The sequence below is a fragment of the Quercus lobata genome, chromosome 9 (assembly GCF_001633185.2).
Source record: "Quercus lobata isolate SW786 chromosome 9, ValleyOak3.0 Primary Assembly, whole genome shotgun sequence".
Classification (NCBI taxonomy): Eukaryota; Viridiplantae; Streptophyta; class Magnoliopsida; order Fagales; family Fagaceae; genus Quercus; species Quercus lobata.
In genome coordinates, this window is record NC_044912.1 from 7087293 (window position 1) to 7159381 (window position 72089).

The 72089-nt window shown below is 34.6% G+C and overlaps 3 protein-coding genes across 8 annotated transcripts; 1 reads left to right on the forward strand and 2 right to left on the reverse strand.

Annotated features, from left to right (window-relative positions):
* Positions 1-15714: 15714 nt before the first annotated feature.
* On the reverse strand, positions 15715-20797 carry LOC115960991 (threonine--tRNA ligase, mitochondrial 1-like). 6 transcript variants are annotated; one of them, XM_031080028.1, is made up of 8 exons: positions 20445-20797; positions 20112-20349; positions 19965-20036; positions 18291-18329; positions 17900-17972; positions 17034-17096; positions 16055-16215; positions 15715-15960 (listed from the first exon to the last, which is right to left on the reverse strand). In XM_031080028.1, the coding sequence occupies exons 1-7, from the start codon at positions 20681-20683 to the stop codon at positions 16154-16156; spliced, it is 786 nt and encodes a 261-aa protein (XP_030935888.1). In that variant the 5' UTR covers positions 20684-20797; the 3' UTR covers positions 15715-15960; positions 16055-16153. The 6 variants fall into 6 exon arrangements, with proteins under 6 accessions (XP_030935888.1, XP_030935889.1, XP_030935891.1 ...); XM_031080029.1 differs by having other exon boundaries at positions 19965-20024; positions 20445-20796; XM_031080032.1 differs by lacking the exon at positions 15715-15960 and adding an exon at positions 17183-17266 and having other exon boundaries at positions 16186-16215.
* Positions 20798-44006: 23209 nt separating this feature from the next.
* LOC115961140 lies at positions 44007-48380 on the reverse strand. Its single transcript, XM_031080172.1, has 5 exons — positions 48182-48380; positions 47846-48099; positions 45390-47339; positions 44434-45257; positions 44007-44325 (listed from the first exon to the last, which is right to left on the reverse strand). The coding sequence occupies exons 1-5, from the start codon at positions 48378-48380 to the stop codon at positions 44007-44009; spliced, it is 3546 nt and encodes a 1181-aa protein (XP_030936032.1).
* Positions 48381-66199: 17819 nt separating this feature from the next.
* LOC115962043 (E3 ubiquitin-protein ligase RHA1B-like) lies at positions 66200-67282 on the forward strand. Its single transcript, XM_031080908.1, has one exon. The coding sequence runs from the start codon at positions 66460-66462 to the stop codon at positions 67009-67011; it is 552 nt and encodes a 183-aa protein (XP_030936768.1). The 5' UTR covers positions 66200-66459; the 3' UTR covers positions 67012-67282.
* The last annotated feature ends 4807 nt before the right edge of the window (positions 67283-72089 follow it).

Here is a 72089-nt window from a genome sequence, read left to right on the forward strand (position 1 = left end):
ATATATTTGTAAAACTCATGTTTTAAAATTGTATTATATTTAGCATTACTCAATTCCCTTGGACTTCTTAAAAGTAGAAAAAAAAATATAAAACTAATTTTTCTTTCCTATATCTCAAAAACAATATATCAATTTTTGCTTCAAAATTTGGGGGCCTTTCTCTAGTAAGGGGCCCTAGGCAATGGCCTAAGTGGCTTAGGCCTAGGGCCGGCCCTGTGTGAGAGCCTAGACTTCTACTCCAAGACTAAGAGCCCGTTTGACAGTAGTTTTCAAAAATTGTTGTTTAAAAAGATGTGAAAATTATGGTTTAAAAAGTGTTGTTGAACAACGTGTTTTTAATGTTAATAAAACAAAAAAATGTGTTTGGTATCATAGTTTAAACAATATTTTTCAGTGTTCAAAAAAATGTAAAATATATGTTTGGTATGTGTGTTTTTAATGATAAAAAAAAGCTGACAACATATTAAATAATAATTTTTAAATCCGTTTTTTATCCCTTCTTCATTCCTTTTCTTCTGTCTTTATCCCTTTCTCTTCAGTTCAGTCTTCCCTCAGTCTTCCCTCAGACCAGAAAACAAAAAAGCCAAACGGAATATACACAGCTCTCCGCCGATCAGCACCTTCAGCCCAAGATATACACAACTCCGTTCACCGATCTTCAGGCGTAGTTCTTCCCTCTGCTTCTTCTTCTTCTTCTTCTTCTTCTTCTTTATTTCTTTTCCGTTTCTTTCTTTCTTTCTTTAAATCTTCATTTGCCGCGAGACCGATTTGCCTCTTCGCGTGACCGATTTTCTGTGAGACCGATCCAGGAAGAAGCATTTTGGCGGTGGAGAGGAAGAATTGAAAACAAAATTTCTGCCGTGACTATCTGTGAGTTGTGTATTTGTGGGTTCCAATTTGTGTTGTTGAGATCTTGTAGGTTGTAATTGGTGTTTTTGAGGGTTGTGATTGCTGGTTTGTGGTGTTCTGTGTGTTGTTGAGAAAAAAAAAAACTAAAGAATAAATTAAATCAAAGAAAAGGAAGATGGGTTTGTGGTCACTCTGTCTGAAGTGTTGCCGATGATGGTTCTGCCATGGAAACTTGCTGGAGGTATGGTGGGTTTGTCAAGGGAGGTGAGTTGATAATTTTTATGGGTTCGGGTTGGTGGGAGAGTAAAACAGAGCTAAAGGGGAAGGGGAAGTGAGAAAAAGATGGAATGAAACCTTAGCGGATAGAGAGGAGAGGAGACAAAAATTAGAAAAAAGCTGATCCAGTGGGTCTGGCACCGTCGAAACTGAGTGTAATTTTTATTACCGTTGTGCCATTTCAATCATCTGTTCATTGTTTAAAATCACCTCCAAGCATGTTTCAAAAAATATATTTCAAACATACATTTTTGAGCAACTCTTTTCAAACAGCCATATTTTAAACTCTGTCACCAAACATATTGTTTGGAATTTTGGACATTAGTGTTTAGTGTTTAAACACTGAACACTATGTTTTCAAATGTCAAACCAAACAAGCTCTAAGCAACTCTTTTGCGTTATGCTTGTGTTCTCTCTTTCACTCACATGCAAAATAGGCTTGCACGGATACCACAAAACTGTTAAAGTACCAGTGTTCCAACACACAAAAAAATAAAAAATAAAAAGCTTAACTTAACCCTTTGATGGCAGATGGTTGGTGTGTGTAGCTGTGTGCCACTGCTCTCTCTCTTCTCTTAATAAAATTAATTGGTTATAATGCTTGCTAGCAATATATTGTTGAACCAGTTATGCCATATATATTGGGCTAGCTAGATTAGCATTTTTAAAGACTATCAAAAATATAATTAAAAAAAATTAAGGTGAATTCTAACAACTCAAGCTCTGCAAGCCAAAGACACTTGGACGTACTCGAAGATAGTTGCACCAACGGGTGGAGAGGAATGCGGGTCTTTCCATGATTTTCTATGGCAGATGGTAATGGTGGACAGGGTGGAGGAAGGAAAACTTGCTCAGGTTGTTACGATAGCTTGGGCCCTTTGGTGCAATAGAAATGAGGTAAGGAATGGAGGGAAGCGAAAAACAGGAAGTGAATTAATCCGATGGGCTGCAACTTACCTGGCGGAATATACAGCTGCAACAGTGTCATCAAGCGAACTGAAGCAAAGAAGGGAGTTGAGGAGCTTATGGAAACCACCTCCAGCCCCGATGTTTAAGATTGATGTCGACGGAGCCGTCTTCCTATCACAGGGCACAGTGGGTATTGGCGTTATTATCCGAGATGAAGAAGGCCGGGTGGAGGCAGCTCTAAGCAAGAAGATTATGGCACCATTGGGAGCAATAGCGGCAGAAGCCAAAGCCTTTGAGGCAGGATTGCTTTTCGCAAAAGACATTGGTATTCAAGAGGTTGTTCTTGAAGGGGACTCCATCATTATCTACAATGCACTCTTTGAAATATCAAGCCCACCATCCTCTGTGGAACCTATTATTGAGGGTATGCACGCACTATGTAGGGATTTTAGGCGAGTTGTATTTTTTCATGTAAGAAGATAAGGAAATATTCCAGCACACTTATTAGCCAAACATGTTAAAAGTATTGCTGATTTTAGTACATGAATTGAAGAGAACCCTTGCTTCATTGAGCAAACTCTAATCCAAAATGTAATTGCGTTTTCGTATACTTAATGAAATTCTGATTTTCGCATCACAAAAAAAAAAAAAAAAAAAAAAAAAAAAGCTCTGCAACCCAACAAATCCTTAATCCATTATTTCAGCTTACAGAAATTAAAAGCATAAATTTAAAAAATTAATGGACACGTGGCATAATTTATTGTTCATAGTGTGGTGCGGATAAAATGGTCAAAAAGATTTTGATTGAAGCCGGAAAAAGTAAAGCCCTTTGCAATTTCTAAAGATGCTGGGGCATTGAATGATTGGGAAGACGCGGGAAAGAAAAAGATAGCGCACTTGTCTACACACTTCCCCACACAATTGTTGGTTCTTTTTTCCCATTTATTATAAAATTTGAAGAATTGAAAAGAATCTCTGTTAAAGCACTCAAATATCAAAAACTGTCCCTCACCATCTCTCTCAAATCTCAAAAAATTTGAGACATAACTACAGTACCGTCTCAAATATGAGACGATACGGACAGCCATGTCAAAACACTATTTGACTTATTTAATTTTTTTTTTTTCTCTCCTCCTATCAGATGTCTCTCTCTATTATTTTAATATATTATTTTAATGTATAGAATTATAGTATAGAACATCTGATAAATGATATGTTGTAAAATGATGTGCTAAAATGATAAAGTAGGTTTTTAGTGTGTCAAAATAGCATTTTTTATGAGAGAGCTGATGAGAATGCTCTTAGTTGGCTTTTTCCATTACTTTTTTTTTAAAAAATTTTTTAGTCATTGATTATATTATTTTTTTACTCTTCCACTTTATTGCTTTTTTATTTTTATAATTTTTTTTTAAATTGATAAAGAAGGTGTAAGGACCAGATTTGAGTCCTCAAACCCAAGATGGATGGACTTAAGCCCAAAACAATGAATTTGTAGAGAATGTGTTGGAAAACTGAGCTAAAATAAGTTAGACAGTAAAATAAAATGACAAGAACAGGAAAATAGATTGGTTTTTCTAGAGAAAATCGTTTTCGGCACAATCCAAGGAGATTGGTTCTTATATATTTCACACAAGTTTGATTACAAATTTGGTTCTTGATTGTTACAATGTTTCTCTCTTAATTTTTCCGATCCCCCCTCTATGGTGGATTTCTTCCATTATATAGTTCCATTTAAACGATCTTGGCCTTCCACTTGTTAATCATCCAAACCTCTACTTGAGTGCTTGTCCCATCAGACACCCCCTCAGGTCTCTTTGTGCGTTGGGCGGCCAATATAGCTATGTTCAAGGGTCTTCTCTTAATTAATGCAGCCAGAAAGTTAGCTGCAGAGCTTTTAATATAGCCATGAGAATGCCATGTCAAAATATCATTTTTTATGAGAGAGCTGATGAGAATCCTCTTAGTTGGCTTTTTCCATTACTTTTTTTAAAAAAAGTTTTTTAGTCATTGATTATATTATTTTTTTACTCTTCCACTTTATTGCCTTTTTATTTTTATAATTATTTTTTAAATTGAAAAAGAAGGTGTAAGGACCAGATTTGAGTCCCTAAACCCAAGATGGATGGACTTAGGCCCAAAACAATGAATTTGTAGAGAATGTGTTGGAAAACTGAGCTAAAATGAGTTAGATAGTAAAATAAAATGACAAGAACAGGAAAATAGATTGGTTTTTCTAGAAAAAATCGTCTTCGGCACAATCCAAGGAGATCGGTTCTTATATATTTCACACAAGTTTGATTACAAATTTGGTTCTTGATTGTTACAATGTTTCTCTCTTAATTTTTCCGATCCCCCCTCTATGGTGGATTTCTTCCATTATATAGTTCCCTTTAAACGATCTTGGCCTTCCACTTGTTGATCATCCAAGCCTCTACTTGAGTGCTTATCCCATCAGACACCCCTTCAGGTCTCTTTGTGCGTTAGGGCGGCCAATATAGCCATGTTCAAGGGTCTTCTCTACATTAATACAGCCAGAAAGTTAGTTGCAGAGCTTTTAATGCGGTGGTAACAGTTTTCTCCTTAGATATTTTAGGACTCCCCTCTGTACTTTGTTTTTGCAATGCTTATCTGTGCTAGCATAATTTTCGAGAATGTCCCTCTGGACGGCAAACCACCTATTTGGATCTTGGCTTTGGTTATCTGAGGTGACATTTGTTCTCGGCCTACCCTCTTATGCCATTATGACCAAAACTGACCTCGTCATCTACTAACACGAACTCCCTTGATAACATTTACCTCTTCTCGGACGATCTCTAGTCCTTGGCTTGGGTTTTAGGCCCAATACATACATGGATAATGAGCTCCTAGGCCCAATACCCCTACAGAAGGGACAATACATAAACATAATATTTTTGTGGTAACAAGCTATGATGTCTATGGCGCTCTATTTAAATTTCCTTGAATTCAATCAAATGTGGTGGGGGCTTACTGCGTGCCAGAGATTTCCATATCTATAAAGAAGTTTCCTCCCTCATCTCCTTGTTTGGAGAATTGAAAGAAAAAAAAAAATATAAACTTTTTATTTAGCCAAAATTTTATGGTTAAATATAAAATGGTAAATTACGGTTAGCATTTTTGAGGTTTGAGATGAAGCTAAGCAAGTTCAAAAAAACATTTCAGAACTAAACAATTTGGTCGCTAAACCAGATGCAGAATACAACAATTTCATTTCTAAGAGCAAATAGTTTAGGGACTAAATTGGTTATTTTTGAAATATTTTGGACTTGCTTGATATTAGCTCAAACCTTAGGGTGCCAATTATAATTTACTCAAATATAAAATTTTCATTAGATTTTGTGATACTATTAAAACTCTTAAAGAACACAAAGGTCACATAAAGCCATTTGAATTTATTTGCTCTTTGTTTCATCTCCATCCCTTTTTTGTTTGTTTATTTATTTTTTATTTATCCACATCCTTCTTCATTTCTAATTTTATTAATTTATTTATTTTTAAATAAAAATTAATTGTTATTTCTCTATTATAGGTTATTCATCCAAACAAAATACACAATAATAATATGCTAGCCCACAACATAAGAAATGCCAACAAAGATGTCTTGCAAGCATGTTTGAACTTTTAAGCAGCTCTTAGCTTATGTTTGAACTCACAAGTCATCTTTCCAAGCAGCAATTTTCTGGGTAAGATGCCAACTTTGTTTGCTGATTTGGTCAGTCGAATGGGCTGAATCCAAGAGTCATGAGTTGGACATTGGTGAACCCATTTTGAACGGAGCTCATAATTAAGCTAATTTGCAAGGGCCTTATCCACAGTTTAAGCCTGATCTTGCTGGTATTTGGAGCTTATGGGCCTTGGGTTTATTTTAATTTTGTAGCCCTAAAAATGCCTTTAACAAAGAGGAACCCAACCAATATTGAGCTCATATAAGTAAACCTTGTCCGAATTGTTTGTCACTTTGCTGACTGTCCTTTTTCATTAATGATGGGTCTAGTTCTCTCTCTAGCCATTTCTTGACCCATTCTTCTGGTTCACTTCTCTTGTTAGGAGATGATAATGAAGGAATGGCATACTTATAGTAAGGTCATAGGGACATCCAGGCCTGGACCATTTATAAATTCAATACAACATACCAGGATTTTTATCTATAAAAAAAGTCATACTGACAGAAATGCTTATGCACATCCAGTAGCAGTAGCCTCAATTGAAATTCAAGCTATGGAAATCATCTCTATTTAGCAGCTACTCGAAGTATAAGTAGGACATGAGCGTCATCTTCTAGAGACATCAATTGTTATCATGTGCATATATGTGAAAACTTGAGTTAGTATGGTACTATAATTAAAATTAAAAAAAAAATAAAAATAAAAAATCACTCATCAACAATCAGTATAGATATTGGGTCCGTTTGGATACAGCTTATTTTGCTGAAAACACTGTAGCAAAATAATTTTTAAATGTGTGAATAATGCCATGAGACTCATTTTTAAAGAAAAAATTACTAAAAAGTAAGGTTTGTGGGTCCCGTGAATAGTACACGGGACCCACTGGTGTGCACTGTCCACCGCTTATTTTGCTGGTGTGAACAATGCATTGACAGAAAAGTCAAAAATCACGGCTAAAAAAAAAAAAAAAAAAAGGAAATATAAACGCAAAACGCACTACTTTTCATCTGTATCCAAACCCAGCTATTGTCCAATAACTTTTCCCCCAAGCATCCACTCCGTTGACTTAGTCTCAAAAAATCTCTCATTAAAAATTATAACAATATTATTTAGGATTGGGTCATAATTCAGATCAAACACAACTATGCTTCACAAAACCCAATATAAATAAACTTATATAATGCCATTACTGTCTTCTTTTTTTGGATTGAAATACAAAGATCCTTTTGTTGAAAGGTAAGATTACCAAAATCGTACCCACAACAACAACAACAAATACCCACAACTATTTTAATCCTTCTAATAATGTCTAACTGCATAAAATACACAATCAAATAATACATATACAATTTTAGAGAGATGCCAAATTAGGAAATATTTAACTCTGTGATCTTACATTAAAGGTGTCTGCGGGAACTTAAAGTGAGTTCTCATGTGATTACCAATTGACAAATTAAGCTAATGAGACAAGCTTGACAGAAAAATAAGCATTAGCAGAGGCTAATGAACAGTATTAAAGGAATATTGTTGCCTTGTTCGCTCACTGGAACATTTAGTCAAAATTATAGCATAAATCTTGGAGCATCTTCTATCTTCTTCTTTTTTGGAAAGCCTCTCAATATTATTTTATTTTTATTGCCTTCTCTTGCTAGTTGGGCTTGTGATTGTAACTTTCCGTTTTGGGCACCTCAGATGGAGATGAGTAGTATTCCCGCTTTATTATGGAATAACACTTTTTATTAGGCAAAAAAAAGGGTCAAGATGTAGCACTGGGCTAGCTGCAATATTCATGGGATGGCCTCCGCTAATACAGATCATTCCTGAATTCAGGGAAACTATACTGTAAGAATTAAATGATCTAAAAACTCTAGAAAAGAAGACGCGGGATCCTACCCAAGCTAGTCATCGAATTATACAAAGATCTTAAAGCAAATTGCTTAAGAACATGATTTATAAATTCAAACCCATCAAAAGTTCAACTGTTCATCTCTCACTAAATTGTCCACAATACTCATTGAAAACCTTAGGATATCCACCTACATGCTAATTACCTATTACAACTGTATAAATAACCTTAGGATATCCACAATCCAACTATATCTAGGAAAATGAAAATTCACTTCAAGACTTGGATGCACCAACACTACAAAATTTCAATCATTAATATCACAGCCATCATATCAGCCAGATTCTAAAAGAGAAATAATATATCTACAACATTTTTACAATAAATTCTAAGTGGCAGGTTATTACTAGTTGTTATTGTTGGGACAAAAAAGTAATCTTAGTGTTAGTTTCAAATTTGAATCAATAACAACTAATCACCTGTGATTTGTTGTAAAAATGTTGTAGACGTAGCATCTCTCGATTCTAAAAACACTAAAAATGAATATGAAAATGAAAGTCTTGAATTGTAATGAGCTTTTCCGTTACATTCGAGAATATCCATCTTTTACATTTATAATTAGTAATTAACTAGAACCCAGTGGCGACTCCAGGAATTTTGTCCAGGGTGTTCCTGGACAAACCGGAACAATAACCTACCCTATTTTACTTTGAAAAAATTTCGGGTCATTTCAGTCTATTTCAAGTGTTTCGGGACACTTTGGTAAATACCGGCCGAAATTTAAGATTTGGTCGGCATGAAGTTTGTGCTTAAAAAAAAAAAAAAAAAATTGTTCTTAAAACCAAAACAAATTTGCATTATGTACACCAAAAAACCTCAAAAGGAAAAAAAAAAAAAAATGAAAAGAAAAGAAAGAAATGAACAGAGGCGTCGTCGCCTATGTGCTTGATGATAAGGTTTCAAACGGAGGCGTAAGGTGTTGTCGTTGATGATGTTTTTTTCTTTAGGTGGTTTCTGATTTTAGGTTAGGTAAGTTTCTGATTTTAATCGGTGGACACGTATTCGTATAATCAATGTTATGAATACCGTTTCGTATCCTGTTTCGGTTTGTCAATTGGAACGAAATATTTCGATACCGACTTATTTCGGCGTATCGTTTTAGGATATTTCAAAGTTACGTTATTTTATAATGAAAATATATATATATTATTAATAAAAAAAATCTATATAAATTATTAAAGATTTTAAAGAAATTATAAGTACATATTTCAACTAATATGTAATCTTTAAGCCTAAATAATAATAATAATAATAATAATAAGTTCAATCATTTATAAAATATAATAAGAGTAATAATATGAAAAAAAAAATTGATGTTAATATTAGTTTTCTTTGTTTTTTGACTGAAAAAGTAAAATACTTTTATTAAAAGAATAACCAAATACATGTAATGTAGGGTCCGGAGCTCTCATAGGCTTAACAGCTAACCTAGCCCTTGGACAAAATATTTACCATTAAAAAATTCTACCAAAACCACTAGTGGGCTGGCAAAAGTAGAACAAATAAAAAATGTAAAACAAAAGACATAGAATTTAAGGCAGAGAAGAAGAGAAGAAGGACCGAAACCCACAGATAAAATTTAAGACAAATAGTCACATCCTGTACAACACACGGATAAAAAGGGAAAGGCAGACTGGCAGCTGGACCGAAACCCACCAGAAGAAAAAATAAAGGAGAAGAAGAGAAGAAGAAGGATCCGAAACCCCCCAGAAGAAGAAGATGGGTCTGAAACCCAGAAGCAGAAGAAAAAAAAAAAAAAAAAAACAAGAAGAAGAAGGGTCCATAACCAAGAAGATGAAGAAGAAGGTAGGATTTTTTTTTTTTTTTTTTTTGAGAATACGTTTGGGTTGGGCCTGTTGGGTATTTAGTTAATAATGTATTTTGATTTAAAAATCTGATTGGGGTTGGTTTTGTTTAGGATTGATGTTGGGCTTTTATTTTTGGGCTTACTCTGTAACAATTTTTTTTTTTTTTTCAAAATCTCTGTTACCATTTTTTTCTTTTTTAAGATTTTAGTTCAAAATTTGTTTGGCATAAAACTTTTGAGAGTGTTCCTGATTGGCTTGAGGGTGTTCCTATTTTTTTTTTCCTGGGTAAACAACTAAAAAAATTTTAATTATTATATATAAATTTTTTTTTTTTTTTTTTGGGTCAGGGTGTTCCTGGGAACACCCTGAACCCAACGTGGCGTCGCCACTGCTAGAACCTACTCAAATATGCACATATAGGACCAAAGATGATTGAGTAGCTTCATTATTTACAACATATGTTTAAAAACTATCTATACGCTATACAAAAAATTCTTTCTAAATAGTTGGGTATGCTTTCCAAAAAATTGTCAAAGTCAAGCATGCTCTCCAAAAAATACTGTCAAAACGCTGTCAACTACGCAATTTCTGTCCAATAACAGCGCAAAAAACCAAGCATGCCTCTAAAAAAATATTGCTGGCATGCACTCTAGAAAATACTGCCAAAATGCTATCAACTATGCAACAACTGTCCATTAATATGGTGCTTTTCTTGGGTTATCAATATTAGGATCTGCAGAAGCCTGCAAAATATCCTACCAAATATAAATATATGTATGGAAGAAGAACAAAAAAAAAAAAAAAAAAAGTAAAAGCTTAAGTTGTGGTAAAATTCATAAGGACTATGCACATCTGATTCAAGCCATAAAATCCAACGCATTCTTGTCCATCAAAAAAACTACAACTACTACACATGACATTTAAAAAAATTTATATTTCACTTTTATACTAATGGTAGTAACTGGTCAGTAGGATATTAGACAATTTATAAGGAATGAAAGTAATTGGTTTGCAAGGTATTAGACAAAATTCAAAAAAACTATGCATACCTGATTCAAACCGTATAATCCAACAACATTGTCTTGTACAATAAAATTACTACTACCAAAGATTCCTACATATGATAGATGGCCAAATTTATTTTTCACATTTATAATAATAGTAGTAATTGGTTGTTGGGATATTAGACAAATTTCAAAAGGAATATACATACTTGAGTCAAACCACCGTATAATCCATCGCCATGGTTTTGTCCAACCGAATTACTACAACCGTAAGATTCCTACATATGACAAAATAGTAATGTCCACCAAATTACTACAACCATAAGACTCCCACAACCAGATTAATGTTTCATTTTTTTTAAAGGGAATAATTTTCTAGTAAGATATTAGACAAAATAGCTAATTACTAGCATCACACTTGATCAACCAATAGTCTAGAGTAATGTCCAAATAATTGCAAAAGATCATATTTTGGCTTCAAGTATTTCTTCAACACGCTATTTATTGACTCACTACGTTGGGTGTTTTTCATATCAGCAGTGAACATATGTCAACTAATACCATAGCCCATTTCTCTTTCACAGCAAATATTTTAGTCAAGCATTCATTATCAAGTAGATCATATTCCTTAAGCATATTATTCCATGCATCTAACCATTCATCTTCATAATCATACACACAATTACCAAGATAAGATGCAAAACAATTTGATGAATGAAATACATGATTTAGATGCTTAGCGGCATTCTGATAAATATGCCACACACACAAATGATGATTTGATTCAAGAAACACCTCGTCTATTGCTTTAGCCATTGCAACAGACTGATTTGTAAATATAGTTCTTGGTTGCTTTCCTGACATTGCAATCAAAAAAGTTTCAAATAGCCACTTGAATGAAATTATAGTTTCATCATAAAGTAAAGTTGCACCAAAAATAATTGATTGCTTATGATGATTAACCCTAATAAATGGAGCAAAGGGTCGACCATATGAATTTGTTAGATAAGTGGTGTCAAAACATAAAACATCTCCAGAGTGTCCATAATCAACTATAGGTCTAGAATCACCCAAAAAAATATTATTGATTTGATTATCATCATCAAGTTGTATCGAATAAAAATAGGATGGATTTTCTAATTGCATCTTTTGAATATAATCCATCACAGCACAGCCATCTCCTCTCTTTAAAGCCTCTTTCCTCTTGGAATTTACATTATTTTTATAGTCAACACTCAAAAACCCGAGATTTTCATAACCACTAACTTGCAAGCTCAATAAATCTATGGTTTGTTTTATTGATACTCTAGATTTTTCTGCAACATCTGCAAAAGCTTTTTGATCTTAACATATGTTTCATTGGAAAAGAAGTAAACTCATGGTTATGTTGTTTATGAAAAGAAACAACTTCTAACATACCATCCTTTTGAAGTTGACATGTCATTTCTGCTAAACAACCTATCCGTGTAATTGGGTGATGGAAAGATACATGTTCTCAGTGTTTGTCAACAACCCGTCCACCTTCTCTATTGCAACAAAACAAGCTTTACAAAGTGAATTAGTTCTTATTGCCACTAAAGTTACTTTTTCTTGCAATATAGGTTTTTTCTTGTAGTGAGCATAATACTTGAACAGTTACAATTGGGATGCCATTATAGGACAAAACCATCCACCTTAGCAAACCTTAAAGTTCATCATCATCATCATCATCATCATCATTATCATCATCATCATAAACTGTATGTATGTGAAAACCTGAGTTAGTATGATAATAATAATAATAATTTAAGTTTAATTTCAAGGAACTTAGAAAGTATAGGGTGATTGGAATTGCTTTCCCATGGTGAGCCAAAAGAAAAAAAAGAAAAAGAAAAAGAAAAATGGGAAGCATAGTTGAGATGGTCATTACTAGTTAATTTATAGATGGATACTTCTTCCACAAAGCTCTCAATCAAACATTGTGCATTTGTTTGATTGAACTCATCCACATCTTGCTCATATAATAAGCTGACCCCACAATTGAACACATCATCGCCAATCGTACTTTTTTCAGTCTCAAATGTAACCTTAATTTGATTGCATATACCTTTCCCAGCAATAGCAAACCAGTCATCACGAGACAAATACAATAGGCAAATACCGTTTTTATGACGTATCAAGGTAGTAAAAAGTTCAAAGGCCCAGTAATTCTAAGGCATATCACCAAGGGCTATCACATGAGATCTAATAACACATGATTCAAATTCTGCAGAACTTGATAGGTATACTGATTCCCAGAGAGCAAATCCTATCCATTTACTATTATACCAATTTGAAGGCAACTCTATGCTTATTGAATTGGTCACTCTTTGAATCAAACATGACGGAATAATTATCAGAAATTCAGTTCTTGATCCATTCTTTTCCTTTTTGGAACAAGTTCCATAAACGGTTTTACAACAAAGGAGTCCCTGTATCCAAAACACAACTATAGTAATTGTTGTTATTTAACAATGAGAGAGAGAGAGAGAGAGAGAGAGAGAGAGAGAAGAGATTACCTGTAGGAAATGGAACAATATTTTAAATTCCACTAGAATGCCTTTCTCATCATACGGACGCCACTGGGAGAAAGGTTGTGACCAGCTACTCAGTTTGACCGCTAGTGACCATTTTAGGGAATAACAACACATAGCATCTATAACTCTTACGGTTGATGAAAGCCTTGGTAAATATTTTAGTTTTGAGCAAAAGAATAGATCGAGTTTTTTAAGTGACCTCAAATTATGCATATTGCTAGGAAGATATTTGAGATTTGTGCAAGAACTTAGGTCTAATATGGTAAGGGCAATCAAACCCTCAATTGATGAGGATGGTACTTTCTTAATAGCAGTCCGACACAATATAAGGTTTGATAGGCTTTTCATAATTCCAATAAATTTCGGAAATTAACTAATTACTGGGCAATCCTCAAGGTCAAGATCCGTAAGGGACTGCATTTCAGCAGTCATGGTAGGAAGATCGATGAGTGATTTGCAATGTTTCAGATGTAAATACTTAAGCTTGCTGAGTTGTCCAATAGATGGGTGGATCTGAACCAAACTATCGCACCCAGAAAGATTCAGTTTCTCAAGTATTGGAACACCTGAAAAGTCAGGTGTCCTAATGAGTTCGGTGGAATAACTAAGATCAATGAACTTTAACTTTGATGAAAGCTGTTACCAAAAAAAAAAAAAAAAGAGTTTCAATTAGATGTAGAAATTAATTTAATAAGTAAAGAATTCTTTTAAATTAAAACAGCATTATAATGAAAGGAAGAAGCTCAAATACACTGGGAGTGTATTTGTATTTGTAGCTACACTTAAAGAAAAGAGAAATTATTCTAAAATAAATAAATAAATAAAGAAAAGAGAAATATATATATATATATATATAGATTGGATATTCAAATTAAAGCATGAATGGATCTTTTCAATATCTCACTTAGGTTCATCACTCTCTCTCTCTCTCTCTCTCTCTCTCTCTCTCTCTCTCTCTCATTTTCCCATTTAGTTTTGGTTCCCTTATTCGCAATAGTGATAGTTTTGTGTCAATTAATAATCTTCGCAACTTCAATGGTTTAGTTTTATTTATTTTGACCACTGCACACCCTTGGTGCGATGGTCACTCTACAAGTATAAATATTTGTGGGTTGTGGGGGGCAAGGGCTGGGGTTCAAGTTTCCAGGAGGGAGCTTCACACACATATACACTTAGATTAGGCTAAAGTAGAATTCTATCTTGCATAAAAAAAAAAGTTTTATTTATTTTGAGTTAATATATTTTGTGTGTGTGAGATTTAGTATTGAATTTGTAAAATGATGGTGGGTAATTCAAAATATTGGTGTTATGATATTGGAACTACCAAAAATAGTAGACACTGAGCCACTAAGTTATTGGAATGTTTTGAATTGGATTAGGGTTGGTAGATTGTTCGTTTTATTCATACCCATAAAATTTAAACAGGATTTTTTTTGGATATCTGGAATGCTAAATAGAGTGGAGTATCTATTACATCATAGTTCTGTTTCATTTCATGTGAGTTATAGAGTATTTTAGAACAATAAAACCATAATAATATCGGAGCCACAATCATTAGTTGCAGCATCAACAACAAAACCAAAAGTTTCAATTGGTCTGTCACATATATACACTTAGATTATGATAGAGTAGAATTCTATCTTGTATAAAAAAAAAATGTTTTATTTATTTTGAGTTAATATATTTTTTGTGTGTGAGATTTAGTATTGAAGTGGTAAAATGGTGGTGGGTAATTCAAAATATTGGTGTTATGATATTGGAACTACCAAAAATGGTAGACATTGAGCCACTGAGTTATTGGAGTGTTTTGAATTGGATTAGGGTTGGTAGATTGTTCGTTTATTCATACCCATAAAATTCAAATAGGATATTTTTGGATATTTGGAATGCTAAATAGAGTGGAGTATCTATTACATCATAGTTCTGTTTCATTTCATGTGAGTTATAGAGTATTTTAGAACAATAAAACCATAATAATATTGGAGCCACAATCATTAGTTGCAGCATCAACAACAAAACCAGAAGTTTCAATTGGTCTGTCATTTGGTTTCACATTCAATTGTTCTTCTTCTATATGTTTACAAACAATTAAATAAAGGTATCCTTAGTTGAAATGTTAACTAGCAACTCTTACCCATGTACAAAAACTGTCACTACAAAAAAAAGGTCCTCTGGCCGCGTTTTTAAAATGCGGCTATATGTCAAAAAAACGTGGCTATAGCCTATAGCCGCGTTTTTTTAGGCCGCGCTTTCTGATGTGGCCTAAAACCTGTGACTATAGGACTGACAGTCCTATGGCCGCACTTTTTAACCGCGGCCCAAGACCAGGTCCTATAGTCCCGTTTAAAACGCAGCCTAAGGGTCTGGTCTTAGGCCGCGTTTTAAACGCGGCCTAAGGTTGTGGTCTTGGGCCGCATTTTAAATGCAGCCCAAGGTTTAACCTTAGGCCACGTTTAAAATGCGGCCTAAGACCAGACCCTTAGGCCGCATTTAAAAAGCGCGGCCTAAGACCCCTGAATTCCTGTTAGGAATTTGTCTATAGCCGCGTTTTTTAAAACGCGGCTATAGTTTTTTTTTTTCTTTTTATTTCCTTTCTGGGCAGATGAGTTTTTACAAACCTGCTTATGTTTTACAAACCTGTCACACATACAAAAAATTCCATCTTGTTGCATGCAACAAAAATAACAAGCCAGAATTTCAAGTAAATTAAATATCAAACTAGAATTTTCTCAAACCTGTCACAAATCAATATCTCTAACGAATACGGGAAAATTATCAATCTTTAAGGAATATATAGTTCAATACAGCAGCAAAATGGAGGGAAAAAGTTTAAAGTCCATTTGACACAAAAAAGATGTAGCGAGCATCAGACATCATGTTTACAATATTCTTTCTGATACAGCCAAAAAGTTATACAACATACAATCTTAAAATATCCACGAAGAGTCCTCACTGTGATGTAGCGCTATCCTGAATATATTATATACATTGTATTAGTAGCACATAACAATGCATTGCAATAAACAAGCAAGTTTCATTAAATTAAAGGCAAAGTTTTTATTACCTGAGAAATTGCTTAAACTGCGCACGTTGCTTTGTAACATGGCTTCTTGTATGGCTCTCATGCCCGACATCATTTCATCCATTAAGCAAGTAATTTGTTTTAATTATATTCGTAGGGACCCACAATAATGCATGCTCCTAACCTGGCCACTAACTTCACATCTGTACAATAGAAAAAAGGAGAAAGAAAAGGTCTTTGATATTTCATATATCATTTAAGCAATGAATATATAACAGTAGAATCAAGATTGATACCTAACTTTGATTTGCTTCTTTAGTAGTCTTCTTCACAGAATATATGTACATGTGATATAGATGCTAAAAATAAATAAATTCTCCCAAAAAGAGAACCCATAAGAACTTGGTATCACTCAGTGGATACTACTTATTACTAGAATTCTGTCTAAGCTATCTTCAAATCTGTAGAATTCCATATCTATACTTCTAAAGAGCAACAGTGATTATTACTAGAAGTATTATTTGCAAAACTACACAATGAAAAAAACCAAAAGAACTTTCGATTAGTGGCATCCCAAGCTTAGAACTCAAAACCAAAATCAAAATGTCAAAACCTTCCAATTAATACCAGAAATTGTTGGTGTAAGCACCCCATCCCCAATTACCATACAAGTCCCAATCAAAGCTAGAACAAGTAGTAACCTTTGCAACACTCTGTACTTCTCCAATGTCAACTTCAATTTCCACCCCATATTCCTCTTATTGGACTCAATTACAAACAACCTTTATGTTTTTTTCAAGTAGTTCAATTACATACAACTAATGGACAATATGCAACAAATCAGTTAAATAGGCAGCAAAGACAAAATTAGTTTAATTTAATTGGTTCATTGGATTTTTTCATGGTAATCTATATGTGCATTATTATACTCCAATGGAGACATGGATGTTTTAAGAAAGAAATATGAAATATTTATTACTAAAAATAAAACTAGTTTAGTGAACAAGGAAAACACCCTTACCGCAATGTGATTGTAAACCGGTTTCCCATGAGCTGGCCAAGAAGAAGTCCTTCCTTAACATAGCTGGACCAAAATGCAGCTATAAGACACGTATGCATCACGCAACAAAAAGGTCAATAAACAAAGAAATAAGAACTCATTGACCTTACCAAAAGTCACCCACTTTGATATATACCAATCAACCTTTCATTAAGAGCAGCTAATCTACTTGCATGCTGCTTGAAAGCTGTTACCTGGAAACACAAAAGAGAGACTACGCTAGTACATCCTTCTCCAAATGAAGTATTAATTTAACTACTTAATGACTTCTTTCAGCCACCACTAAATGGGTCATGACCTTGTTCTATTCACCTAAGTGGGAACCTAAGAGTGGTAGCTTGAATACTTAATCAAATAAATAATAATAATATATGTAGAAATTCCCATGCACTTGAAATGCAGATATGGAAAATCTAAGTGTCAACAAATGAAGAATCCAGCACCAAGCAAGCATGCAAGTAGACACCTCATAGACAAGTGTCAATTAAAGAGAAATGAAGCAAACTTCTATAGTATTCTTGAAGCTTGTAGTCATCCTAAAATCCTAACACATCTATATATAGATGTGAGTTGTAAATGAAGTTGTAACATCCGAAAAAGAAATAAAAATTGCAATGTAATAGAGTTTCAGCAATAGAGTTTCTACAATGCTATGTTTTTTTATATCTAGCACAACAGCAACTTAAATACTAAATTCTACTCCTAGCCATATTGTTCTAAACTTGCACCCAACAGTTTCATGCCATAACCTACCCTAATTCCTATTTGTATTTGGGAGGAATGTTCCACAAAGCTAAGCAATTTCCAATACAAAAAAAATTACATACCTGGATGCCAAGCATCTTTCCTATCACTCCTAAGGCCTCCTGTGTGTCCGTGTTCCCCTTGTAAAGATGAAACCTGAGCAAATCAATGTGGTAATTATCGACATTAGCATAGTAAACTCCTTGATTTCGTTCAAAACTGCATTAATTTCATATGAATCTGCCTATATTTTCATACAAATCAATCGCAAATAAAAGCATTCCCTAAAGCCTTTGATCTAGTCATTCATATTACTTGTTCATCCACATTTTATGTTGCATTTTATTAAAGTGACCCAATTCCAAGGTACATTTTCACCCCAAAAAAAAAAAAAACAAAAGTTAAAGGTAAGAGGACCAAATACTACAAAAAGAATAAAAGAACCTAGCTAGCAATGGAATCTACAGAACTGACCTGTAAATGAGAGACCAATGGAGGGAAATACCCACTTTCCTGAAGACAATCAATTGAAAGAGAAAAATAAATTTGCATAATTCACTCTAAGATCTCTAAATTTTACCATGCAAGAAGGTAAAATCTGAGGCTTGCACAATGAACATAAATTTTAATCCTAGTCTTGGTTTGTTTTTTTCCTGCTGCTCCCCATAACCAATCCCAGATTATCCATGTTGTTATAACCACTAGAGAATATGAAGTTAGTAGAGTCATGATCAAGGTGATGCCCCAGAGGCAAGCCAACTAGAATTCTTGTCACTAGAGATCTAAAGATTCTAAATTTCAATAAACCTGCTCTATCCCTAGGCATGGTAGGCCTCTGACTCTAAGGCAATTTGGCCCAATGTCTATAGGGACGGTTCCTCATGGCCACCTATAAAGCCTTTTTATGTATTAATGCAATTATGTATATGACGATGTTCACTTATAGAAGTTTAGTTGGCTAATCATCCTCACAAATTGCAATGGAGTAGTCAGAAGACTCAGAACAAGTAGTCACCTATATGAAGCCTTTTTGTCTTAATGCAATTATGTATACGATGCTGGTCGCTTATAGAAGTTTAGTTGGGCTAATCAATTTCACAGTGACTCCGTTTGCCATATCTTAAAGTCATCCAAATAATAGTCCTCTATGTCCGCTTCAATGTGGCAATCATTTTACTTTATTTCTGAAGCTAAACTTACATCTTACCACTTACGACTAAACTTTCATGAGTTGTTTTGTTTCAAAAATTAACAAGAAGTACACCTTTTAACTAATGTTTTTAGAATACTGTTGATTTACAATTTTTGTTCAATGAGACAAACCTTTTAAGAGTAATGCTACATGTCTACATACATTCAAACATTGAGTTAACAAGCTTTTACGCACTGATAAAATTTTTTACTTAAAGCAGTTGTGATTATTTTAAATCTCTAGAGTTGTTGTTTAAAGAATCTCTGAGAGTAAGTACATATTAAGAATGCTAACCTCGGTCAAATCAAAACATTATAGTAATCAGGAAGTATTAAAAAATATAATAAGCAAAATGTTGGCTAGTTGAACTAAAATTATCTCTAGCAAGACTTTAGATAGGTTCAGATAGCCAAAATTGTTAGGCTGGTTCACAAATCACCTTGCCAGCTTTTGCATACTAACTTTTCAATACAATAATGAGCAAGTCCTATGGTATTGATGATGGGTCAAGAACTTATACCATACCATGTGCGAGGAACTGATTGTGTGGAAAAAAAAAAAACTAATAGCAAAAAGGAAAGCAGAGAGATACTTCCATGGATACATTATTACAGAAAGAATTATATTCTTTATTGTATTTCACAATTTTCCCTGTTTAAATGTTTTATTCAACAGGCAGAAGACAACGTGCAAGATACTCCGCCCTATTCCATCTCGATTCGATTACACACGGCATAAACCCAGCCTCCTAACAAATTTTTAGATTAAGAACAAAATACACTTATGTACTAAAATAGTAGGTATATATGAAACTAGAGTAACTCTTTAACCTCTGCAGAACCCAAACCCACAAACTCAGGTCACCCCTAGTTTCAAACTCAAGGTGAGCTGCCTTCCAAAAAGGAAAACCACAAACCACAACATTTTGATTCACAAAAATCATAGCAAAAATTTACCTCTCCCCTTGTAGTACAGGGTCCAATACATAACTTGCACCCATACTCTTGCTCAAGCGACTGCATCCAAAATTAAGCCAAAGATTCAAACTTTCTCTTCAAAAAAAAAAACCCAAATGCGAAAAATCGACAGTGCAGAGGTCATACCTGGCCGAGAATGTGAGCGCTGGAGTGCCAGAAAGTGTCGCGGCCTTCGTCGGATTCAAAAGTGAAGAGCTTCAGCTCACAATCAGACTCCAAAGGCCTAGACATGTCCCAGAGAACCCCATTGACCTCAGAAATCAAAGCGTTGGCAGCCAAACTCTTCGAAATCTCTCTCGCAACGTCCAATGGCGATGTCACCCACTTCTTCCCTTCCTTCACAGTCCCATCCGGCAACGTAATCCTTCAAAAAAAAAAAAAAGAAGAAAATTCAAATCAGAATTGAGTGAGTGTGAAAAATTCTAGGGTTAGGGTTAGGGTTTTTTTGGAGAGATGTACTTGATGGGATCGGAGGAGAGAGAGAGGCATTCGGTGAGGAGTTTGGCTTGGATGGATTGGAAGAGCTGGATGCGCTTGGGGATGACTTGGTTCAGGTAGGATTCGTCTTTGGGGTGATTATTGGAGGCCATGGTGGCGGTGACCGTGGAAGAGAAACGGCGGAGAGGAAGAGAGAAAGCTGAGGAGTGGCGGCGGAGATGAGAGGAAAGTGCAGCCCTGAGTTTAGAGCCGCATAGCATATGGGGAGGTTTTTGGGTTTTGCCTTTGCGTTGTTTGGAGATTGGAGGTTTTAGTGTGAGGGTTAAGATCGGGCTTGAGAGATGAGTCTGATGTGCGATGGGAAAAGGCTAGGGTTGAAAAAAAGGGTTTGCCAAAAAATTAAATATGGAGGTCCTTAGGCCGCGTTTTTAGCTCAAAAAAACGCAGCCTAAGGACCCTTCTATGGCCCCGCTTCAAAAACGCGGCCTAAGAACCGTCTATGGCCTCGTTTTTAAAATGCGGCCACAGTTAAGGAAAAGAAAAAAAAAATTTTGCCAAAAAATAAAATACGGAGGTCCTTAGGCCGCGTTTTTAGCTCCAAAAAACGCGGCCTAAGAACCCATCTATGGCCCCGCTTAAAAAACGCGGCCTAAGAACCCGTCTATGGCCCCGTTTTTAAAATGCGGCCATAGTTAAGGAAAAGAAAAAAAAAAAAGTTTGCCAAAAAATAAAATACGGAGGTTCTTAGGCCGCGTTTTTAGCTCCAAAAAACGCGGCCTAAGAACCCATCTATGGCCCCGCTTAAAAAACGCGGCCTAAGAACCCGTCTATGGCCCCGTTTTTAAAATGCGGCCATAGTTAAGGAAAAGAAAAAAAAAAAAGTTTGCCAAAAAATAAAATACGGAGGTTCTTAGGCCGCGTTTTTAGCTCAAAAAAACGCGGCCTAAGAACCCATCTATGGCCCCGCTTAAAAAACGCGGCCTAAGAACCCATCTATGGCCCCGTTTTTATGAAACGCGGCTTCAGTCTATCTTGGGCCGCGTTTTTTATAGCCACGGCTTAAAAAACGCGGCCCAAGGCCCCCGCGTTTTGTAGTGTGTGTTATGAAGCCTATTTGAATGTAAAATTTTTGATAAAAATTTTTGGTAGAAAGTGCCGTACACATTCCCAATGCATCTTCTAGATACTCAATACACGTTAAAAATGCCAGTGACATTAGAAGTGCCGCTCAGGATGCTGTGTAGCGTGAACAAGTTTGTATGCCTTTTGATATATAGCGTATGCATAAATGTTTGTTTCATTACATATGAATAGTTGGTCTCTATTCAGTTTAACAAAAAATTGTCATCCAAAATTTCAATCAAAGTCAAAGGTTTGTAATAATTTGTCCACAATAGAATGTCCTTTACTTTATTTCATAGAGTCAAGTGGTGTTGTGAACCTCCTAAGGATGATATAGCCATTTTCTTTTAACCTTCATGACCCCAATGCTTTGAAGGTGAAATTTTCATATCTATGTTGGGTTACTTTAATTTGATTATTGTTTATAAGTTAATTTTTACATTAATTACCTATTATTCAGAAAATGTTATTAGTTTTTTCATTTTATTCATAAATATCCTAACAATAATGTTTACATAAGATGACTTCAAAACATTCTCTAGAGTCACTTTTAAGTTTGACATATTATTATTTGTTAAGTTTTTTCCATTGGTGGTGTTGATGTCAGGCTTATGATGTGCAGGTGGTAACTGCAAACAATTCAAGCCTAAATCTTGACCTCTAAGAATTCTTTTAAAGGAGGATGCTCAAATACACCGGACCGGGAGTGTATTTGTATTTGTAGCTACACTTAAAGAAAAGATAAATAATAAATAATAGAAATGATTTTAAAAGAACAAAATTACCGTTACTCCTCGCCAAAGATATTCCAAACAGCTCCCCCGCAATTCAAGATGAACAAGCTCCATTGGTTGGGAACTAAATGACAAACATTTTGAAGAACAGAAGTTCCATGAAAGATGTCTTAGCTGATTCAGAACATCAAGATGTCTATGACCATTAGGGGAACAGAAGTTGCCTGTCTCATTAATTATCATTAATCTAAGATTAGACATCTTTGATAACACTTCAAGAAATTCTTCAAATTTGAAATCCTTTTTCTCGTAACGAACGACTATGGCTTCAATTGCATTTGTTGCCTAAGATTTCAAAAGCAAAGGATTGGTGATTTGCACAATCAAAAGATATTATTGTTTTCAACATATAAGAAAACATCATTGACAATATATTGGCATGGTAAATGAATGTTTTATTCTTGATTTTGTTATATAAATACTTAGGTAACCACTTACCTATTGGAATTTTATTTTAAAGAACAAAATTATTGAACAAAATTATGTTACTATACCTACTCAATCCTATTCACTAAAATAAATTATAGCTTTATCATTTTTCTTACCATATTTTCCTTCGATACATGAAGCAAGTCATCTTTAAGCCACCACCTACTCTGCTTTCCAAGATTTCCATTTGATTCAAAACGGACAATCTTTTCACCCATTTCTTGTAGAAGATCATGCATTCCCAAACGTTCGTTGTCGTCCACGGACAGGAGTGACCTTTCCATGAGAACACTTACACCAATTCTTGCATTAAAACCACAATTCTCTAATATATATATTACTTCATTTATCTTCCAATGTCTGAAGAAACATGCAATATCTAAGAATATTTCCTTCCACATTTCCTCTAGTCCATCGTAACTTATTTTAAGTATATTAAATATTTCTCCTTTAGTTTTTTTAAAACTGGGCAATGCACTTTGCCAGTCATCTATGGTTCTTCCAACCAAAAAGGAGCCCAAAGTAACAAGAGCTAATGGAAGGCCATTAGCATATTTCACAACTTCTTGGGAGAGTTGCATATAACCTTTTTTGGGTTGCTCATTTTTGAAGGCTTTCAAACAAAAAAGTTTTAAAGCATCATCATTATTTAATCCATTGGGATTATATCTGTTAAGCACTTCATGTTGGATCAACACATGTTCATCTCTAGTTGTTATAATGATCCAACTCCCTAATCCAAACCAATCACTCTCTCCAACCAAATTTTCTAACTAGTCCAAATGGTCAACATCATCTATAACAAGTAGAACTTTTTTATAATGTAATCCATTCTTGATTTCAGCAACTCCATCATAAACATTCCTTACACGTATATTTTTGTCCTTCAAAATGTCTTGAAGAAGCTGTTGTTGTAATTTAGGCAAATCTTTTTTTTTTTAATCTTCCCTAACATTAGCAATAAAGCTAGAACCTTCATAATGATTACGAAATTCATCATAAACAACTCTAGCAAGAGTTGTCTTTCCCAATCCTCCCATACCATAAATCCCTATCATGCGAACATTATTCTCAAAACCTAAATACGAAGGGATAAATTTCATCAGAGTAGATTCTATTCCTATGACGTTTTTAGTAATGCTTGAGGATTTAGAACTCAATTTCACCCTCATCTCTTTCACCACGTGTTGGATAAATTCGGACTCATGCCTATGAAGAAGATAGAAAATAATTATGTGATGGTCCAAACCAATTATAAAACTTTAGGGGAGAAGGAAAAATATTTGGCAAGGATATTCCTTGGGAGCTATCTTTTCATGAATTAGTCCACTAATTTTCTTAGGTTAGCAATGATATTAGATCCACTAAATCCAAATTCTATTTCGTCTAGAGATACATTGATTGATCAAAAATTTTGGCATCTCATTTCATGCTTGATTGCTAAGAGACATCATTGGAATATTTTAAGTTGAACATGCTAAATATAAATGTTTAAGACCCTTTGAGGTTACTTGAGTACAAAATATTAATAACAATGGCAATACTCAAATTTTCCAAAATAGACAATTATAAATGCTTTGTATACCGGGTAAATGAGTGAAGAGGAGGTATTGGTTTCTATTAAAAAGAAATTAAATTTAATGATTTATCATTTATACCTTCGTGCCAACACAAACATGAGCTTTTACTTCTTTAGTCAAGGCCCAAAGGTATGTGATGTTCTTTTTCGAAAAAACAATTTCATTCAAAAACACCGTAATATCAGTGATAAACTCCTCAAAGTTTGAAAAAAAAAAAAAAACCTAAATAATGAATGAGCCAAAATTAAATCTTTATGAAAATAATTGGCTTGCCCACCTTGAATCCAAAATATAACTTGGCAAAATGTAATTTTGGATGGTTCCATCATGTTGAGTTATAAAAGTGTTAAAATTCTCCAAAACTACATTTTTTTTTCTTAATATATATACATGCTATGTACAATTATCTAAAATATATAGTAGTATGTACACACAATTCAATATACAATTCATGTTTTTTTTTTTTTTTTTTTTTTTGGTGATACATACATACTATTCAATATACAATACATTGATTAATTTATAACCCAATATAGTTTTTAATTTGCCTATCGACCTAAGTTTTCAAGTTAAATTACAACACATTGATTATAATGATTAAGATAAAAGAATATTCTTATATAAAAAAAAAAGATAAAAGACTATTATTAATAGGTTAAAAGATGACTAAAAATTAGACAACAATCATTGAAGTGCATAAAAATAAATTGAACCAAAATATCTAGTACGTAATATATTTTGTCAAATTAATAATGAGTTATTATATTTATATGTTATATAATATATTTATCAATTAAAAAAAAAAATAGATGTACATAAGCCATAGTGGTTCTAGGACCATAATTATTTTACAATTTTTTGTCACAACTGTATCATGATAGATTGTAAGTAGTTGTCTATTACTTATATATGGACTCACTATTTTTTTTGTCCACCAATCACACTTGTCTACATCTTGTAACAAAAATTTATGAAATAAGTTGTGGTAATATTTTTTTTTCCATATCACGCTTGGGAGTAAAATAAGAATAATGCTTGTACCACATGAAGTGACACAACTTGCCCACGTGGCAAGTTGTAAGTGGTAAAGAGGTGATGGGTCCATGTAAAGTCATCTTTTTACCACTCACAACTCGCCACATGGGTAAATTATAGTATAAGATGTACCACTTTATATGACACTAGCATAGCTCGTAAGATGGCCCAGTGGGGTTGGCCAAGCGGTTCGGCGCTTGGTCTCAAAGTGCTTGTACTTGGTTCGACTAGGTGTGCTCCCTAGTTCGAGTCATGCTACCTGCACTTTGAAAAGAATCTCTGGGCCAGTGCTTTACCCCTTCGTGGGCCGACCCGGTACGAACAGTTATTAGTCTCTGATTGAAAGCTTTGAGGATACACTGTGGGAAACCAAAAAAAAAAAAAAAAAGTGATATATTAAGTTTGCTTTTGACATATACATGTGGTCCTTTCTTTTTTGTTTTGGTTAAAACTTAAAACATGTGGTCCTTTCTTAATAGCTTTATTGTTTTGGAATTAGAAAAGGTAGTGGAGAAGTCTTGGAGTCTGTAAATTGTATAGCACTAAATCAATTACCTGAAGTAAAGAAGAGAAGGACAAGGCAAATGAGACTAAGACATGAAGGAGAAAACCGAGGGAACGTAAACTGCAAATCTACTGCCAGTGGCACCAACGGCGTAATTTTTTGAAGATGAAGGAAAAAAAAAAAAAAAAAAAAAGTGTGTAAAACACAAGCTCCTTCAACTGCCAATACCAAAGTAAGCTAGAGAATTTTTTTTTTTTTTATCCAAAAAACTAGAAAGGGGCATTTTTTTAAATTAATTTTTCTTTCTTCAGAAAATTGTTAAACCAAACGAGTTTCTTTGAAAAACAAACGGAGGATGGGGGACAGAAGGGTACCTTTTTAGAAAAATTCATTTATGAATGCATATATTTCAATTTCTAAAAAATTTTGGAGGGGGGAAGACCCCCCTCAACCCAACGTGGCTCCGCCACTGTGCATTGTAATGATTTCTCTGTGTCTCAAACTCAAAATGTTTATAAGTGATTATTTATACATATCAGTAGATTTAGTACCTCTTCTACTGTTCCTAAAAATTTAACAAAATTTTAACTTAATAGACCATGGTGTAGTTCAATCCATGCATATTGAGATATATTCTCATAGCTAATTATATGCTTCATGGTATATGATTTGAAATTTATGAAAATTACCTATTTTGTAAATGCCACCCTGTGATACCAACCACTTCTCTTAAAGCAGCTCTCCATCTTTTCACCTTTTCTATGTTATCCTCAAAGCAATTTTGGTGATTCATAAAAGCTTGTTCAAAAGTTCCTGCTTGTTTCGGTACATAAGATGGGTTCACATTGTAAAAAATTGGCAAAACTATCAACCCCATTTCTTTCCTGCATTTGTTAATCTTGGCAAGCTCATCCAAGCACCACTTAGAAGATGCATAGTTTTTTGAGAAAATGATCATAGCAATATGTGATTCTTCTATTGCTTTGAAGAGCTCAGAAATAGATTTTCCTCTCTCGAGTTCTTCTTCATCCTTAAAAGTATTAATGCCCTTTTGCTTCAAAGCAGTATATATGTTAAGAATATAAAGTGTGAGAAAGAATGAATAGTCTGTATATTGATGTGTATATAATAATGTACAATAGAGAGCCTTATATAGGCTAGATATGTGTGCAATACAAGTAAAAGAAGTAAACTACAAGTACAGTATACTGGGCTAAGCCCAATGGGCTAAACTAGTCTAAGCTATACACTAACATCCCCCTTTAAACTCGAGATGGCAGGGAGGAAGTCAATTGGAGTTTGGATATAAGATCTCGAAGACGACCAGGCGGGTGAGTCTTGGTAAAGATATCAGCAGGCTGGTCAGTAGAGGAGATGGAGAATAACTTAAGATTTCCTTTCTTGAGATGTTGGCGAGTGATGTGGCAGTTGATCTCAATATGCTTAGTGCGTTCATGGAAGACATCATTATGAGCAATGTGGATAGCACTACGATTGTCACAATAAAGAAGAGTGGCAATGGGCTGTGGAGCATCCATGTCAGCTAAGAGCTAGCGAAGCCAAACAAGCTCACAAGTGGTGTCTGCAAGGGCACGATACTCAGCCTTAGTACTAGAACGGGAAACCACATCCTGCTTCTTGCTGCGCCACGAGACCAAAGAAGTACCTAACAGGAAACAGAAACCTGTGATAGAGCATCGATCAGTTGAATCACCTGCCCAGTCAGCATCTGAATAAGCACGAAGCTCGAAAGAAGATCGAGAGGAGTAATGTAGACCATGATAAAGTGTGCCTTTGACATAGCGGAGAATCCGAAGAACAGCAGCATAGTGGACAGAACGAGGTGCATCCATGAACTTACTAATCATACCCACGGCATGTGAAATATCCGGACGAGTAACAGTGAGATAGATCAAACTGCCAATCAACTGACGATAGCGAGTAGCATCGGATATAGGTTCACCGTCCAAGGGTGTGAGCTTTGCATTATATTCCAAAGGAGTGGAAACAATCTTGTTATCGGTGACATCAGCTTTGGAGAGAAGATCAGAAGCATATTTAGCCTGGGAAAGATAGTATCCATCAGAGGATGAGGTAACCTCAAGCCCAAGAAAATAGCTGAAAGTGCCCAGATCTTTCATCTCAAAATGCTGACTAAGGAAGTGCTGAAGAGAGTGGATACCTGCAGAATCATCTCCAGTAATAATCATATCATCAACATAAAAAAGAATAAGAGTGATACCAGCAGAGGATCTTCGAACAAAGAGAGCAGTGTCATGAGGACTCGAAGTGAAACCCTACTGAGCAACAACTAAGCTAAACTTTTCAAACCAAGCTCGTGGAGCCTGCTTGAGGCCATAAAGAGCATGGCGAAGGCGGCAAACTTGATTCCCTGAGTGTGAATAGCCAGGGAGTGGTTGCATGTACACTTCTTCATGGGGGTCTCCATTGAGGAAAGCATTCTTCACATCCATTTAATAAAGAGGCCAACAGCGAACAGCAACCACAGCAATGAGACATCTAACAGATGTAAGACGAGCAACAGGAGCAAATGTGTCCTCATAGTCAATACCATACTCCTGAGTAAAGCCCTTGGCAACTAGGTGAGCCTTGTATCGTTCAACAGATCCATCAGCCTTGGTCTTGATCTTGTAAACCCACCTACAACCTACTACAGACTGACCAGGAGGCAAATCAATCATATCCCAAGTGTGATTCTTATAAAGGGCATCTAGTTCTTCATTCATAGCTTGCTGCCAAAGAGGGTCAGTATGAGCCTCATGATAGGTGTGAGGTTCATAGAGAGTGGCAAGAGTAAAAGAGTAATGATAATCAGTAAGATAAAGGGGAGGAATGCTTACCCGAGTGGAACGATGAAGTTCAGGACCAATAGGAGACTCAGGAGAGGATGGTGCCACAGGATCCAAGACAAGCGGGTCATATGCCAGAGACAGAATCGGAGATGAGTCGTCTGGAGAGGCAATCGATATTGAAGAATCCTCCACAAGTTCAGGATAGAGAGGGAGGAAATGATCAGTAAAAATGGGAGATTCTGAGGAAGAAGATGCAGGAAACTGCTGAAGACTCGTGAAAAGATGATGTTCCCAAAACTCAACATGAAAAGAGACACGAAGGCGATGAGAAATGGGATCATAGCAACGAAACCCTTTTTAAGACACACCATAACCAAGGAAACAACAGAGACGAGTACGAGGTTGGAGCTTTGTTCGTTCATGAGGAGGAAGAGCGACAAAGCAATCACAACCAAAAACCCGAAGAGAGAAGTAGTCAGGAGTTTGACCATAAAGAAGCTCAAATGGTGATTTGTTGTGTGTATTTGGTGAAGGAATATGATTAATGGTGTGCACAGTAGTGAGTGCGGCCTCACCCCAAAAGCGTTCAGGAAGAGAGGCTGAAATGAGAATGGTGCGGACAACATCAAGAATGTGACGATGTTTTCGTTCTGCACGAACATTTTGTTGAGAGGTGTAAGGACAAGACCGCTGAGGAAGAGTACCATGTCTGTATAAAAAGGATAGGAAAGATTTATCATTTATATTCTTGAGCATTATCTGATTGAAAGACTTTAACGGTACGATTGAACTGTGTTTCAATCATTTTATGAAATGTTTGGTAAATAGACACAAGTTCAGACCTATGGTAAAGCAGATAAATCCAAGTATACCGAGAAAAATCATCCACAAATATGACAAAATATTTAGATCCCCCCTAAGTGGGAACAGGTGCAGGACCCCAAATATCAAAATGTATAAGATCAAAAGGGGCAGAAGAAAAGGAGTCACTTTTATTAAAGGGCAATTTTGTTTGTTTGCCAAAATGACAGGAAGTACAATCAAATTTTTGAAACTGAACTGAACCTAAATGACCTTGAGAAGCTAACAACTGAAGACGAGATAAGGATAGATGACCAAGACGAGCATGCCATAGATCAGGTGAGGAGGTGGCAGTGGTAGCAGCTACAGAAACAACTTGTGAAGGAATCTTCAAGTCATGAACCTCAAACATGCGACCAACCTTACGGCCTGTCCCAAGCACTTGACCCGTCCGGGGATCCTGCACATCCACACCATGATTAGTAAATAGAAAATCTACACCTAATTCGCAAAGTTGACCAACAGAAAGCAAATTAAGGGATAACTTTGGAATATGAAAAGTGTCACTAAGGGATAAACAAGGAGAAGAGATTGTTCCTTTATGACTAACAGACATAGGAGTTCCATCAGCAGTGTAAATGGTGATTGGATGTTCTAAGGGTGCCTTATCAGAAAATTGGGATTCATCAGGAGTCATATGGTTACAACATGCAGTATCAAAAAACCACGGTTGTTTGCCTGAGGTGACAGAAAGGGCAGTGGAAGTGCGGGATAAAACCTATTGAACAACTGTCTCAATATCAGCCGTAGTAAGTGAGGAAGTCAAAGATGGACCTGTAGGAATTGATGGATCTGAAGGACATACAGCAACTGCCTGAGGAAGAGAAGCTTTATTCTGCTCTTGCACAAATTTCTGTAGCTTACAACAAACAGAGATGTCATGGCTTTTGGCACGGCAAAACTTGCAGTGAGTACCTTTGGAAGACTGAGAGGTGGGATGCCCGGAGTTTATTCGCGGAGGAGCAGTGAATGCAACAATGGAAGGCTGTGGTGAGGGTGTAGCCAATACATGATCAGATGATGTCATGTGATAAGTAGGCCGACGATTCTCCTCAGAAATGAGCTCCTTTACTGCAGCATCAAGAGAAGGAGTAGGAGACCGGCTAAGCAGAGAAGCCCTAGTAGGCTCAAAATCCTCACGTAAACCCATCATGAAGTGCATAAATCTACGATGATCCCGATATTTGACAAAGAGCTCAATGTCCTTAGAACATACCAGTGGAGGATCTGCAACAGAGAGTTGTTCCCACATAGTAGAAGTCTGAGAATAAAAATCAGAAATAGACTGACCTGTCTCTTGGCGCATTTGATAAAGTTTTAATTCAATGTAAAACTCGAAGCTTGAATCATTAGTGCAGTTATAGCGATCGGCCAAAAATTTCCAAGTAGCCTCAGCAGTTTCAAGATGAGGAAAAAGATTATGAATGGAGGGAATAGAGGTATTGATAAGCCAAGACAAGATCTTACTCTGAATACTCTCCCATTTCTCTAGACGTTCTTCATAATCATCTGTTGTAACAGCAGTCTTGGAAGACTCTTCAGCATCTGTGGCTTTGGACTTAGGGTTTGGTACTGGCTTAGGAATTGAACTAGTCACATATCTCCACAGTTTACGACCCTTGAGAAAGACAGTCATATTCTGAGACCATGCATGATAGCTAATAGGACCATCCAACATGATAGTGATAGAACGTATGATATTTCGTTCACTTTGTTGAGCCATAATGAAGAAAATGACCAAAAAGTGAGATTTAGAGACCTCAAATGTAGAAACGGAGCCCAAAATCAGAATCTATGCGAAAAATTGAGCAAGACAGGTCCTGTTAAAAAATTTTGACTTGGTTAACGGTCAACGGTCAGGTCAACAAATGACGTGTGTTGACGTGGCAGTGTGACGTCACACTAGAGCTGACTTGGCAGTCCGTGAAACAAAGCTGGCACGTGGGTCGCGTGTGAGCGCATGGGGTGCGTGTAGGCCGTCTGGTGTGGCGCGTGAGTGAGAGTGGCGACGCGTGGTTGCACGTGAAGGCACGTGCTTGTGAGGCAGAAACTTCAGGCGGCGCATGTGATGTGTTTTCTAGCCGTTCTTGGTTGGATTTTGCTCGGGATTGTCTGTTCTGTCACTCAATGCCTTTGCTTTTATAGTTGGATGAGCAAAACAATGAGATCCGAGAGTTGCTAGGACTGTGGGCGTGACGGCGGTGACTCGCTTTTGATAGTGGCTACTGGATGAAGGCGAGGGCAGCAGAAGAACGCCGGAAGTATCCACAGAAACCAGAAAGTCAGAGGAATGGCTCTGATACCGTGTTAAGAATATAAAGTGTGAGAAAGACTGAATAGTCTGTATATTGATGTGTGTAAAATAATGTACAATAGAGAGCCTTATATAAGCTAGATATGTGTGCAGTATAAGTAAAAGAAGTAAACTACAAGTACAGTATACTGGGCTAAGCCCAATGGGCTAAACTAGTCTAAGCTATACACTAAGCAGTATATAGATGGTCGCTAAAATTTTTGCGAGTATCTTCACCCATGAAACTTAGAAATACATCGTATTTCCATTGACATGTTGAAGAAGAAGATGGCGATGACGATGGTGATAGCGATGACGATGGCGATGACGATGGTGATAGCGATGACGATGGCGATAGCGATAACTCTCTTTTACACTTCATTGAAGCTGCTAAAAATTTAGATAAAAGAAGTACAACCAATTAAAAATAAAGAAAAAATTAAAAAAGAAATTAAGACAAAAATAATTAAATTAGGGAAGAAGAAAACGATGTGACGTGGGATTTTAATTTCAATTTCAGGCAGGGAGTGAAAGGATAATAATAAAAAGAGATAATTGTGTGTTAAAACTTAAAAGTGAGAACTTACCCATTTCTGACAAGAAATAAAAGGGATGAATACGACTGAAAAAGTACAACACAGATTCGGAAATTGAAATTAGAGTAGACTAGTAATGACTGATTGTAATGCTCGAAACATAGTTGAAACAAAGGCGGGTCCTGTTGGCATTAGATATCTGTTGCCGGTTTAATAAAGGAATGGACTCTGTTATTTATTTCTCCTCGTCTGTGAGTTTCAAGTTAAGTCAAGTTGTTTCTCAAAAAAAAAGTTAAGTCAAGTCAAGTCAGCTACCCTTTGATTCTCCAAAAATAAAAAACAAAGTACTGGGCAATCTCAAATCAGGGGGGGCTTAATATATTTGGGGCCTAAGGCGAAATTGATTATCTTGTTTTATATGTAAAATTACTACTGATTAACAAAAACTACATATAAATTTTTCTTTTTCTAGAAATTTTATAAACAGAAAAAATTTGGAATTTTTTTTCATATTTGTTGATATGGTAGATTGATAATAGTAAGTAAAAAAATTGTATTAGTGATGGACTTAGATGAGAACTAGTAAAAGTTTGCTAATTAAATTATTATTATTATTCTTAATTTTTTTAAAAGTACAACATTCACAATATTTTTTTACAACAAATCCTAGATTTTAAGTTGCTTTTTTTTTTCTCTCTCTCTTTGAAAATATTACTATAATTATTTTTCTGCCATCAATAACAGGTTGTAACAACCTACTACTTAGCATAATTGTAAAAGTGTTATAAAAAATATTGTAAACGTTGTATTTTTCTTTATTTTTTATTTGTTTTTCATCTGGTAAAAAAATATTATTTTATTTATTGATTATAAATAATCTTATTCGTTAAAATTTGGGGGTCTTTTTTTTCCTTTGGGGCCTTAGGCAACTGCATTTCTTGCTCCACTGTTGAGCCCGCACCATCTCAAATGAATAAAAAAAGTCTTCAAATTTTTCATATATTTTTATATTAAGTATGAATTTTGAAATTTTAATTGTTGGATTACATGTTTTTTTATTATATCATTAATGTTTACAAAATTTTAAGAAAATCAAAAATTAATTGCTATGTCATCAAATAAATGTTAAAATTTTAAGTTTTTTGATCTAAAATTGTGTCTAAAAAACAAGTTTATTGATTGAAAAGTAAATAGTATCCAATTTGAACGAAATTGATATGTATGTTAATAATATAAAAAACATAAAATTAAACAGTAATATTTTCAAAATTCACACTTAAAAAAGAAAATATACGAGAAGTTTAAACAGTTTCTTTGAAGAGAAAATTTGATAGTCTCAAATGGCTTTTTACATTCTTTTATATAAAAAAATTAATTAAAAAAAATTATCGTGATACAAAAGTAATCGATTACACCACCATTTTCTTCTTTTGGCTAAACTATACCACCACTTTCTAGTCCTTCACTTTATTGCTTTTTTATTTTTATTTTTATTTTTTAAATCGATAAAGGAGGGATAGTACAGAGACAGCCTTTTTGCGGTAACTAGCTAAAAGCCTACGTTTGTTTAAATTTCCTTGTTAAGAGAATTGCAGAAGAAAAAATAAAAACATTTTATTTTGCTAAAATTTTATGGTAAAATATAAAATGGTAAATTACAGTCAACACCTCTGAGGTTTGAGATAAAACTAAACAAATCCAAATCATTTCAAAACTAGCTGATTTATTTCCTAAAGTATATGCTAAATACAACAATTTCATTTCTAAGAGCATATGATTTAGGAACCAAATTGGATATTTTTTGAAATATCGTAGACCTGCTTGATATTAACTCAAACCTCAGAATGCTGACGGTAATTTACTCAAATATAAAATTACCATTAGATTTTGTGATACTATTAAAACTCTTAAAAGAGTACAGAGGTCACATAAATCCATTAGAATTTATTTGCTCTTGCTTTCATCTCCATCCCTTTTTTGTTTGCTTATGTATTTTTTATTTATCAACTTCCTTCTTCATTTCTAATTTTATTAATTTATTTATTTTTAAATAAAAATTAATTGTTATTTCCCTATTATAGGTTAGTCATACACTTATTTATAAATATAAATGATAATGAAAATAGTGAATGATCATTATAATATAATTTGATCCAAACTTGTAAACTTAAGTTTTTAAATTAAATGGTGTACTTTCTATTATATTTCATGCTCAATTGGAATCTATTATTTCTCTTTGTGTGTGTTTTCACAATTTTGAAACAAATTTCTAGTATTTTTTAATACATATATATACTGGTATCCCCCCCCCCCCCCCCCTAAATGTAGGTGCAATTCATGTATTTTGGACAAATGAAAGCTAACTGTTATAGAGTGTTCACTATGCCCACTTTAGATTCTCGTTTATCCTGGTTGAACCTTATTGATTGCCCCTCACTTCATTTACTAATACTATCTCTTAAGCTCTCAACTGTGGTTTGTAGAGGAAATGATCTTATTGGACTCCACCTAACTTGATGGGAATCAGGGTAATAATGATTTTTGGACAAAGTTATGTTTGAAGTCTTAGGTTTCAATCCTTTATAGAAATATGACATGTATCATTGTCATGTATAATGTGTGTAGCTTACTTAGTTGGGGTTAAGTGTTTGCACATGGCAGGGACATATGTTATCTTTAATTGAGGGTTGAAGCCTAAAGCTTTAGACATGTTTGGAGCCAAAAATTTTTCTTTTTTATTTTTGATAGCTAAGTAGTGGGAAAAGGAGGAGGGGGGAGGGGGTGGATTATGGACATAGGGCATCACAAGCATGCCATTTATGTTGGGTTATCACTTAAACTTCTAAGCATGAAGGTAATAGTTGAGTTTATTGATCAATATCACAAGTAATACTAAAAAGTTGTGGAGAATGACTACCACAAACACAAAAAATTTCGTTCGTATTTTTCTTTTCCATAATTTTTCATATATGAGGTGTCAAATTATGATTACTGCAACATAACTTTTATATGATATTATCTCTACAAAAAAAAAAAAAAAAAAAACAAAAAAAACAAAAACAAAACAAAAAAAAAAAATTACGAACAATGTAACAATGAATGTGATTAGTGACACTCACTCCACTTGTATAAGTGTTTGTGAGGCATGGGGGACAAGGGTTAGGGTTCAAGTCTCCAAGAGAGAATGTCACACACATATATATTTAGATTGGGCTAAAGTAGAATTTCTATTTTGTATAAAAAAAATAAAAATAAAAAAGATATTAGACAAGTATTTAAATAAATAATGTCAGGGATATTATAAATTTTATAACATCAGGCTTACAAATATGCATCACCAATAACAAAAAGTAATTTTAAAAATGCATTTAATAGGTTGTTGACGTCTACAAATCATATTAATTACATCAATTTGTAAAGGTTTTGAAGTAAAACTTATAATATTTCTATTGTAGGGTGTTAGGCCTAGGATCTCATATCTGTGTATATATTGGGCCTGGGGCCCAATTCGAGGACTTGAAGTCGTCCATGAAGGGGTAAACATTATCAGGGGAGTTCGTGTTAGCAATTGAAAAAGTTAGTTTTGATCATAAGGGCCTATGAGGGTGGTCCGAGGATGAATGCCTCCTCGGCTAACCAAAGCCGAGGCCTAAAGGGGTGGTCTACCATCCAGGGGAACATTGCAAGAAATTCTGTTGATACGGATAAGCATCATAAAAACATAGGATAGAAGGAAGTCCTAAAATATCTAAGGAGAAAGCTGCTACCACCACATTAAATACTCTGTAGCTAACTTTTTGGCCGCATTAATGAGGAAGTGATACCTAAACAGTGGTTTTCAGCCTTACAGCTACTACTCGAAGACTTCAGGAATGTGCTGATGGGACAAGTATCAACACCAACAATCTGACCTATACGTGGAGGGTAGGGATGAAAGAGGAAGATGGTACTTAATAGAAGGGATACTCTGAGAGAAGAAGATCAAGAAATCAAGGAAAAAACACCGTAGCAATTAAGAACTGAATTTGTAATCAAACTTGAGAGAAATATATAAGAATTGATCTCCTCAAACTATGTCGAGGACGATTTTCTTTAGTTTAAATCAATCTATCTTCCTTTTCTTATCATCTGAACCTACTTTACTTGTTGTCCAACTCATTTAAGCCCAATTTTCCAACTCACTCTCTACCAATTCATTATATTGGGCTTTTTGGACCTACGTTCATTTATCCTTTGGGCTAGGGACTCAAACTGCGTCCTTGCATCTATAATTTTCCTATATTTATTGTGATTGGTGACACATATATTTGTAAAACTCATGTGTTTATTATAACTGTATTATCTTTAGCATTACTCAATTCTTTGTGACTTCTTAAAAGTAGAAAAAAAAATATAAAACTAATTTTTTTTCCTATATCTCCAAAAATATATATATTTAAAAAACATATATCAATTTTTGTCCTGAAATTTGGGAGCCTTTCTCTAGTAGGGGACCTAGGCGATAGCCTAAGTGGCCTAGACCTAGGGCCGGTCTTGTGTGAGAGCCTAGACTGCTACTCCTGGATTATGCAACTCTTTTGCGTTATACTTGTGTTCTTTCTTCCACTCTCATGCAGAATAGGGGATAGCACAGATATGGCAAAATTGTGAAAGTACCAGTGTCCAAACACCAAAAAAAAAGAAAAAAAAAAACAAAGCTTAATTTAACTCTTTGCTGGCAGATGGTTAGTGTGTGTAGCTGTGTGCCACTGCGCTCTCTCGTCATTTCCTTTTAAATCAACTTTTCACCGGTTCACACTTCTTTTTTGAGTTATAGACATTTGACTATGTAGTATGTATGTCTTAGTAATTTTTTTTGTTTTTTTTTTAGAAATAGTAAAATTAATTGGTTATAACGCTTGCTAGCAATATATTGTTGAGCCAGTTATGCCATATATATTGGGCTAGAATTAGCATTTTTAAAGACTATCAAAAAAATTTAAGGTGAATTCCAACAACTCAAGCTAATCCTTAATCCATTATTTCAGTTAACAGAAATCTCCCCTCTCTTAGTATTCTTTAAAAAAAAAAAAAAAAAAAAAAAAAAAAAAAGAAGCTAACAGAAATTAAAAGCATAAAATTAAGAATTAATGGAAACGTGGTGTAATATTATTGTTCCATAGAGTGGTGCAGATAAAATGGCCAAAAAGATTTTGATTGAAGCGGCAAAGGTAAGCCCTTTGCAATTTCTAAGGTGCTGGGGCATTGATTGATTGTGAAGACCCGTAAAAGAAAAAGATAACCGCCTTTGTCTACACACTTTCACCCGCAATTGTTGGTTCTTTTATAAAAAAAATTTGAAGAGTTCGAAGAAGACTCTGTTAATCAGCTTTTTCCATTATTTTTTATAAAAAAGTTTTTTAGTCATTGATTACGTTATCTTTTTACTCCTTCACTTTATTGCTTTTTTTATTTTTATAATTATTTTTTAAATTGATAAAGAATGGACAGTACAAAGACAAAATATTTTTATGCTAACTAGCTATGATGTCTATGAAACTTTGTTTAAATTCTTTGAATTCAATCAGATGTGGTGGGGGCGTACTTCGTGTGAGAGATTTCTACAAGGAAATTTCCTCCCTAGTCTCCTTGTTCAGAGAATTGAATTTTATTTAGTTAAAATTTTATGGTTAAATATAAAATGGCAAATTACAGTTAGCATTTCTAAGGTTTGAGACAAAGCTAAACAAGTTCAAAAAACATTTCAGAACTAATTGATTTGATCCTTAAACCATATGCTAAATACAACAATTTCATTTCTAAGAACATATAGTTTAGGGACCAAATTGGATATTTTTGAAATATTTTGGACCTACTTGATATTAGCTCCAACCTTAGGATGCCGACTGTAATTCACTAAAATATAAAATTATCATCAGATTTTGTGATACTATTAAAACTGTTAAAGAACACAAAAGTCACATAAAGCCATTTGAATTTATTTTCTCTTTGTTTCATCTCCATCCCTTTTTTGTTTGTTTTTTTATTTTTTATTTATCCACTTCCTTCTTCATTTCTAATTTTATTAATTAATTTATTTATAAATAAAAATTAATTGTTATTTCTCCATTATAGGTTATTCATAAACTTATATATATATATATATATATATATACAAAATATGTTGTGTAGATACATTTGGGTAAATTTTCATATTAAATGATAATGAAAATAGTGAATGATCATTATAATATAACTTGATCCAAACTTGTAAACTTAGGTTTTTAAATTGAATGGTGTACTTTCTATTATATTTCATGCTCAATTGGAATCTATTATTTCTCTTATTAAATATGTTCCCTAATGATTGTTGATGCAAACACAATAATAATGGAAATAACACAAAGAGAAATTGAATAATACTTCTGAATATTATTTATTTGAGATTAGAAATTACACAACACTATTTAGACTGAAGCGTGACACTCGCTCTCTTTAAGGAAATTCAAGCCCTTGGTTGGCTAAACCTTGTAACTGGTGCAGACATTCTCTAACTTGTCTCCCCCAGGAAGCTCCACCAAAAAGAACACCCCTCTTTGCCAAGAACCTTTCTATTTTTTTGTGTATAAGATTGCTTGCAATTGCTGGATTGTTACTTGGATGGGTCTGAATGAGTCTATTTATAGGCTTAATGGGTCTCATGAAGTTATTACCCAACTTAATCTAATTAATTAGGTCCATAATTTTGATGTAGTGGGTGTTACAAGATTAATTGCTAGACATAAATATGATGGACTGGAGTTTCACAATTAAATGGATGAGATAAGGAGTTTCTGAAGAAATAAATAGGCCCAACAAATAATTCATTAAATGGGTGAATGACTCTTCATTTTCCATAATAAAAAGGTCATTTACTCAGTAATGAATAAGGAAATTATTCTGAATGTATCTAGCCCACAAAATGCTACAATACACATCAGCCTATTAATCACCACATTAAAAAGAATAAAATAGTCTCTTTCCTTTTCAATGTAGGATTAAACATTTTCATTAACTCCTCATTTTTCATATTAACTGCTACATCTTTACATTTATATAGTCATATAAATCCATTTTAATTAATTAATATTAAAATGCTCCAACATGATCTAAATTTAGCAACACACAACCAACAATATCACCCACCCACCCCAACCTCAACCTCAACCTCCACAACAACAACAAGCAGGCCAACCACAGGGTATATGTGATGATTTTCTTAATTGTGATGTGTTTTCTTTCTTGTCTGTGTTTTGCTTTAATTCTCTTCCACTCTCAACTTGACTCTCTATCTTTCTTTCTTATTCACCTTTTTTTTGGGGTCGAGTTATAGACATTATTTGACAATGTATCAGTCTTAGAAAATTTTTTTGGTTATAATGCTTGCGAGCAGGCAATATATTGTTGAGCCAGTTATGCCTATATATAGAGCTAGATAGGGATTTGCATTTTTATAAACTATCAAAAAATTAATAATTAAGGTGAGTTTTAACATTTTATTGTTGTTACTTAATTTTAAATTTTAAAATAAACATAAATTATGTTAAAAAGTACATAAAATTTACTTAAAATAAATATTATTAATTAATTGTTGTATTTCCAACTTGTTCGAGCTCAAATTTTTCAAGAAATGTGTTTGTTTGTTTAGACCCCTTAAAACAGGTTGTTTAACCTAATATATTAGTCAAGTGATTACTTAGTTAATTATGAGGCCTAGATTAAACAGCGAAAAATCATATCATGCAAACAGCAGAAAAGAAAAGAACACAAAGATATGATCAACCAGAAAAACTAATGAAACGAACCATATCAAAGTTAAAATCTGAGGAGGATTTGACCTAGTTATCCTTGAGGTAAACAAATAGACTAATAGAGAATTAAAGTTTATACAAAAGATTTAACCCTAAATCTATTATACCTCTAGTAGTAACTTACTGATACAACCACATGCAAACTCCGAATCCGTGCAAACTCCAAATCCAAGGACTCTTCTCTCTTGGATTTGCAGCATACAAGCTCCCACACTTATGACTTTGAGATTCCACTCAAAGGTTTTAAATCACCACTTGTTGATCTTGCAGCAACTAGATTCCACTAGCACTTGATTGTAGATCTTGTTCCAGCAGACACTTGTATAGTTAGAAGGCACAAAATCTCTCAGATCTCATAGGAGTAACTCACAAGTCTTCTAAGAGTCTTCAAAACATAGTTAGTGTTTTTCTTTTATACTTAGGAGTGTTGGAATGAAATCCTAAACTTTTTCGCAGGCTTGGGCCAGATTTAAAATTCTACAAAATTTGTTTTTCTACGATCTTCGATCAGTAAAATTTCACTGAAGATGAATTCTTTTTCTGCAACTTGAATGTTCTTGGAACCTGACTTGAATCACTTGAGAAATGTCTAACACTTATCCTAAATATGTTTTTGTTCTCGGTTTACCAACATAAACAAATTAGGACTCTAAAAATTTAATCTTAAATCTTTAGAACCTAACAATCGCTCCCTTTGGCAATCCGTGATAAAACACACACACACACACACACACACACACACACACACACATATATATATATATATATGAATTGCTCAACTCAAGAACTAGCCCAATTTACAAAGTGTTTCCCTCATAAAATTCTATCACAATCCACTAACTATTAGTTGCTAGAATAGATAGCAATTGAGAAAGAATTAACCTATAAATTTCTGAAACACTGAAAACAAATCATAAACACATGTGTGGAAAATATAGGATAAAATCAAATCTAAAAACTGAACTTGGATTCACAAAACATAAAAATAGACAGATATCAAAGAATAATCATCAAATAAAATAAGTACATCACAAAAAAAAAAAAAAAAAAAAAAAAAAAAAAAACTCCATATCTCCCCCTAACAAAATACCGTATCTATGTACTCATAACTGGCCCGAACCAACACTTGTGAGATGCATACTTATTTACTTTTAAAACACATATGCTCTATATTTCTTATGGGTGATATTTTTGTGTGTGATTTTGCAGGTTGAGTAGATGTTGCAGTTTAAAGAAGGTTAAGGCCGTGTTACCTTTTTTAATATGTAAATAAAGAAAGCATTGGCTCAAGTGAAGCATTTCGGGCTAAGTGGAGATTCTCTAGAATTAATTAAGAAAAATGTTTATTGTTGTTGTGATTTTTTAAGTTGTGTTTGTGATGTTTGAACTTATGTTGTTGGTAATATTTGAACGTGGGTGTTTATTGTTATCACTTTATTTGATTAATGTATTTAGTTTCAATGTTATGTAACTATCTTCTTATAATGAAAATGTGTTTCTATGAACATAGTAGATTTCTTAACATGTTGATGGGAAGATCTTATTATTAAAATATGGTTCCAACCAAAAAATAATTGATGATTGATACAACGACGTCTCACACCAAAAATAATTATTTCAAAGTTAAATATCTAAAATAATAGATATTAGCATACTGATCCATTAACATCAATGTATTTAGTTTTAGAATACGATTTTAATCAGAAATCCAAAAGATTTTAATTTTGGAAAAATGAAAAATTGAGCCAAACTCACATATATCATTCTCATTGAAATAAGCTATATTCAAATGGAATAAATCACTTACAAAAGCCATGCCCGAGGGTCCCACGCATGCAATTCAAAATGAGATTCCAATGAAGCATTTCGCATGTTTTCTTTGAATTCCAGAACGAAAGCAAAGACTAAAAAGAAGCAATTGGCCTCGACCATGATTACTATTTGTAAGAAACAAACAGTTTTCTTTGAATTCAAATTTATTTTTGGGTCTCATGGTGTTAGCGTTGGCCTTATATATGACACCAAGGCCATCAGACCTCAAGTCTTTGCCATGTTTGCCTTTTTGTCCCTGCTAAACATCCTAAACTTACCACTTTGACTTCGACCATGCATGTGAGGCCACAGCCATGATGCATTTGGCCTTGGTTCAGTTGTACTATAATTTAAATTGATAATAGGGCTTTTGATCAGTTTTTTATTGCTTAGTTACACAAGCACCCTTTTGTCTTGAACCCACAACCAGGGCGGAACTAGAATTTTATGAATGGGGTCAAAATAATAATAAATGTAAAATTGAACCAATTTAATAGTGTCAGACAAGAAATATGAAGAGTTTGGGGGGTTAACTATATTTCTTTTGAAAGTTTTAGGTAAATTTACATGGTAAAAATCTAAAATTTGAAAAGTTTTGGAGGCCAACCATATATATATATATATATATTTTTTTTTTTTTTTAATTTAGGAAAATTTTATAAAATTGAAAAAGTTTGGGAGGCCATGCCCCTCCACCCTTCTTAGTCTATTTCTTAGTGGGTCCGCCCCTGCCCGCAACCTTATCCTCCATCCTCTTATCAAGGGAGGTGATGAAAGTGTGATTGAACTAGAGCTATTTGAACTGGACTTCGATTTTGATGTATTATGAAAAACTGCCAAGGATCAAATGCTTGGCCTGCTGTTGAGCTCTTTTACTTGTGTCTTTTTGTTGACACTTAATCCTTAGTATTTATACCTGAGAACCTGTGAGTCGTTGTTTGGCTTTTAGTTTTTGACATATTGCTTTCCCGAATTTTTTTTTTATAGTATATGTTCTTTAAATTCATTTGATAGTTCACGCCATGTATCTGATATAACATTGAAATGATCTTTCAACAGTTAAGAGAGGTAGGAACCTTTCCACTGTGTCAATACAAAATGCAAATCCGTCTCATTAAGGGTTGTTATGTAACCAAACAAAATACACAATAATAATAGGCTAACCCACAACATATGAAATGCCAATATAGATGTCTTAGAAGCATGTTTGAAATTTTAAGCAGCTCTTAGCTTATGTTTGAACTCATAAGCCATCTTTCCAAGCAGCAATTTCTGGGTAAGATGCCAACTTTGTGTGCTGATTTGATTAGTCGAATGGGATGAATCCAAGAGTCATGAGTTGGGCATTGGTTAACCCATTTTGAGCTAAGCTCACAAGCTAATTAGCATGGGCCTTCTCCACAATTTAAGCTTGATCTTGCTGGCATTTGGAGCTTATGGGCCTTTGTCTTATTTTAATTTTGTAGCCCTAAAAATGCCCTTAGCAAAGAGGAACCCAACCAATATTGAGCTCATAAGTATCAGTATCGGGGTGTAAAAACTCTCCGTTGCTATTTTAGCAACCAAGACAAATAAATAGAGAATCACCTAAGTATGGGTACGTAAATTTTTTTAGCATCCATAAACAGTAAGGTTGTATGTATACAATTGTTCATGGGTTGTAAAAATAAAAACTAATATTTTAATGGAGTGAAAGAGGAAAAAAGGGAAGAGAGAGATGGGAGAGAAGAGAGAGAATTGATTTGTTTATATTATTTGTTGGTATAGTTTATATTATTTTAATGAATTGTATGTAAAAATAGAAATTGATGGCGAGTTGTAAAATAAGATGATAAAATACATAAAGTAAGTTTTGAAGATATATAATAAACACTTTTTTGCAGCTCCCCCGATGCCAATACTCAGTAAATTGTTTGTCACTTTGTTGAATGACATCTTTTTTTTTTGGTGAAAAGAAGACTTCATTAAAACAAACTAACCAGGAACAGGGCAACGCTTGTTGAAATACAACCCAGATTTATCTTGCTCAACAAGGTCAGAAACGTCCACAGGCGGACTTTCAAAGGATCTAAAATCTAAGGCTTGGTCAGCCCCTATTCTAGCAAGAGCATCCGCACAACAATTCGATTGCCGGAACACATGATTGACTTGAATTTGCTGGAAATTGTTGATAAGCATTCTGCAGTCATCCAAGATAGGAGAAATCACTTCATTAACATAGCCATTTCTACAGAAAATATCCACTATGGATTTGGCATCCATTTCGACTATAAGAGCAGGAATGTCCAAATTGCTGCACAACATTAACCCATCCCTTAAACCCCATAGCTCAGCCACAAAGCTGTTAATGATCCCTATGTGCCTTGAAAACCCAGTGACCCAATTCCCATGACTATCTCACACTACACCACCACAGCCAGCAAGACCCGGACTACCAATAGCGCACCCATCAGAATTTAGCTTCATCCAGCCCACTGGCGGCTTCTCCCAACGACACACAACAACTACTCTAGGCACGGGACACCTCGGAGAGCTAACACAATACATGAATTCAGTTACATGATTCTCAATTTCAGCCAAAAGATTTGGATTCTGAGCTTTACCCATAAAGACCACCTGGTTCCTACTTTTCCATAACATCCAAATGGCAAAGGAGAATAACATGCTCCACTGGGATTTACTGTGCATGGTCCTACTGCCTAAACTCCCATCCGAACCAAACCATTCTTGAGGCTCGCTCCTCCAAAAGTCTTGGTTCATATTCCTAACTCCCAGCTGCAACCAAAGCGTCCTAGGCCAGGGACAATCATGAAGAGCATGTAACACCGTTTCCTTTTCTTCTCGGCAAATTGGGCATAAATCATCCGTCCCAACTCCCCTCCTAACCAGGTAGCCCTTCACCCCAATACTATCATGGACACATCTCCAAATAAAAGTTTTAATCCTAGGGAGCGTATTAATTTTCCAGATCCACCCCACCGGCAAGGGGGGAATTTTGTTTGAATCTACAGCCAGCATGTACGCACTTTTGACATCAAACCCGCCTCTAGCACTGCCTGCCCAAACTAATCTATCAGCCCCTCTATTAGTGAGCGGCACCGGCATGGCTAGAATCAAATCTTTAACATCTGTAGGCAGAACAAAAGGAATACAACTCCAATCCCAACCCATATCAGTCAACACATCCTTCACCATTAATTGATCAGCTTCACGAGTCAAAGGCCCCTGAATCAAGTGACAAATGGGCCCCCCTTTGATCCAATTCCTAAACCAAAAATTCTAAGTACTGTCCCTGCCTACCAGCCACATACTACCTTTATTGAAGACCTCCCTACCTCTCTTCATAGCAGACCAGACCTGAGAACACGGAAGCCGATCTGCATTTATAACATTAGCTCTCCTCCCAGAGCAATATTTCTGCTTTAAAACCTTGGCCCAAAGGGAATCCTTCTCAGAGTGAAATCTCCAGTTCAATTTGGCCAGGAGAGCAGTGTTTCTTCCTTTAGCCGTTTGAAGGCCCAAACCTCCTTCCTCCTTCGTCTTAGTCACTTTTTGCCACCCAACCCAGTGCATCTTCCTCTGATTTTCCGTAGTACCCCACAAAAAATTACGGTTGACCCGATCTATACCATCCAACACTCTACCCGGAAGAGAAGCACACTGCATTACATAGGAGGGAATAGCTGCTAAGGAAGCTTGGATGAGAACCGCACGCCCCACTAGAGAGAGCAAATTTGCTTTCCAACGCGCTAACTTCTGTTTCACTCTATCAAGAATGAAGTTGTACTCACGAGAAAACCTACCCGGCTGCCTAATGGGAATACCCAAGTATTTTCCTAAGCATGGCGTGGAGGAAAAACCAAGGATATCACAAAAGGCTTCCCTATCATCCATATCAACATTGGGAGAGAAGAACACCCTCGACTTAGATTCACTAACTATTTGCCCTGACATTTTGCAAAACTCATCCAACACATCTCTAATGGCACAGCAATTAATATTATATGCTTTGGCAAAGAGAACCAAATCATCCGCGAACATCAAATGGGAAACTGAAGGCTCGCTTTGGGAGACCTTAATCGGCTTCCAAAGATTAGCACTACATTTTTCCTCAATAAGTTGACCAAGGAAATCAATGCAAAGGATGAAGAGGTAGGGAGAAAGAGGGTCCCCTTGCCTTAACCCTCTTGACGGAAAAATTGGATCCAGAGCTTCCCCATTAAAAACAATTGACGTGGAGACCGTCGTTACACAACTCATAATGGTTTCAATCAGATCAGTAGGCAAATTGATCCTAATAAGCATATCTCGGATGAAACTCCACTCCAATTTATCACACGCCTTCTCAAGATCAATCTTCAAAGCCATGTAACCCACTTTCCCCTTCTTTTTGCTAAGGGAATGGATAACCTCCTGTGCTATAATAGCATTATCAATACCTTTTCTACCCGGCACGAAGGCTGATTGACAAGGAGAGATAAGCTTGTCCAGATACGGTCTCAATCTAGCGACAATAATCTTCGACACTATTTTATACACTGTATTACACAAGCTGATAGGTCTATAATTACTGAGCGTCTCCGAACCTTGGATCTTTGGAATAAGAGCGATAAGAGTTGTGTTGAGGTACTCCGGGACTCTCCTCTCAGCAAAAACTTTTTTAACTTCAGAAATAACTGAGCTGCCCACAGTGAGCCAGAACTTTTGGAAAAACCCAGCATGCAGCCCATCCGAGCCGGGAGCCTTAAAAGCTTTCAAAGACCATAATGCGGCTTTTATATCCTCCTCTGACAGCTCCCCACTAATACTACATTTTTCCTCCTCCGACAGCCTAGCCTGCCAGGAAGTAATTCGAGGATGAAGAAAGGAATCACACCAGAAAGAAGTAGTATATATATCCCTATACCCATTCATCACAAAATCTTTGACCTCCTCCTCCTTATATAACCACTCACCCACTGTGTTTTTGATAGCCAAAATCTTATTCCTCTTCCTTCTCACCAAGGTAGACACATGATAGAAAGCCGTATTCCTATCCCCTTGAATCATCCAATTAACTCTCGATTTTAAAGCCCACAGCTCCTCTTCCTGGTTCAACACAACATCAAGATCCTTTAGAAGTTCATTTTCAAGGTTAAGGAGAAAAGCTGAAGGATTAACTGACATAGCTCTCTGAATACCATTTAACCTTGCCATAATTGTCTTTTTCCTAAAGAAGATATTACCGAAATGCTCCTTATTCCACCTGATAGCCTCATTAGTGAAAAGCTCAATAGCCTGAGCTAGACTCGAGCTATGACTCCAGGCCTGAGTAACAACGGAAGGAAAGTTGGAATTAGACAACCAACATGTTTGAAACTTAAATAATTTCCTCCTATTCTCCTGACTTCTCGGTTGCAATTCCAACAAAACGGGACAATGATCGGAATGGCACCTAGTGAGATGGGCCACACGGGCCTCCGGGTAATCAGACACCATTGGGAATTGACAAAGAATCTGTCTATCCTCTCCTGAATAAGAGCTTGAATATCCCTCCTATTAGTCCAGGTAAACCGAGGACCCGAAAAACCTAAATCAATCATATTACAAGCATCTAGACATTCCTTGAACTGGAGAGTTCTATTAACACTCACCCCCCTTCCTCCAAATTTATCACCCTCTGTCAGTGGCTCATTAAAGTCGCCCGCCATTACCCATGGCAAATCATGAAGGTTCGCCATTATTTTAAGATTACCCCATAACACCTGCCTTTCAGCACACCTAGGGCTAGCATAGATTGCAGATAATAACTAGTTAAGATTAGAAGAGAGTACCTTAACAGCCACATGAATTTCTTGTTTAGTAATTGCTAATTGGTTGATCTCCACTCTATCTCCATTCCACAGCAGCCATAACCCACCCGCATAGCCCATGGTATCGGTGTGGACAGCTCCATCAAACGGCAAATCATCTGTAATCGCCTTCGCCCTATCTCCACCAACACGAGTCTCCATCACTATTAAAATAGCTGGATCATGGATGCGAACTAATTCTCTAACATGACTTCTAAACGCGGTTTTCCGCGTACCTCTACAATTCCAAGCAATAATATTCATGGGAAAAAATTTTATTTTTCAGGGACACAAATCAACATGAGGTAGCGACTTTACCTCCACCCTCAATATCCATTCTAGCCGCTTCAAGGCTACCCTCGGCATCGCATAAATTTTCGGTATGGCTGACCACACCAGGTGTCGAACCTCCTTTAGCCTCCACAGTTCCGATAGCCATTCCCCCCATAGTAAAATCATACCCATCCACAGAAGGATCAACACACTTACGGTGATTCTCAGATAGATCATCATCCATGCTCTCTGCTTCCTGTTGACGAACCAGCCCCAAATCCTAATCGGACCTACCCAATCTCTAGTGATCTCTATCTCCAATCGCAACAGCACCGTTTCTTCTACCATGATTGCCCATAACATCCCCTTCATTGCTGATTTCGCGATCTTTGAATATAATTTCCAGCTCAGAGCTTCCAATGGCAGTAGCACAGCAAGGAGATGTGAAAAGGAAAGGTTCAGTGGCGGCTTGGTGATTAGAGGAACTCACCCTACTACCCTTTTCATTAGTCAAAACCTTAGACCGGGCTAGAGCTTTCTTCCCCTTAATAGAAGCATGTGGACTGGGCTTGGAAACCGATTTGGCTAGATTCAACTTTGAATCCATCGCAGACATTTTTGGGCTTAAGCCCGCAAGCCTTAGGCCTTTCAAATCCTTAAAACTGTCTAAGCCCATATTGCTGCCTTCCCCCAAAGCTTCATCTGTCACCTTAGTTGGGACCATTTTCCTTTTTGTCTCTCTCAATGGCCCAGCTACTTGCTCATCCCTTGTAAACCCCACATTAGCCCACTTATCCTTCACAAAACTACTACGAGTGCTCCTACTCCTACTCTGATCATTCTCTTGCCCAGGTGGTCCCCTATTACTCCTTTGGCTTCTTGCTCCACTCACCTTACGTGAGACCATAATCCACGGACCATACGTACTATCATGTACGTTCTCACCCACATTTTGTTGTCCATTCTCAAGCACGATCTCGCTGGACCCCACACTTCCCTTGTCAGCACATACCTCATGGGAATTGCATGACCTTGTACGTTCCTTTCCCGGCTCCATGGCTGCCGTCTCCGTCATCGTTGCCTCTTTCCGGATAGAATATGGACAATTTTCTCGCCTATGACCCATTCGGCCACAATCAAAACACAGCGACTGTATACCTTCATAGCTCACAGGTTGCTCATTTTTCCCAATCAAAACAGCTGTTACTAAAGGCTTAGTAACATCTACTTGAATACACATCCTAGCGAACCTACCTCTAGCCTCTGCCGCAGTATGGGAATCCACCCTTAAAACATTTCCAATGGCTTTCCCAATCAAGTAGAGAGCTTCCGCATTGTAGTACTCTATCGGCAACTCATTAAGTCTAATCCATACCGCAATCGATGACACATTCACCAACACCGGTTTGAAATCCGGTTCCCATGGACGTATGGAAGGGAAATGGCCACCTATAAACCATGGCCCCCTCTTCAACACAGTCTCAAAATCCTCTTCGAGAGACAGCCGCGTAAGGAAGAATCTGTGGCCTAAATCCACACAGTCAAGTTTGCCTGCTAGTTTCCATAAAGACAAAAGCCTTCTTTGGAGGAAGCTTAAACCAACTGACCTCCCATACACCTTAACTATCAAGGCCCTTGCCCAAGGATTCCTAATTTTCTGCTTGAGATCTTTTGAGAACTTAACAGCAACGAGTCCTTCCCTAAGAGCCTCCACATCATCATCCGACTCTGCGTCATCCTCCATGAGATCTCCAAAATTGAATGCTTGAGTAAAAGCACCAGGAATCTCACCCACTACCTTATCTTTAAACGAAACTTCTCGACTCCACAGGCCTTGAGGCTGACTTGGAGATGGTGGTCTTGAGTCACTGCTCTCACTAAATCCTGCATGATTCACATTCTTAACCTTCTTGTTACTGCGAGCTAGCTCCGCCTGTTCTTCCTGCGAGAGGGAGAGATCTTTCATTGATGATGGGTCTAATTCTCTCTCTAGCCATTTCTTGACCCATTCTTCGGGTTCACTTCTCCAATTAGTAAGGTCATAGTGACATCTGTTTCTTTTTGTTGGGGGGTTAGCTACAAAGTTGTTTCTCTTATTTATGCTTACCATAACTTAAATAAACAAATACATTAAAATAAATAAATAAATAAACCTGTCAGAGCCTCTAAAAAATTCCCAACTATTTAATTGAATCATTTCACTTGGGTTCCACAACAATACAATTAGCAAAAGGGATTCTATGTATATATAAAATATATATATTTATATATATATAATATATTTTTGGGTGAATTTTTATGTGTCTGAATCTTGCCATGGATTTACCACTACTATATTTATTTTTAATGAAAAGGATTGGTTTTTCACTGCTTCATATGATGAATTACGTGAAGTATACAATTGTGGAAAAATGGTGGGATCTACTTACTGGTTTTATTAGAGAAAGTTTATAGACACAAAAAATTTCATACTCAATTAATGTAACAGTTTATTAGAAGTAGTAACTAGTAAGTAAAAAAAAATGACGTCAGTAAAAAGTTCAGATAAAAACTGGTAAAAATTTGTCCACTTAATTGTTGTGAAAAATGTTACAATTTTTTTTTTTTTTGGGTTAAGTAGCATTGCTTTTTCTATTCATCATGCTTTAAATAAATTGGATTTCCAGGGTGAGGTCTGTTTTGAAGTCATTAATCATAATTGGTGTGTTGCGCAAATGCAGACAACATATGGCACTCATTGCAGGAGCCATGACTTAGAGTTTTTGATCGTTTTACACAGATTTGTTGATTTTATTTTAATTGGAAAATGATTTAAAATTTATCACGTCTATTAATTCAAACGATGATTTTTCTTAATCAGATTAAGATATAATTTTTTTTTAATTATAGGTAAGATTCTAACTTAGATCGTGATTGATAAATAAATAAATAAATAAATTACCAGTTAAATTAATTGAAACCTAACAAATTTGTTGAGGCTTAAAACTTTAAATCAATGGTTTGAGTTGGAATGTGAAATAAAATGTTCATTTTTAATATTCTTTGCATCTTGGGTCCCGCTTTGGATTATTGATAGCATTATTTCTTAATTAGGTTAACAGTTGGATGAGTAGAACCGTACATGTGCAACTTTTTTTTTTCTTTTTTTTTTTTGAGAAAATACATGTGCAACTTTGGGTGTCTTGACATGTTTAATATTCATATTTTGCTTATTTTACCAAAATTTTCTTTGGACAAATTTTTTTTTTCAAATTAATTAAGTAGGAAGTTCCTCCAACCTTTTGTATGACAATTTAAAAGACTATTCACATATTATTTTAGTCGTATAATTTACTGAGCTATTTAGGGTCCATTTGGGAACAATTTATTTAGCTGAAATTGAAAACTTTTTGTTGAAAGTGTAGAAAAAAAAATTAAAAATTAGTTGAATAGTACAATGGGATCCATGTATAGTATAAAAAAATATAAATAAAAATAAAAAAGAAACTAAAAACCAAATAAGCTCATCTCAAACTCATTTTTAGATGATTTAATGAATCAGTACTACACATAAAAGATTCTTTGATCGAATTTGGAGGAAAACTTTAAGAAGTATTTGTTTATTTCTATTTTGAGAAGAAACTTTAAGAAGGAAATTGCACTATATAGAATAGGATTTGGCTTAATTAGAAGAACTTTGACAATTTAGTGGTGATTGTGGGGCCCAAATAATTTATGGGCTAGGCCCATTCACCCATGGGGAATCCAAAGGTCCAAGCCGAGGAGGGCTATGGCCCAAGCTCGATAATATAGAACACAAGGTAGCCTTGGAATACAGCCGAGGACAATTCAGTCCTCGGCAGACTCAAAGTCCCACCGGAGAGAAGGGGTAAAAACGGTATAGGACTAAAACTTGGAAGAAAAATCTAAAAAATATCCAGGGAAAGCTGCCCTTACTGCCATTCAATACTCTGAACCTGACAGAGCCGTATTCTATGGCTTTTACAACCACCCCCAACGACTTTGGGTATGGGCTGATGGGACAAGTATCCGTCTTGGAAAGGTTGACCCTATACGTGGACGAAGGACAATGAACGCAGGCGAATATAAAAGGAAAAATAGATAACCTAGAGAAGGGCTGGGAAAAATGGCCAAAAACCAGAGCCTCCCAGCCCACCTCCAGGAACAAGATTTCAGGGGTGAAGAAAACTTAACCATGTATGAACACCACGGAAAACCCACCGCCTGGTGACCAAGGCCTAGCCTTTCAAACCCACGCTCTACAAATAATATTGTTTGGGCCTTTTTACGTACGAGCCCAACACCGCTACGGTTCGTCACGAATCGAGTCCTTACAGTGATGATTGTAAATAAAGGAGACAATATTGTACATATTTGTTTAGTTTACAATCTAAAGTCTTACATTGATAGTACAATGTAAAAATATAATTATCCTAATTTGAAATTACAACTACTCTCATGCTATTATTATTATTATTATTATTATTATATATCAATAGGCAAAATTTAGAGAAAGTTCAATTAGAATTTGAAATTAAAATCTAATTTTGCGCCATGTGTCTAAATTTATGTAGGGATCACACTATAACTATCCACTTAAGTTTGTGCCATATGTCCACTTTAGTTTTTTAATCTTTATTATTATATATCAATAGGCAAAATTTAGAGAAAGTTCAATTAGAATTTGAAATTAGAATCTAATTTTGCGCCATATGTCTAAATTTATGTAGGGATCACACTATAACTATCCACTTAAGTTTGTGTCATATGTCCACTTTAGTTTTTTAATCTTTATGCCAAATGAGTTAATAAGTGCAAAATACTAAGAATTTAATATTAATGAACTATAAATTTTTTTTTTATAAGTCAATTACATATACTCAATAAAAATCATCACACAACAAAGATCACTACACGTTTTACCTTATTAAAAATTTTAAAAAAAATGATCATAAGTAGTATTAAATTTAGGAAAGACCTTTAATACGTGACAAATTATGTTTACTTTTTAAAAAAAAAAATTGACTAATTATTTATATTTTGATTAAAATTAAACAATATATTTATATATATATGCATGTGTTACATGCCATTTTTTTTTTAATAATTTGACTAATAATTTATATTTTTATAATGAAAATTATGTTTAATTTGTATAATATATCTATGCGTTTGTATTGATTATATGCTAGTTATTATTATTTATGAAAAGGCTAAAACTTTTATTAAGACCAAAAATCAACATATAATTAAATCTTTGGGTAAATTACAAAGTTAGTCTCTATCCTTTACACCATTTGTCAATTTGGTCCCTAACCTTTCAATTGTGTCAATTTAGTCTCTAATCTTTTCAATGTCATGTCAATTTGATCATTGTCGTTATCTTTTAAATAAAAAAAATCTTATGTGTCAAACCAAATAATAAAAAATAATTTTCTATGCCATAAATTGCCAAACTGTATTGCCACGTAGATTAAAAAAAAAAAAACCCAAATTTCACATTGAGTCAGATTACCTTTCCTAAAACTTTCTAAAACTTATAAAATTCCTAAAAATCTCTCTCTCTCTCTCTCTCTCTCTCTCTCTCTCTCGTTATTACACATCTCCTCATCTCTTCTCCCTCATCCTCATGCTCATAAACCTGAATATCTGTAAACAACGAGGATGGTGGTGCATTCTCTCTTCCGGCAACTTTGAATAAAGAAAACCTTAATTAAATCAAAGGTGAAAATATTGGGAAATAATTAACTGTCTTTCTGAATCAAAGGTGATAATATTTTATGAATGGTGGGGACAGTGGACCCTTTTTTAAGTACCAAACTCAGAAGTAAAAATTAGGATCTCTACAAAAGGTAGCAGATAAGTTCTTTCTCTTGATCATAATGAAAGAGAGAGGAATTCTTTTAGGGGTATTTTGAGATTGGAATTTGCTTCTGTGGTGGCTGAAAATCTGGGTGTGAATTTATTTTTTGGGCCTAAAGGATGGAGATTGATTTTTCTGAGTCTTATAGGCCAAAAGGTTGAAAATTGTTCTTTTTGGATGCTTACTCTTTGCATAATTTAAGCCATATAGTTCTTTGACATTGTTTTCTGAAAGACCATTTGGGTTTGCTATCTATGATATACCAATATCAGAAGCAAAGAAGAAAGCTAGGAAGACATTGCATAGTCTTGATAGATTTCTGCTCTTTTAAATATATGGCGCATCGATTTCTTTCTGTAGAATTTGAACAAATCCAATTTAATTATTTGAGTAATGCTTGGAGGATGCAATGACCAATTACTTGTGCATCTTCTGGATTTTCCCTGTTGTTGATGGAGTGGAATGAGAAATCCTCCTCACAGTGGGAGTGGGAGAATCTGTTCATGGTCAATGCTAAAGCAACTGAAAATTCCAAGTTGCAAGAAAGATAATGGGGGTATGAACGTGAGGACGAGGGAGAAGAGATTAGAGATGGAGATGTGGACTATAGACAAAGAAAGATTTAGGGACTTTATAAATTTTAGAAATTTTTAGGGAAGGGTAATCTGATCATGTGTGAATACAAAGATAGGGGTTTTTTTTTTTTTTTTTTTTTTTTTTTTTTTCATACATACAAAAAATAAGATGTGGTGGTACAGTTGGCAATGTTGTGGCATGACAAATCACTTTTTATTACACATCAGATTTTTTTATCTAAAAGATAACGGTAAGAACCAAATTAACATAACACTAAAAAGGTTAGGGACCAAATTGACACAGTTGAAAGGTTAAGGACCAAATTGACAAATGATGTAAAGGATAAGGACTAACTTTGTAATTTACCCTTAAATCTTTTTAATTGGAAAAGTAACAACCTATCGACTAAAGAGAAGAGAAGCGAAGAGGACCCTTTTTCTAGCTACAAATTCTCTCTCTCTCTCTCTCTCTCTCTCTCTCTCTCTCTCTTTTTTGAACTTCATGTGACAAATCCTAAAGTAATCTTCTTTCCAATCTTTTTAGAACAATTCAACAAGATCTTGCTTTTACATGTGTTGATGATCATCTCTTATTATTTGGGAATAGTTTTATCCAAACTCCAAACACCTGTATAATTAATAAGAGCATTTACAGCAGTGGAGCTAAATTTTTAGCAATTTAACTCCACCAAAAGTTACTTTATCTATTTTACCTACACACATGCTACAGCAATGGATCTATTTTAGCTTTCAACATAATAAAATAATATAAACATCACAATAAAATATTATAATCACTACAATAAAATAATATATTCCACTACCAAAAATATATTACACCACCAACCTCAACCACCTCTACCATCAACCATAGGCACAACCACCACCAACACCACCACCACCACCACCACCACTACTGGCAGTCCACAGCAAAAAAAAAAAAAAAAAAAAACCCACAACGAGCACAAGCCCACTGCCACAAACACAAACACAAGCCCACTTGCCCACAACAGATCGGAAAACACCAACACCACCACCAGCACTACCGGCAGTCCACAGCAAAAAAGAAAAAGAAAAAAACCACAACGAGCACAAGCCCACTGCCACAAACACAAACACAAGCCCACTTGCCCACAATAGATTGGAAAACACCAACACCACCACCACCACTACTGGCAGTCCACAGCAAAAAAAAAAAAAAAATCCACAACGAGCACAAAATGAATGGGCTTCGGTCGGCGCAAAAGGAATGAGCACAACGAGCACAAAATTCCACCGAAGCCCAGCCCAGCCCAGTGTGAGGAGTGGTTGGCGCTGGGCTGGGCTTCGGTCGGCGCTGGGCAGTTGAGCTAGAGAGATGAGGGATGAGGGAGATGAGGAAGGCCGGTGAGCTAGAGAGAAAAAAAAATTGACCCGCGAGCTGAGGGATGAGGGAGGCGATAGAGAGACCGGTGAGCTAGAGAGAAAAAAAAAATTGAGGAAGAAAGAAGAAAGAAGAGAAGCCGGAGAGAGAGAGAGAGAGAGAGAGAGAGAGAGAGAGAAAAGGAATGGAATATTTTAATGAGAGAGGAGAGAGAAGTGTAATAATTTTTTTTTTTAGCTTTGAGCTACAGTGCACATCTAAAGATAGATGTGCATTATAGCTGAGGAGCTAAATTTTTTAGATTTAGCTCCTCTGCTACGTGAATATTTTTTGATATTTGGAGCTAAAAAATAGCATTATACCTATATAGCACCACTGCTGTAAGTGCTCTAACGTGGCCTCCATTTTTCTATTCTTTGCTACAGTTCTCTATCCTTTTGAGTTTTGCCATGAATTTTTTTTTTTCACAACTTTCAAAGCACAGGACAACGTTTTTACATGGCTTACGCTCAGCAATTAGGATCTAGATTTAGCAATTTTAAATAAGATTATGATAAGGTTCTTTAAGGCAATTGTTAATAAGTAATTTTATGAAAATTTTAATATTATTTTTATGAAAAATATAAATAACTATCAAAAATTTATTTTCTCAGAAGTAATTTCTTAAAATGGTTTACTAAATAATACCTTTAAGCCATACATTAACCTTTTCTCTTTTAAATAATGCAAGTATTAGCCACTTTTACTAATATAATTGACCAAATTAAATTTTAGAATAAACAAAGTCTTCTCTTTAGGGAGCATTTGGTTCGCCGTGAAATTACATTACGCCGTAATATTACGTTAAGTAATCTTGTAATCTCAATATAATAATTCAACATTCCATTGTTTAAGAAGATGATGAGATTAAAATGATATATATTTTGTAATTTTAAATTATAGTAATATTAGAAAAAAATAAAATAAACCAAAAACCTTAATGTCACATGATTGTAATGTACATCACATAAAGGGCATATCACAGCAAACCAAATGCCCCATTTATGACATTTTTTGTCCCCATATTTCAGGGTTACTCTTTTCAGTTTGGAGATTATTATGAATGGGATATTGGCGTGGTTGTCAAAATCGCGATTTGGATTGTAGGATCGCACGATTTTACGATCCCACCTCACCAAAACATTTAGGTTCGCATTAGGATCGTAAAAATGGTAGGATTGTGTATAATCATATGGGATCCTACCGATCCTACCAAAAACATAAATTTTTGGTTTTTATAATGGGAATTTTTTTTTTTTTTTTTTTGATGAAGCTTTAAGGGTTTTTATTTTTTTTCATATTGTGATGGTATGACTTTTTATTTTATTTTTATAAAATTATGTTAACTTAAGTAAATGGTTTTTAGTTTCTAGTTCACTTTTAATCAAAATGACGGAACGCTTCATCATCTCTAAATGAAGAATTTGTTGTTGGCTTTGCTGCCTTTTAAGCTGTAATGTTGTTAAATTTGTTTGATCAATATACTAATTTGTGTCCTAATATTATTAAAATATTTTTATATATATAATTTTATCAGTTATGCTTGTATTTGTATATTAATTGATTAATTTTTTTGAGCATGCTCTTTAATTGTTGCAGAGTGGTATAACTTTAATAGTTGAGTGTGAAATTGTATCTTGATGTCTTTTGCAGCTCTAGTATATAAATACATAATGTCTACATAGATGATGAAATGGATGATGATGATTCGAAATTTAGGACAGTGGTTGTAATAACCTTAGATTTGAGAATAATTAAATGTTCACTTTAACTTAATATTTGCTGAGGACAAATTTTTCACACCACATGGCTTCATTTCATTGGCGACCTGCATCACGTAAACACTATCATGGATTTTGGGAAAACCTCTTCTAAAGCCCAAAAAAACCCATATTTACACAAAAGGGCATCAAAGCCCATGGTTCAAGCTCATAACACATCATCTCATTTTTTGGCTCATGATCCAAGCTCATGAGTCTCATCAGGGGAATCTTAGGAGTCGTGGTTTGGAGGGCCAAGAAGTATGTTTAGTAAAGCTCCAATGGTTCAAAGTTGATAAAGGAAAGCATGTTGCTTGGCATGTCTTCTCCAATTCCCTGAACTCTTACGGGTCAATGTGGAATAGGTAACATTTGGTAAGCCGCTCATATCACATAACACTCAAAATGATAAAACTCCCCATGCTCTTTACATAAAAATTAATGTCCATCATATAATATAAATTTAAAAATATAATTATAGTATTTCATATAAATTATAGTATTATCATCTAAATCAATTCCAAGCACATGGCTAAATATATATTAATATCTCATATCTAGCATTAAAATGCTCTCCTTACTCTCCAAGATTTGGTTAAAATACAAAAAGACCATAATCACATCTCTAAAACTTCATCAAATATCATCTCATATTTACACAAAATGACGTCAAAGCCCATGGTTCAAGCTCATAACACATCATCTCATTTTTTGGCTCATGATCCAAGCTCATGAGTCTCATCGAGAGAATCTTGGGAGTCATGGTTTGGAGGGCCAAGAAGTATGTTTAGTAAAGCTCTAGTGGTTCAAAGTTGATAAAGGAAAGTATGTTGTTTGGCATGTCTTCCCCAATTCCCTGAACTCTGACGGGTCAATGTACAATAGATAACATTTGGTAAGCCTCTCATATCACATAACACTCAAAATGATAAAACTCCCCATGCTCTTTACATAAAAATTAATATCCATCATATAATATAAGTTTAAAAATATAATTATAGTATTTCATATAAATTATATTATTATCATCTAAATCAATTCCAAGCACATGGCTAAATATATATTAATATCTCATATCTAGCATTAAAATGTTCTCCTTACTCTCCAAGATTTGGTTAAAATACAAAAAGACCATAATCACATTTCTAAAACTTCATCAAATATCAACCAACTAGTCTATTACTTACCAAAATTATAAGTGGACTAAGCATATAATTTTTCCAAAAGAAGAAACTTAGCCAAAAATACCAACAACAGCTCCAACAGAAGCTATAAACAACTCCAGCAGAAGTGCAAAATGTGCTAGAGCTGTTGCAGTGGCTCCAGCTGTGGTACCAAAAATAGAAGGATCTCATAAAAATTATCTTGCCATTTTTAACCAAACCATGAATTTAATGCCAAATATTTTTCCTCCAGGCAAAAGATTTCATTCAGATAACATCATTTGACAGCTGTAAACAGCTGTAACAACAGCATTAAATCTCTAACTTTCTTCTTTTGGCTAAAAAATAAAATCCCACTAATGAAACCACTTACTTTGTCAAAGATTTTTCCTTATTTGCTAAATTTCCCTTCGACTAGTTATAATCTAGTTACATGTTTGGTTCTATATAAAGAGGACCAAACTATACACTAAAGGGGGAATCCATCCCTCTCTCATCTTCAATATTTTGAAACTCCCTTCATTTTTCTGCCATATCTTTAAAGATTTCCATATCTTTCTTCATCTCTCTTACAAAATCTCTCTTCATAAATAACAACACAATACACATATTACAACACACCATTATCCATTACTATCCATCTCTCTCACACTTAAATATTCTGAAACTTCATCATTTTGTTGCCCCAAAAAACACATCTCCATCTCATTCTTTATTTCTCATACAAAATCTCCCTTCTTGGAAAGCAACATAACCCATGACATAACACGAAAAACCACTCCAACACAGTTATAATCTCATGTATTTACTATATTTAACCTTCATATTATCTATCTTACATTTCCATATATTTTACAAACACATTCCTCACAAAATATCTACACATACTTCTCATATATCTTTAAACTCCATGTCTCACAAATTATACATACACAAGATTCATGTCCAACAAAGTATCTACATATAATTCCTATACATAAATATATTTGTGTAAAACTTAAATATGGAAAATACCAAAATATTTTGGTAATACCGTGGATAATTTTTTGTCTCATTATTCAGCAAAATAAACGAAACAAAAGTATGGGATGCCTAACTCACATACTTCACCAGAAGGATTAGCTCTATTTATCAAGCTTTACAGTAATCGGATTTTTCAAAGTGAGATTTGTCTTCAAAACTTGAAGTTAATCTTGATGATGCAATTGAAGGAGTACTATAAACGATTTGATCATGGAGAGTTGTTCCACAATCATAACTTCTTCTTTTTGGAATGATTTAATTTGTCATAATTTTGGCGTGACTTACTGTAATTGATGCATATTACTCTTACATAAACTTATCATTTTATTGTTCATCACCTATAGCCCGTAAGATTATAACATTAGAATTGTGACAAAATTGTGCTAGAAAAAGTTGTGATTCTAAATTTTTTTTTCGTTGGTGGGACGAGGGATCAGATAGAGCAAACAGTGTTTGCAGTTTTAACTTGTAAGTTTGTGAATTAGATAAGAAACTAAAGAGGTGAGTTATTTGGGTAAGAAATATATAGGTCCACGTCATGACAAGATAAGATCTTTGCCGGGACTGCCCTGAAGATGGCATCCATGCTTTTTGGGAGTGTTATATGGTTAAAGAAATTTGGTGGAAGGAAGATTCATGTAGGCCTTATATTTCGGAGAGGTTTGTCAATTTCCAGGACCTCTTCTTGGGGATCCTAAAGAGGTTGGAACCCCAGCTGGTTGAAAGATTTGCAATGATTGCCTGGTGTATTTGGTTTAAGAGAAATTCGTTTCGGACTAGATCGACATCACTGCCTTTTTCACACATTCACTCGGATGCCATTGATCGGCTTCTGGAGTTCCAACATGCTCAAGATTCGCATCTGGCTCCTCTACATCCTCCAAATCCGGTTTGTTGGTCCCCTCCTCCCAATTCTTGGTGTAAAGCTAACTACGATGGAGCCATCTTCCAGGAGCAATCAGCTGCGGGGTTGGGAGTGGTGATCAGGGACCATGAAGGCAAAGTTATTGGAGCTCTCTCCGATCGTGTTGCCTTACCCCCATCTGTTGAAGACGTGGAGGCTCTTGCTTGCAGGAGGGCGATTTTGTTTGCATTGGAGCTTAATATTCACTCAGTGATTTTTGAAGGGGATTCCGAAATTATAACCAACTCTCTCAACTCAAGCGAAGCTTGCTTTGCTCCCTTTGGCCACCTGATTGAAGATGCGCGGCACCTGGCTTCTGGTTTTCAAGCTGTCTGTTTCGCTCATGTTAAACGGAAAGGGAATGGGGTAGCTGATAAATTGGCAAAGATAGCCAGACAGTCCCAATCCCCCCAAATTTGGTTTGGTGACATCCATTGTGATGCCCACAATCTTGTAATGTTTGACAGTCTGTCCTGCTGTTCCTTTAGTTGAATGAATGGTTTCTTCTTCTTTCTCAAAAAAAAAAAAAAAAAAAAAAAGATAAGATAATCAAAAAAATAAAAATAAAAAACTCTGTACCACGAAAAATCTAAATTTTTATCGGGAGTAATTCTAAATTTTAATACCATATAAATTACTATAACTTTTATCACAATTATCTTATGTATCAAATTGTGACTAGTTATTTGTCATTTTCATATATATATATATATATATATAAACATATCATTTTTTTTTCACTATTCAGAATCTGCCATATGAACAGTTGGGTTATTTTATTTGTTCTTAAAATTTTTTTTTTACCACCTTGCGTATGCAATGGGATTGTCAGAAGTCCAAAGTCCAAACATTCAAAAGTCGTACTTGTTTTCCTATTTTAGATATTCAGGGCCCAGGGCTGTAGGTACTCTTTTCATTTTTGGTAATAGTCACAGGCCACACTACTTGTCGTTCATTTTTGCCTCAATTCTTTGCTTCATGGGGTTGCAGAGTAGCACTAAATTTCCAAACCTTACAACATCAACCTCTCTAAACCTTTTGCCACGCCTTGTAAAACACATTCTCATATTGCTACTCTCATACGTGCTTCAACTTTGGAAATTCTTATCCTTTAGACATCGAAACCATGCTGATTATCAGCCAGAGAATCGACCATCTCCTTCATTGGTACCTCTCCCTTTCCACCTCATAGATGAATCAATCAAGAAGCAACTTCCAATAACAGAATATGGTGACTTGCTCAAAAGAAGAGGAGCCAACTGTAGTGCAGAGGGCTTGGTCTGTGTCGTGTGCTTGAATAACGTGGAGGCAAGTGATGGGGTCAGAGAGCTTTGCAATTGTTCTCATGTGTTCCACAAGGAGTGCCTAGATGTTTGGATTGGTCAGGGCCAGGTAACATGTCCCATGTGTAGATCCAAGCTATCGCCTAGCCAAAAAATGGAGCCAGGATTGGGAGGCGATCCATGGAGAATGGAGAGGTTGAGTTACTTGTTTGGTGAAGATTATGATATGATTACATTTTGATTTTGATTCTAAACTACAAAGCAGTAATTGCGTGTATCTTCTTGTCCTAAAAGATTTTCAAGGTACTTTACCATTTCTTTAGGAGGATTGTTGTTTCTGATTAGGCAGGAAAAAACATGATTGCCACCTTAATTTGTGCAATCTAATATATTGTGTAAACATTCCTCCAAAGTGAGGCACAAGGTATTTGTTATTTATGTCAAACTTTCATTATGTAATATGTAATTTCTTATTTGAATGCTTTCATGCATGGATGTTCTCAAGACTCTAGTTTTCTTTTGCAAATTCAGACTATGGCCATCTCCTCATCCTTTTCTGTTTAGAAAAAACAAATAAAACAAAAAACAAAAACCGTATTATATAAGAAAAAAAAAAGGATTGGAATAATGACGCAATGATCACGCCTGGTATGATTTTAATTATATTATTATATTAGAAAAGTAGTAGTTTGTCTTTTTCATTTCTTTTGAGATGGATTGCATTTCTTTTTGGTGAAGAAAATAAAAATACCATAAAAAATTTTATGATCCGGTCTTTTCGAAGACCGATCACCTCTAAGAAAAAGAGCACCGTTTATTTCACATTTATTATCACATACATATAAACAAAAAACCAGAAAAAAATGTGACCTAAAGTCACGATTTCGAACTAATATATAGTACGTGATAGTATTTTTCTCATAAAGATATATTCTCAACTTTAAAGGTTTAAAATACAGAAAAGTATGACATCTTTTTCTACATCTTGAAAACAATTAATTTGCTTGTACATTATTCCAAAGGACGGTGTTCAAAATGTTAAGAGAAAAAGGGATCACATAAAACGACTGGCAAGTTTTAAACAAACAAAACCAAAAAAACAAAACTAGAGTCTTCAAGGCTTTAGGGATGTATGGTTGATTGAACAGTTTGGTGAAGAAATTTTTCGTCATGGACTTTGCTTTGCATGCACTTCCCTTAATATATTGTTAAGAGAGAATGGGTCACGGAGATTAATATGCCCTCAATCCCCATTGGCGATGATTCGTAGTGATAACGAAACTTCTGAATTTTGATGTTATCAAATGAGAGTGGCACATTGACTTCTCTCTACATAAATTTGGCTTGTTTGCCAGCTGCCACTAGTCAATTTAATTTATGCACTACTTGCATTCTAGACTCTCAAGTGCTATACTTTGACAAATTTGAACTAGTGGGGTTTACGGTTTAAGTATCACCTCTTATGCTTCAACTCCATCCTTTTCTTCTCGAAAAAAAAATAACTTTACGATTGATATGATATTATCGGCTTTAAATTGCCCCCTTTATAGTTTTGAAAGGTCTCTATTAGAGTCTAAGGCCTTCATATAAGGAGCATAACATCTCTTTACTTAGATGAATCTAGTTCACCTAAGAGGTCTTTAAGACATTTTGGTCCCCACACTGAGAGAGAGAGAGAGAGAGAGAGCTTGTGATTTTACAATTTTTTTTTTCAAAATATGTTTTTTATTAGATTTTTAGATATTCTTTAAAAAAAAATTAAGAAACTCAAAAATATCAAAATAACATCATTTTAAGGACGTCTAATAGCACAATGTAACGAAATTAGATGAAAGAATTACAGTACTGACTACTGAGTAAAAGTTGTAGATGTTAAAAGACTCATGAGCAGAATTTTGATGAAAGTTAACAGGTACAATTTGTAATTTAATCCTTAAACTTTTTTTTTTTTTTTAAATAAGAATTTAATCATTTAACCATAACTAACCCATCAATTTCTCAATCTTATGATATAAAGATATCATGCCCATGACAATGCCATGAAGTTTAGCTGCCCCCCAACTAACGGAAACCAGGTCATTGCTGCCAACTAATGATTGATACTAGGATCTATTAATGGCTAATCTCAAGTAGTATGACTGTATGCTTGCGAGGTGCTTGACTGGCATGATATCTGACAAGATAAGAGGAATATATATTGATCTAATTATTGAGTTTTCATATAAAAGAAAGTTTAGGGACAGTTTTTAAGTCACAACTCCAACGTAGTCAATTGTGAGTAGTGGTTTATGTGTAAATGATTGTCCGCTAAATACACTTGACCATCTCAACAAGTTATGACCAAAATTGTGATAAATGATGTGATAGTAAAAGGGGAAGAAGACTTTTACGTAAAGGCAAGACAAATTGATCACCTAAATCAACTTATTTTAATGTGATTGGTTTCATTGCTTCATGAATGGATCTATTCGTCCTGTTTATCATGCTTTACACAGATTGAATTTTGAAAGTAAGATCTGTTTTGAAAGTCATAATTGCTGTGTTGCGCAGGTGTACACAACACGTGGCACTCATTGCTCACATGACTACAGGAATAACTAGTGCTCAGAGTGGTAAATGGGACTTGTGAGTCACGGACTCACTAGTCCTAGCCGTTTTACACAAATTTGTTGACCAAATAAGAGTCATGATATAATTCACAATAAATTTCATTTTTTTTTTTTTTTTTTTGAAAAACAAACACACACACAAGGGAGAGGAAAGGGGGTTCTAATACAAAGACACACCACAACTCCACTTAATAGTCATGGTAACTTTTAAGGAGGGTGGGACAAGTTATATTATACACAACACACTCTTTTAAGCAATAATTTCATATCATTTTAAAATGGCTAATTGTTAAAAGCAGGTAATAAAATATTGTTAGCGATGGATTCATTTGAAATCTTTATATATTGTGAAAACTATTGTGTCCCTATCGTTATTTTTTATTGTGATGACTTTCACCAATGGTTTGAGTTGCAATGTGAATTGAAGTGTCTTTTATATTTGAATTTTATATCTATATATATATATATATAAGTTTAGATATATAAATTTACATTTAAATATAATTGACACACAAATAAAATATAATTAGAAGGACACTTGACATGAAATTAGAGTCTAATTAAATATAGAGACACTTCGCACCAAATGATTGTAAAATTAAAAATACACATAACACATAATTAGAGTATAATAAAATTCTAATTTGGGTTATAACTTTCTCCCCACTCCTAATATTATATATTATTATATCATATTACAACAATAACCTTCTTTATGTAAATATAATATATTTGTTTATTTTAAAATAGGAAAATGGTTTTTTGATTTATAAATTCTTTTATTAACACTTTTTTCATTCATAACACACACACATGTAACATGAGAAAGTGAATCTTAAAATAACAATTTCCACTCAAAATAACATTCTTATATATATATATATATATGTGTGTGTGTGTGTATTTAAAGAATAATTTTGTGAATTTTATAGTGTTTAAGTACCATGATTAATTTTATTTCATTTAAATAAAAATAGGACAAAACTTATATATAGTTTTTTAGGTGTTATTCCTTAGGTTCTTCTTTTAAGATTCAGTCATATGACTATTTAGCTAAAACATACACTTCCATTCCATGAGAAAAAAATTCTTATGGTAGAATCTTAAGAAAGGAACCTAAGAAACAGTACCTAAATATTGTACCTAAGTCTTGCTCAAAATAGTAAAGCATTACAATGTTAGATCATATGTTAAGTTTGAATCTTAAATTAACAATTTCCATTCAAAATAACATCCTTATATATGTATATTTAAAGAATAATTTTGTGAATTTTATGATGTTTAGGTACCATGATTAATTTTGTTTCATTTAAAATGAAAATAGTAGGATATTACAATGTTAGATCATATCTGTTAAGTCCTTCCATTGACTCTACTACAAGTCTACTAGCTACCTTGTGGATAAATATAAATAGGACCTGCAGTGAGGGATACTCCTTGCACGAAGTCATGTGCCATTCTTATGGATATGGGATTGTCCCAAGTCCAAAGTCTAGACAGCTTAGTGGTCTCTCTCTCTCTCTCTCTCTCTCTCTCTCTATATATATATATATATATAAACTTGGCTATTGTATATATATACTCTTCTTTTTTCCTATTGTTAAATCAAATACTACCTGTTTTCTTGCCAAAAGACTTTCCAAGTAAACCCCATTTAAGACGCTTCTCTATCAATTTCAATTTCAATTTAAATCATTCAGCAGCAACCCACACTGATTGTCGTTCATTTTTGCCTTGCTTCATGGGTTTGTCTTGTGTAAATGTTTGCACTAAACTTCCAAAGCTTACTACATTAACCTCTCAAAACCTTTTGCTAGGCCTTATAAAAGACATTCTCATATTGCTACTCTCGTACCTGCCTCAGCTTTGGAAATTCTTATCCTTTAGACATCGAAATCATGATGATTATCAGCCCGAGGATCGGCCATCTCCTTCGTTGGTCTCTGTCCCTTTCCACCTCATAGATGAATCAATCAAGAAGCAACTTCCAATAACAGAATATGGTGACTTGCTCAAAAGAAGAGGAGCTTGTAGTGCTGAGGACTTGGTCTGTGTTGTGTGCTTGAATAACATGGAGGCAAGTGATGGGGTTAGAGAGCTTTGCAATTGTTCTCATGTGTTCCACAAGGAGTGCCTAGATGTTTGGATTGGTCAGGGCCAGGTAACATGTCCTTTGTGTAGATCCAAGCTATCACCTAGCCAAAGAGAGGAGCCAGGGTTGGGAGGGGATCCATGGAGATTGGAGAGGTTGAGTTACTTGTTTGGTGAGGATTATGATATGGTTACTTTTTGATTTTGATGTCTAAACTACCAAGCAATAATATGTTATATGCAGCAGTTGAAACTTGAAAGTCTTGTCATAGAAGATTATCAAGGTACTTTAATGTCATTTCCTAAACATCCCAACTTCTTGTGGGGTATTGTTCTTTCCTTTTAGGCTGGATAAAGTTCTGGATCTATCAAGTATATGAATGATGAATTGTAAAGTTTTTTGTTTTTGTTTTTTATTTTTTATTGGGCTTTCAAAAACTCCCCCCTCCCTGCTGTAATTAAATAATACATATCACTGATTGACCTCCCTTGAAAGAAAACAAAGTCTAGCTTCATCATTATCTAATCTTAAAGTTGTTTTTAGTTTAAGGACCCCTTGAAAACTATTTATCTGAAATCTGATCATTTCAACTAAAAAAATAATCCAAGTTGGCCTACCTCCCTGGGAAAAAATTTTCGACCTTCCAACAGCAAAAACAAGTCTAAAATAATCCAAGTTGCTTTCACGACTTCGATAATTAACAATTAACAAAGCTAATTGAAAATGTCACTCTTAAGTGCAATAAATTGGATTATTTATCTTACTTTATTTATAATTGATTGTTTGTTTATTTTGGGACAGATTGCTTCTTTTTTTTTTTTTCTGAATGAAATAAAGTATCATATAAAATTTCATGATTTGGTATTTTCTGAAAAGAAGTTGTCGGGAACTTATTGCTAGAAGATTAAAGGTATATTTGGATACCGCTTAATTTGCTAAAAATTAAAAAATTATTATTAAAAATACTGTAACAAAATAATTTTTAAGTTTAAAATAGTGTCGTGGGATCCAGTATTTACTTAAAAATCTGCATTTAATGTGTTTGGTTGGATTGTGAATAATATCGTGAGGCCCAGCCAAAAGCAAAATGGACTAGCAAGGAAGACAAAGTCAACGTGTCAAATGGATTAGTTTGTATTATTGCCTCACTGTTTATAGCCTATGACTGTGCGACAGTTGAATAAGATGCGCATTCTTATGCAGCTGGTTTGAAACTAAAATAGCCTATTTTAAAAAAAAAACAATTTCCCAATAATTGAGTTGCAATACAACATGATTGAAGATGTTCAAAGTTCAAACAACATGATTGAAGATGTCCAAAGTTCAAACCCAGAATGAACAACAAAATTACCCATGAAAAGCCACAACCTCTTTAGAAGCTAAAGGTGGAAAAGTATTTTTGCTAAACTTATATTCCCTCCGTACCAAATTATTAGGCCTAGTTAGAAAAATCCAATTATTTAGGAAAACATCATTAACTACCTTATTTCTTTGAAAAAAGTTAAAAATTTCCTAAATTACCCTTAAATAAATTTGTTTTTCATTGTTGAAGGTTTTTTTTTTTTTTAATTTTTAAATTTGAATAAAGATGGCATGTATAATGGATTTCAAAATTTAGGTTTTTAATTTTTTTTAATTAAAAAAATGCTCCCACAAATAAATTAAAGGCATAAAGAAAATGTTAATATAAATAAATATATTAAATTAGTACATATAAAAAAATTAACTAAAATTATCCAATTAAATATAAAGCCATATATTTCTTTATATATTATTAGTCAAAATCTATATAACTTTTAAAGATATTTCAACTAATATATCAATATCAAACACAAATCTCTACTCAATAATAATAATAATAACACCTACATTTTTTAGAATATTATAATTATAACATGAACCTAAAAAAAAAGAAAAAAGGACAAGAATTTGTTGACAACATGACATCATTATCACGTGGGGAAGGATTCAAAACTGAAATGACATATGGTTTTACACTTTCAACTCCCACCATTCAATTTTCCACTATCTTTTTTCATTTCCAATGTAGTCACGATCTTGGGTTTATAAAACTAAAAAGGTGAAAACACTTGGTACTTGCATGTTAGAGTGGCAGTTAATTTGGTTCTTACATATTGATAATAGTTAATTTGGTCCATGTTATTTTTAATTTTTAGTTAATTTGGTCTCTACTGTTAACTACTAACAGAAAATGCTTACGTGGCTAATGTTACCTGCAATTAGCACATTTAATACTAATGTGGCAAATAAATTAATGAAAATAATTTTTAATATTCCACGTTGGCATTTTTTCCCAATTTTAATAAAAATAATTTTAATTTTGATTTCACATTTTTAAAGATGAAAAATAAAAATAGAAATCTCATATTTTCTTTGTATCTTATTGTACTTTTTTGGCAACCAAATACAAATATCAAATTAGTACATCAACACAGACCCATTTCATTCGAGACCACCTTTAAACTCGTAGTTTATCCCTCACAATCTCAATTACAAATGTAAACAACCAAGACTAAAGCCAACAGACCCACCCTCTGATATCCCCAGACCAATTTTCAGACTAGAAAACCCTACACGCCAGCTAGAGCCAAGGTTACCAGATTAAAGAGAGAGATATAGCAAGAGCTTAGGGTTGTGGGTTCTGGGTTTTTGGTTCTGCCTTGCACCGTTGTCACCGTTCCTACCTTGTGCTGTCGCCGTTCCTGCCTTGCGCTATCACCAACCATCAAATCCCATCGCTGAACAAAGATCTCATCATAGCCACCCAATGATCAAGTTTGTTTCCTTTGTAATGGATTTTCTTTTGGTTGTTAGGTTTAGAAAACGGGGTTTTGAGGTTGATTTTAGATTCCCTGGGTTTGGTGTTTTGATTTGGTTTTTTGAGGTTTCTAAGGGATATTGGCCACCAGATTATCTGGGTTTTTGGTAAACAAATTTAGCTAGACTTGTCCCCATTAAAGCCACAAGATTGGACTCAACACAAAGATACCAACCTGAAATGAGAGGGTTTCCATCTGGGTTTGTTCTTGTTCTTTTTCTTTTTCTTTGTTGGTTTCTATTTGGTTATCGAGAAAGTTTGCTAGGAATAATTTGTTGAATTTTTTGTATTCTAAAATTTCAATTTCTTATTGGTTATTTCTAATCAGGATGTTTCTCAATTGTATAGAGGTGAGATGTTGTGGAATATATTCATGAATTCAAGGATTTAAGATAGAAAAATAAAGAAGGTGATTTTGTGTTTGGGAGCCATGAAAATCGAAGAAAATTTGAGATTCCTAATTTTGTTTTCCACCTTTAGAATCATGAAATTAAAATAAAAATTATTTTTATTTCTATTAAAATTGGGAAAATGCCAACATTGCATTTTAAATATTTATTAAACATTATTTTTATTAATTTATTCGCCACCTAAGTATCAAATATGCCAACTATACACACCATTAGCCACATATGCATTTTTCGTTACTAAGTTAACAGTAGGGACTAAATTGATTGCAAATTGAAAATAGTATGGACCAAATTGATTGCTACCAAAATGTAGGGACCAAATTGACTGTGGCCCCAAAATGTATGGACCAAAATGGTATTTTCGCCAACTAAAAATTAGTACAAAGGAAAGCAAAAAAATAAGCAAAAGAGAAGTTATTCATCTGGAGGTGTGGACAAAACAAAGAAGAAGGGGTTCGTTCAGGTGACCTACGGCATGATGCAAGCTGCCTGCTATGAGGGTTGGTTTTTTCATTTTTGCTTTCTTCTTCTTCCTCATTGTCTTCTTCTTCCTCTGCTTTTTCTTCTCTGTTTTTTTTTTTGTTCCAAATTTGAAAAGACCCAAAGTACTACTGAAATTTTGATCAGTATTGGCCTAAACTTTGCCCAAAAAAAAGGAATCATGCGAACCATAAAAACCGGCCACGGTTCTTAGAATTGTACGGTCCGATCGTGGTTCGAGTGGTTCTGTGCTTTTTTCATATGGAGTGGTTCTTAGGGTTAAAAGAACCGCAACAATGAGAGGGTCACAGTTAACTGGGTCAGACCATACGATTCAATCCGGGTTTAAAAACCATGATCTTTGTTTACTTGTTAAAAGTTAATTAAAGTATAATTGTGTCTAAAGAATTGGAACTTTAAAAAACTATACATAAGAAAATAAGCTAAAAAAATTAAAAGAAGAAATCATTTCTAGGAAGTAGGTAAACCATCTATTGTAATTTCAAGACGGTGAACTCCTTTTTTTTTTTTTTTTTTTTTTTTTTTTTTTTGATGAACTTTTTTTCTCTTTTTTAACTTTTTTAAATAATCAAGCTACAAATAAAGACATAATTGAAGATGTTCAAACCCAAAATGCATAACAAATTAACAACAAAATTATCCATGAAAAGCATCAACCTCTTTCACAAGCCTAAGGTCAGAAACTTTTTGATAAACTTTTTGCTAAACTTTTATTTGTCTATTTGCTTAAAGTTAATTAAAATATAATTGTATCTAAAAAAAAATTGGAACTTTATTAAATTATACATAAGAAGTTTAAAGAAGAAACCAGTATCAAACATAAAAATAAACTAGATATCACATACCATTGCTATTGAGGGTATAAAGTCATATAATAAGGGTTTGATGTTGGGTCTCAAATAATATTATCACAAATATTAACAATCCAAAATAGCAGTCATACACAAGAATACAAATATTTACATGGAAAACCCTTTCTCTTGAAAGGAAAAAACCACGGGACAAACTCCGAATAATTTCACCATTATCAAATCAATTACAATAATTCTTGTGTATGTCCCACGGCTAAAGAAAAATCTCTCTTATTTCTTTACTCTCACACACACACACACTAATTATCTCTTTCAAACGCAACAACACTTTACTCTCTCCTCCTTGGCTATCTCCTCGAAGGCGGCAACCCTTTACTATTTCCTCCTTGGCTATCTTCTTGAAGGTGGCAATATCTTGCTCTCTCCTTCCTCTTGCATTCCTCCCAAGCGAAAATCCCTTTTCTCTCTCTTGGTTTCACGCTTTATTTTCTCTCTCCCTATGGGGAGGACTCTTGGGCCAAAGCCATTAAATTCTTTGTAGCATTGTCTATTTATAAGACTCTTTTAGTATTCTCTCTTAGACTAGAAATACATTACCTCTTTAACAAGGAGTCTATTTCCTCTTGGACTAGGAATACATTATTTCTTTAATAAGGAATAGACTTCTTTCCACACCAAGGAATAGTCTTTCCTTCTATAACAAGGAAACCCAAATTA

Coding starts and splice junctions, on each gene's coding strand:
- LOC115960991 (XM_031080028.1), bottom strand. CDS start 20,683: ATGCTATGCGGCTCTAAACTCAGGGCTGCACTTTCCTCTCATCTCCGC. Junction 20,350..20,444: donor CTCTCCTCCGATCCCATCAA/GTACATCTCTCC, acceptor TTTTTTTTGAAG/GATTACGTTGCCGGATGGGA. Junction 17,973..18,290: donor CATTGGTCTCTCATTTACAG/GTCAGTTCTGTA, acceptor TGATTTGCTCAG/GTTTCATCTTTACAAGGGGA.
- LOC115962043 (XM_031080908.1), top strand. CDS start 66,460: ATGGGTTTGTCTTGTGTAAATGTTTGCACTAAACTTCCAAAGCTTACT.
- LOC115961140 (XM_031080172.1), bottom strand. CDS start 48,380: ATGGATGATGATCTATCTGAGAATCACCGTAAGTGTGTTGATCCTTCT. Junction 48,100..48,181: donor AATGGATATTGAGGGTGGAG/GTAAAGTCGCTA, acceptor GGAATTGTAGAG/GTACGCGGAAAACCGCGTTT. Junction 47,340..47,845: donor AAATTCATGTGGCTGTTAAG/GTACTCTCTTCT, acceptor GTTGTTACTCAG/GCCTGGAGTCATAGCTCGAG.